Source organism: Coffea arabica, chromosome 3e (assembly GCF_036785885.1).
Source record: "Coffea arabica cultivar ET-39 chromosome 3e, Coffea Arabica ET-39 HiFi, whole genome shotgun sequence".
Classification (NCBI taxonomy): Eukaryota; Viridiplantae; Streptophyta; class Magnoliopsida; order Gentianales; family Rubiaceae; genus Coffea; species Coffea arabica.
This window is the reverse complement of record NC_092315.1, coordinates 5,614,420-5,677,220: the sequence shown is the minus strand read 5'-3', so window position 1 is coordinate 5,677,220 and position 62,801 is coordinate 5,614,420. Positions and strand designations below refer to the sequence as shown.

The window sequence follows — 62,801 nt, the reverse complement described above, 5'->3', positions numbered from 1 at the left end:
TAGCACTTGAGCCATCTTCTAATTGCTCTCTTTTGATCTATTTTGTTTTGTAAAAAGCGTAAAGGTAATTAATCTTGGTTTGCATTTTTTGAGATTCCAAGTACAATAATGTTTCCAAATTAATTAATTACTTTTGAATACCATTTATACTTTCCATTATTGTTGTCCCTAGAGTTTTAGGGCATGGCTTTTTATCATAGAGGGCTGATTGCTTTCTTCCATGTTGAATTAGTAATTTATCTCAAATGCTTTTGGTATGCTAGTTGTCAAATTGGTCTTCATATGATCATAGACCATATTACATGTTTTTTTTTTTATAGCAACTGAAGATTAGAAGGCTCCATTTACTTTATGTCTATGTCAAGATTTTTTTAACGATTAAACCCACTATTTTATTAAATCTGTTTATTACTTACTGGTCATAATTTCATCATAAGGAATTGTAGGAAAAAAAATGGAGAAAATGTCAAGATCTCGGACGAGAAGAAGCACGAAACACGAGATATTGGCGATACAAAAGGGTAGGAGCATAACACTAACAGTGGGATCTAAAAGGTAAAAGGTTGTCGCATCAGAGCGACAAGCCGACAATGTGGGGCACCAAGTCACGTGACACACCGCATGTTTCTTTTGCCACGTGGACCGACAGAGTACGCGGCTCACCGGGGGCTTTTTGTGGGACCTACCTATAGTATGAATTAGTAGCATGTTTGTAGTTCGATACAGCTTGACACAGGATCAAACCTTGCCTCCCACCAAAATATCACATTTAATTGGTTTGTTTCCAAAAAAAAATTCAGACGGGTGTGCTGTGCACCCGTTTGGTTCGATGGTGGTTTAGTCCCCTTTGGATTATCCCTGAGTCTCCTTAGGTCTGCCCCCTTCCCCTTAGTATAGGATAGATTAGATTTATCGTCTTTGAAAAAAAAAGAGATACAGCTTGCCACTGTTTTTCCTTTTTTTTTAAAAGGATTTGAGAGTAGGAGATTTATATACAATTTTACGCGTTTAATCAAATTGAATATTCTAGTGCTTAAATTTATTTGATTATTTTAATTAATTTAACTTATTTATCTATCTAACAAAGTTTGAACGAGATATTTGTCCAAGTTGAAATAATATTTTCGAACATAAAGCACTGTTCAAATTTGGTTGGATTAATTAGCAAACCAAACTTAAACAGACTCTTGTCAAGTCAAGTTCGATTTGAATATTAAGTAAGTTGGTTCATTTTTTAACTCTATTCAAGTAGAAGTATTTATGTGTTTGAGCTAATTGAGGATTTTTCATTAATTTATTTAAGATGAATCTTGCAATAATCCCTAGATTTATGTGAAAATTACCCTCAATTTATTCAGGCGTAATTGAGTACTCTATTGATTTGGATTTTTTCCCCATGTATTGAGCAATTTTGTAATTCTGTGTTACTAATGGAAGATATATTCATGCGATCTATTCATGAAATCCACTTGCAAGACGAGTTGATTATGTGTATGTAAATTCTACTTTTATATTAGCCTTGAAAGCAATAGTACTAAATCGAATACTATATTATAACATACTTAATAAAAGTAAACCTTTTTTTGTTATATTTAAGTGAAAAATTAACTAAGACTAATGAGAAAGGCTATCTATTCAAATAATGCGAAGAAGAGCGTAAGTTGAAGCAAAACTATCATGATCATGATTTTTTTCCCCTCGACTTCTTGATAGAACAGGCATTTTATTACTTTCTTTAACTTTTTATTTTTATTATATCTCGTTGAGCATTACATTTGCAATTTTGAAGTCTTAAATTTTGCTCATAATAAAGCAAAAGTAGACTTTTTTTTTCACCACTGTATTCTGCTTTCTTCCATAATAATAGGTCTGAAGAATGAATTCAAATATTCTACACAAGGTTCACAAGTTATTTAGAATCATACCCCTTATAAATATTGAACCAAATGTTATCTTCATTTTTTTTTGCCCCAAAGTATTCACACAATTTAAACTTTGTCCCTAACATCCTCAATATTTCGTGTTTGTACACCACATTAGTTATCTCGCCACTAAACTTACAATTTTGTCACTATACGTGGTTCAAACTTTGCCTTCCACTATTTGCCATTATATGTGACTTGTCATTTTAAGTGGTTGCATCTGTCTTGACCGGTGATAGTTCAGTCCTCACCGATTTTTTCTTGAGTCTTTTCAGATCTCTCCTACCCATAACATAGAATAAGTATAGATCTATTGTATTTAGTAAAAAAAAAAAAAGAATATAAACTTACAATTTTGTCAAATCAAAGAACATGAATCATACAGGTAAAACTTCAAGATCACTCATTTCTTCCAAAACAATCCATCATCTGAAAACCATAACAGACTTCACTTTGTCAGAAATTGAGTACAATTGCAGGCAAAACTTTCTTCACTTTTTCTTGATGGTTGAGGCCCTGATCCCATATTAGGCAGATGTTTAAAATACTACTATAAGAATGCACAATCAGACAAAGTCATGGTTGTTTTGGTCAGGCTTTCAGCAGGGTCCTGTGAATTGCAATGGAGGATCTATCCATCATCATCATCATGCATTTGACAGACGAAATATGTGAAGAGATACTTGCTATCATTCTGTCTCCACGCCGCGCGTCGCTTGTAGCCTCTTACAATGGTGCATATTTACGTGGACGGTGTTCCATCATTATCCAACATTTCCCTGCACTACTATAGTTTCATTACTGTTGCTTTTTTGGCTCCCTGTGAAAATTCATCTGCTCAAGGCCTCAATTTGGAATTTAACGTCCAAGATTGAGTTCTGTTGCGTTTGAATACAAATTACTGAAGCTTGGTACTTCTTCCACGATATATTTTGGAATCTCTCCCGCGAACATATTTTTTAATTATTTTTTTATTTTATATATATTAAATCGTTATATTTTTTTATTATTTTTTATTTTATATATATCAAATCGTTACGTTAATTTTTTTTTATAAAAAATATAGAAAAATGCAATCCAAACAAAGTAGAATCCATGTTATATTTTGAGGATCAAGTGTCAATCATTTGTTCTTGTATTTAGGGTGGTGAATAGTCTGCGGGGTCCACTCCCTGCGGGACACACCTAAAAAAAAAAAAAAAAAAAAAAAAAAATTTGTTCTTGTATTTAGAGGGCTTGCTGTAAACAAAATTAATTTGTGGGTTATCTTCAATCACGACGCATAAAAAAAAATCTCGTCAAATTGGTTATCGACTAGGCAACGATGGACTTTCAGCACATACTTAAGAGGGTGATAAATTAATTGCAAAGAGGAATGAACTTAGGAAAAAAGAAAAGGAAAACAAAGGCATGTAATTGTTTGGATTACTAGTTTCGTGCGAACAAATTTTTGAGTTTTTCTGGGAATATCACTGAATTTTCAGCTATTTTTTTCATGTCACATACATTACTGCTTAAAAAAGTAAGAATAAATCTAATATACACCGACAATATATACACTATCATGATTGGATGCACGATACATATGCAAAATTTTGGTTTCAAATTCAATCGAATTATGTGTTATTCATCCACTAGTGAAAGTGTATACACTCTGTCAGTGTATAGAAAATTAATTCAAAAAGGTAATACAACATTGGGTTTGGAATTCTGGTTTGTTTGGATAGTGTATTATTTGAAATATTGTTTGGAATAATTACTGTAGAATTTTTTGTGATGTGATGTAGGTGAGATAAAAAGATGATGGAAAATATAAAAAGGTGGATTGGGAAATGTGTTTATGATGAAAGGGAAATATTATTTGAGATAAAAGCACTATCCAAACATTGTTTTTCTACAAAAGTACTCAAAAAATGCATCCAAACTGGCAGTAACATGGTATTAAGATTTTAAGACAACGAATAAAATTAATAAGGCAAATTTTGTTCTTTATTTTCCTCTCTTCTTTTCCAATAAAAGTTCTTTAATTTTCACATAAACCTCTTTGGGGAAGGTAACGGCGCTTTAATAGAATAGATGGCTGCAATCTGTGTAGCAATAACTGGTAAAAATTATTTGGTGGCTTGGTGCTAATTAACCATCTCTGCACAATATTATAAGAGGGCATTCTGTCAAATTTCAAAAGCAGCTAACTCGAATTGAATTGCATATTTGCCATTTGGACCAACCTCCAGGCAGTACCTAATTAAGCAGCCACTGCAGAATGATTTGGACATCAAGCAGAAACGCAGACAAATGAATTGAAGTACCACATCCTTAACTACTTCACCTAACAAAAAGGTTAGCATCTAACTAAAAGTCTTGATGAAGTTAAATAGGTATTCAACAATAGACCAATACTGAATTTGAAATCCACAATGAAACAAGAAGGAAATGCAGATGAATATTCTTCGTATACATATATCAATACAACCCCAAAGGAAACAAAAAAAAAAAAAATGGAAAAAGAAACAAGATGAGAAGATTGGCCTAACAGCAACAACAATCCCTTTTCAAGTCCACCACCTGCCCCAACATACCTGATTGTGCCATGACCTCCAAAATTTCCTATAGGTTAAATTTTGGACACCCCATTTTTATTTTTTTTTGAAACGTCTTGATCACAAGCGGCCCACATAGAGATAGACAAAACAGAAGGTTTCTGTTTGTGGTGTTGGGCCGTCAGAAAAAAGATCGACTGCCAACTGATGGGCTTTGATACCTGGCGCTCATGGTTTTTTTTCCTGGAGGCTTACCACAAATGCATTGGCATTCATAACCATAAATATTACCAAAGCATGAGAACATCCCAGTGCCACCATCTGTGTGCCTTCTCTTATGGTGCCCCGTCGACCGGAAGCTGCTCGACGCGTAACCGCGATCATACAGCGGCGGGAGCTCCGTTCGCCACCTCTCGAGCTTCGACCTAAGTCCTTCGACGCTTTCATCCAAGCTCCATCCATCCAACACCGAGCTCCGCTCCTCGTCCAACGGGTACTTCTTCTCGGCCATTGCTGCAGCCACCTCGGACGGCGAGGGCCCCACTTCGGAGTCCGACCAAAGAGAGTTAGCCTTCATTGGGGCCCCAAACACATACTTCCCATTTGCTTTCGGCCCACCATACTCGTATGCATTCAATTTAGGAACGGGCTTTCCAATAGCCATTTTTGGTGGCTCTTTCAGTGGAGGAATTGCTTTAGAGATCGTGACATATTTATCATCAACAGCCTTGTTTGTTGGTGGCTCACTTCCAATGTCAGACCCAGGCTTGGGATTGGCCCCTTTGGTTTTAACAGCTGGTTTTAAATCAGGGGCCTTGACAACAGGCTGCCGATCTTTGGGCCTAACATAGGAAGACTCTTTGCTAACAACGGAATCACTAAGCACCGAACCAGACTTGCCACCTCTTTTCCCTCTACTTTTAGGCTTCTCCCTGAGCTCTGCACCGCTGATCACCGAACTTGCCTTCCCTTTCTTTGGAAATCCCTTAAATGGTTCATTAGAAATGCTGATAATGGAATCATCCTTTTCAAGAGCTCCCTTCTTCTGAAGTGGGATTGCCACTACAGAGCCATTTGGAGATGTTTTATCAAATGTCACACGCTCGCTGCGTTCACTTTTTGTACGGCGCAGAATTGGCTTCACATTCGGTGCATTGGTGGTATTATTGTTGTTGTTGTTGTTGATGTTTGGATTCTGATTTTCGATCTTGGTGTGGTTGTTTTGAAGATGTGAATCATCCTCCCCCATTAGATCACGATAACCAACGGCTGAAGCGCTTAATTGTGTATACAAAGGCATGCTACGCATAGAGCTATCGAGTAATGTCACGCCAATGTTCAGTATTCCCTGTGGACGTCCTGATGGACGGCGTACCTGATCAAGGCATGCAATAACTTCCAGCATCACAAGTTATCCTCTAGAACGATATCATTCATTTTCCCATTGGCAATCAATCATTTTCAATAACAAAAAAGACGACCAGTAGGTTTGTATGTTTATAATGATTAAACTTGGGTCAAGTGTAACAATCATAATTTCTCGTGACAGGAAATATGAGACGAGTTGCATGGATGCCTGATCTAGATGCATATAAACATGGAAATTGTTAAAAAAAAAGAAGAAGAAGATCTAACGAACCCTTTAATCCTAAAATGGAAAGGGTGATTATATTCATATCAATAATGCTGAGAAAGAAAATGTACCTGAAGGGCAACGAATCGCATGCCAATATGGTTGTGGTGGCGTGATCGGAGGAGAGAGGGAATGAGGTTTCCGACGAGAACGCGAACGGTGCCAACGAGGGTGTCTTTGAACCAATGGACGGCATGGATTTCAATTTGGACGGCAGAGGTATCTTGTCGAAGAAAATCTTCATCAACCCTGAAAACAAATTTGTCATTCCAAGTAGGGTTAACATGGCCACCAGAATCCACACGGCTAGAGAGTTTTCGGGAGCTATTCACCCATGCAGTCGCATAGGTTTTCATTTTCTTGGAGACAGGCTCCAAATCTTGGGCTGAAATGACGTTGATTTCCAAAAGTTGGAAGGCTTTCAGGTTACGTGCCATGATTGATTATCCAAAAAGCTAGGACGCAAATTAATTTGAGGTTGTCTTTTCAAAGAGGACGATGATGATGTATTACGGTACAACGAATCTTTGGTCTAAGACGAGGAAGAAGAAGAAGGAAACGAAAAGGAGGAGGCAAGGAGAACAGATTCCACTCGCCGTCCGATAATGGGACGACGAGGGAGAGGCAGGCATGAATGCGAAGGAGGTACCGGGCGGAGTGGGGAAGGAGAGGATGGCCTCCCAAGAGAACATTCAAACCAGCGCATACGAAGGAGGAGAACTCAATCTCTCTTTTTGACCAATGTTCTCATCATCAACTGCCGGATTTTGTCATCCCTTAAATATGTTATATACATCTCCTAATTTTTGGCATTTTCATACAGTAGCAATGATCAATTTAAGGATAATGGTTAACAATCAAACGTAATTACTTTTACATTTGACTTCGACTTCGGTTTATTGTCATGACACATAGCTATGATTAATTAAGGTTTAATTAGCTAAGATTAATTCTTTTATTGTTGATAATTCTACTGGTAACTATTTTTTTTTTATCTTTTTTAAGGGATTTTATTGACTAGATTCTTAATAGACCGCTAGAAACAAAAAACTATACATCATATATATAGTCATGTCTAGGAATGCTTGGTCAGCTAATTAATCACAAATCAAGTTGGTCAATTTATTTAAAATTTAAACTCTCAAAATTAAAAATGATGGGAATGCTCAAAATTTCTTAGTTAGTTTAGTTACAAGGTTTCTTTTTGAACCTAAATTAAGCATATTTATTGTTTCATCTTCAAACCTTATCCCTGGTTCACAACTTAAAAGCACCTGCATGCATGCATGAGGATATTTCTTTGTATTCACTTCAACAAAGTCTATGATATGCTTTTATCTTGATTAAAAATGATGGGAAACAACATTGAGGAAAGAAAAATGAGGAGGGTTAATTCCATAAAGCCCCTCCAACTTTTTAATTCAAACAATCTGCCCCATCCATCTTTCGATTTTTCACACTTGAATTCAATCTCCTAACTGGTCTTTGATTACCATTTTCAAAAGGCTATTTGACCCTCAAAGAAAGACTAATTAAATAATGTTCCTAAGATTTCTAATTCATGAAGAAACATTAACGCATTTATATGTTCATCAATTCATCAATTTTTTTTTTGATGATTATCCATTGAATGCTCAATATTCTTGAATACGGAGCCCTTTACACTACAAACCTGAATTGATGGAAATTAGCATGACCAATATGATTAGAACAAAACATTTCCCCCAACAAGAAAAGGAACAAAAAGATTCAATTCTTTTGGCTGTGGGAGCCTGAACAATAGAGAGTGGCTTATTGGCCAACAAAGGTGCTCAAGATCGTGACACGTTTCTATCTGTTATGTACGTGGCCAATCCCACGCAAGATTTCTCATTTTCCAAGGCAGGAATAAGCATGTAACAAAGAGGACTTCCCCTCTCTTAAACCTTATGATCTCGTCCTAGTAAACTTTCATCTGGGAAATGATTTGAAGTCTAAACTCCACGCCAATTGATTGATGTTGCTGCAGCCTTGCTATTTCTTCATCCTCCAAAATTCCCAAGTTCCAAAAATATCATATTGCACTACTATTAATTCGATAATGAGTAAGCAAGCCTAAAGTTACAGCTCTTGATTGATCGAAGGTATGTGCATCTTTTTGTTGAATTTCAGGGATTTCTATCTCTGTAGCTAGTCATAGGTTTATGTCATTAGTACTAGTTAGTAATATAATTGTCTAATTGACTCTTGCATGCATATATTATTAATTAACAGAGTCAAAAGGTTCCGTTCTTTGTCTTTTCAATTTAATGGCAAAGTCTTCTGTTTCAGAACAAGAACATGAAAGATGATAAGTACTATATTACCATGTCGTTTTCTTTTATAAATAAAGGATGAAGCTTTTCGTAGAAATTCAACAGGGATAGAGCTTAGATTTCTATTCACGTGCATAGGCGGTGTTATTGCTTTCCTAGTTTTTTGTTGAAGAAAATCACGTGCATCTTGCAATTTTCCAAGCTGTTGCTATCTCTTACCATGTACACTTGAGTTTCAAGATTGATGAAGATGTCGACTTTTCACCTACTATCTTAATCCTTCCCACGCGGATTTCTTAATGCATTTTCTCTTAGTTTCAATTTGTTGAGATTTAATCAATTAAATCAATTCTTTTTTCATTAATTAATTTATTGTAATTCTTGGGTCCCATTTCTGATGACAGATCACATCTGGCACAGCCTCAAGCAAGAAGTGTATAATATTGATCAAAGATTCACAGATGCTATTAAGAACCTCATGGGCTCCTGTTAGGCAGACTTGGACCCTCTTCTCAGATATCTCCAATAGAGAATTTAACATAAGAAACAATACTAAGATAGACCGTGATGGTCTTGGTCACCTAACAGCAAAACTCTCATCCATCTTGAGCTCAGTTTCTTGCAACTCAACTTCACCCAATATTTCAAGTTTGTCTGAATTCAAATTAAAATCTGGGCGAAAAGTCTTTAGCAGAGCTCTATCTGACAGTAGTTTAGAAGGGTTGGCCTCAAATTCACATGAACTTGAAGAATTGTTCTTTTCAAGAATGTCGAGCGACGGGTGTTCAAGTGAGCAGCACAGTCTAATGTTGCACACAGAACCGTCTTTTTGTATATATAATAAGGACGATGGGGAGGAAGAAGTGATTGGAAATGAGGATTTGGCGGCAAAAATGTTGGCAGCGAGAGATGGGATTGCGGATTTGGGAAGTCCTAAATTCAGCTTTGGAAAGAATGCAATGGCCTCGATTGAGGAAGATGCAGATGAGGAAGAAGGAAAGGAAGAGACACTGGGTGAGTTTAAAGATTTGGGGATTGAAGGTGAAGCTATTAGTAGTCCGTGGCCTCTTGCTGGAGGACGTGGAGGTAATGATGATGGTGTTGATGGTGGTACTCTGGACTCTGGATCACCAAGATTTGATGAGAATGGTGATGTCGAGGAGCATTACAAGAGGATGATCAAAGAGGATCCTTCCAACCCTTTGTTCTTGAGGAACTATGCTCAATTTCTTAAGGTTAGTGCTCTTCTAGCTAGTTTTGTTCGTGATCTACTTGTTCTCAGCTTCTTCAATTGTTCATTGTCGTTAATTTCTGAAAAGAGTTAGGTGAGGTGGACTCTGCTCGCAGTGATAACAATACACACTCTAAAAGCAATTATCAGGAAGCAGATATAACTAATTTCTAGTCCTCTTCTAACTAAGCCCCACACAAATTAATTTCTGTTTCCAAAAAGGACAGTGTTTCAGATATTTCTATATTAGTAGGCCCAATGAATCCGCGAGCTTGCTTCGAGTTCCTGAAATGATGGCCCCCCGGCGTGCGCGTTGATAATACTATGTTCTCTTCTTTTTGGTCCTTTGGGGATTATACTGCATTCTCCAAATTATTGTGGTGCAGGGCTACAGTTTGGATGCTTCTGTGCTTCTTTAGTTTGTGAGCAAGTTTGTAAAGGGTGCAAGTCTTAATAGCCATTTGTTCTGCCTAGAAACATTTAGAGAATATTAGCCTAGCATACCATATTCAAGGAGGTTGGATTCAACTTGAAGTTGGTTGGATTTGAGCAGGGGTTTATTTTATTTACACAAATTTGATACTTTTATTGGAAATCACTTTTTTTTTTTAAATTATAGGAATATATGATTACAGAAATATAAGGAAAGTCATATCTTAAAATCAGCCATTTCTTTCTGTTCGACTACTTTTTCTTTTTTCCCACAAATTTTCTCAACTCTTCCTTCTACTTCTCCTCCAGATTTTCCAACTGAACAACCTATTCACATTTGATGCAGTGCAGCTTCAAGCAAAGGAGCCCTGTGTACCGTCATATCAGGATCTGATAGGAGAATGTGATTAGCGTCAATGAACCTATACAGTTGCCTAAATTGAAATGCATATTGCTCGCCATTGAGAAATAATTATGTCAGTTTCTGGAATTAGAATCTGTTAAAATTTAGAATGCATCAAAGTTCAGCACAATATATAAGTATTTAGAAGCATGCAGTCTGAGGGATGAAGCTGGATTATGTTTATTCTCAGTGGACTTCCACCAACCACAGAATGTATGTAGCATTTGAGCTATAGGCTTGCCCTGATAAACCTACATGTTTTCCCTAATTAGCTGGATTCACACATTTCCAGAATTAAGATTGTATTTTAGGCTGTTGGTCTCACCTCCTGTTGCCCCTCCTCTTTCCCATTGCAACACCAACGAAGCTATTAGTCCAAAGGAAATGGGTGAGGGAAATTAAAAAATATCACAAGAATTTCGTACTACAGCTTTTTTTTTTTCATTCTTATATCTTGTTGATGCTGAATGTGATTGATGGTATTGCCTAACAGTCCAAGGGGGAACTTTCTGGAGCTGAGGAATGTTACTTTCATGCTACACTTGCCGATCCTAAAGATGGGGAAATCATGCTTCAGTATGCTAAACTGGTGTGGGAGCTCCATAATGACAAAGACAAAGCCTTAAAGTACTTTAAAAAGGCAGCTTGTGCAGCTCCTGAAGATAGGTACATGCTTAAACAAGGCATCAGTAGTGCGAGGATATCCAATTTTGCCCTCCTCAGAGCAGAGTGCATGTTTGTATGGGGGGATTTTCTGTCTCATTCTTACGTGCAAGAACAGGATTTTTTAGTAGCTGAAAACTAGACTAGACACTCATCGTAAACTTTCAGATAATTCAGCTTCTCTAGCATTCTCACTGTCTAGATGATAAAAGCATGCTTTAGTTACTGAGCTAAAGGTTTTGTCTAACTGGTTGTATTATCCATATGACCACCAATTACTCCGTGCAATTCTCTGTCTCCATATCTAAATCAGCTCATTCATGTGCTTGATTGCTGATCTTTGTTTTTCCTTTTGCAGCCATGTGCTGGCAGCATATGCCAGTTTCCTGTGGGAATTAGATGAAGATGAAGATGAAGTGGAAAGCAGCTCATCAAATGAGCAGAGACAGGTTTTTATGTTTGTACAATAATTTTGTCCTTCAAAATGCTCGTTTGTGTCTTTGGCGTAAATTTATAATCGTTGGGATTTGTTAGGTTGAAGAATTTGGTGGTCAAATGGATCAATGTCACTCAGAATTTGCTGAAGACCAAAGACCAGCTAGCCCCCCATTACATCTTGCAACAGGGCTTGGAATTGACATGGCTGGTTTTGGCGGTACCATGGGGTATGCTGATTGTATGAAAGTAGACTTCAGTGACAGTATTAACGTCGAAGAGTACTATAGGAGGATGATTGAAGAGAACCCTTCCAACCCTTTGTTTCTGAGGAATTATGCACAGTACCTTTGTGAGGTTGTACCTATATTTCCTTTCTTTTCTTTTTTTTTTCTTTTTTCTTGTAACTGATCTAGATACTGTACAGTTGATTAAGCATAACACAGGTCCATGTTACTGTCTTTCCTCCAAAACACTAATTTATAGGCCTTTAGACCTAAATTTGATCGTCATCAAATTTCAGCAATTTACTTGATTATTCAAGTTTTCACATTATCTTTTAATTTCTAATTGTGATCGAAAAAATTAAATCATTTGATAACCTAGTACCTTGCAGTAGCATCTTGACATAGGTGTATATTGGATGTGATTATTTTCCAGTCAATCAGCAACATCTATGTAACCTATATTAGAACTGGGCCAAGGGGGCCTAGAGGGAGAGAAACCAACCTCTAGACCAGAGGTCTTCAGGCTTTTGCGTGGTCTATCGTGCATTTGCCTGCAATGTTAAAGAACTCAGGCTTTCTGTTTTCTGTATCATTTACACCTAGTTGTCTCTGGGGTCACATGAATTCACTCCTTGTTATTCTAATTTATTGTCTCTCTTTAAGAGAACATTGAATTCACTGTTTGTGAGAATATTTTCCACTTGCAGACCCAGGGAGACCTTCAAGCAGCTGAAGAATACTACTTGCGCGCAATGCATTTAGATCCTAGTGATGGAGAAATAACATTACAGTATGCTAAGGTAATATGGGAACTTCGTCAAGACAGACATGAAGCATTACCCTTCTTCAAGCAAGCAGTTCAAGCTGCACCACAGAACAGGTAAGGATGATTCCAGTCTACAAGTACTGCAAATGTTAGGCCATTTTGTCAGGAACACTAGTAGAAAATGCATGTGATTATCAGAAGGATATTGGGGTTTCTTGTTTTCCCTCCTGAAGATGCGGCTTCTTTTGTGTGATGTTTTTGGTGCCTAAATCTACTGTTTGTTTTCTTGTTTGCAGCGATGTGCTTGCAGCATATGCCAGTTTTCTCTGGGAAACAGAAGAGGATGAAGAGGAGGATTTGGGGTTGCGGGAGAACGACCATGTGGCAGTACCCCATGGAACAGGTACTACTGCAAATGCTTGAAACCTTAAACAAGTTGCTGCCTGATTACCTGAGTTTTGAGTCCTAACTAATTCTCGAAAAGTCGACCCTGTTTCACTAATGGTGCTTTTGTAGTCATCTGCATCTTAACAGAAAAGAGAAAATAAATGTACCACAAAGAGATGCTACTCACTTGAGCTGATGTACTACACGGAATGGCTTGCATGGAATGCGAATGGTCTTAGAATAAAATCGCATCGCGACATGAAGGTTTGTGATCTAATAAGTTGGAAGTTTTCAACATGAACAGTCTTCCTTTCCTGTAAAAGGTTAAGTCAGGCGCAGAAACATATCATTAGAAAAGAGTTAACGGAATAGTCTTGGAGTAAATGTAGAATATGCCTTGCAGGAAGGCACTGAAAAATAGAGCAATGGATAATTTTACAAGCTAATTCCATTTCACCTATCTTCTCCTTGCTTTTGATGTATATAACATTTTTGGAATTGCTTTTCTGCTATTTGGCTTTTTCTCATTTGTACTCGGGAAAAAGGTGCAAACATTTTGGCCATAATAACTATAAGAGTACCGTAGGCATTCAGGATATATTTTCAGAATATATCAGAATATTAGATAAATCAAGCTAATTTCCTTTATCCTTGTATAGTAATTTGAATAAGCCAATCGAACAAACTCTCTCTGTTTTTTTTTTTTTTTTTTTTTTTTTAGTACGGGGGGTTTTTGTTGATTCCTCTATGCGAATTTATATGCCCAAAGGCTTCCATTAATTAAGTTCTTGCATACGAACTGTTTATGGCGAATATAACCAACAAGCGAGAGGAATCTCAAGGCGGCAGGATGCCTTTTTTTCCTTGTTCCTACTAACTGTTTTTTCTGAAGACTTTTATGGTTTTAATGCTGAAACAGTTTAACAAGTGGTTGGTAAGATCCTTTGTCTGTAACTCATAGGGTATGAATTCGAGTCATCAAGGGGTAAGTGAGAAATCACTATTGATTCTTTGTTTTTAAAAAAAAAAAAAAAAAAGTGGTTCTTTTGGAGTTATCCAAACTTAGATTCTGACCTTTTGCAACGCATGAAATCTCTCTAACGAGTGTGGTTGGTCAACTTTTAAAGGTGAAAAATAATAAGAATGGCACAGGTTCCATTATAATGGCAAGGTTACTGTAGACATGAATTCGTCTTACCTTTCTGTAGCCACAAAATAGTTGATTATAAAAAAACGTTTTCTTTCTAATTGTGAAAACTGTTGTTCAGCCGTTGCACAACTTTCTTTCCGTTCGATTGTTGGTGCTGGACAGGGAAAAAGGGCTCCAATCTTTTAAATCCTATGTAATGCCTTGAATCTAGGCACCTGGGTACTGAAACAACCGGCTACTCTTGATCAAATTTGATTCTCTAATTGCTCCTCGGATCTAGTCTAGAGTTCAAGTGCCTCCTCACCGTTTGTGGTCCTTGCACATTAGATATAACTCTGCACTTTCTCTAGCCCTGATCGGCTATCGATTTACCACTTGCCTGTGTTTCTTGTTGAATGTTTATCTACGCTGAGGTCCAGTATAGCATTCTTTATTGAATTTACATCTTCATGGTAGTTTGTTCATCTTCTACCGCGTAACTGGGCAAGTTCTAGCCATTATCATGGAGAATAATTCATGCACAAAATGCACTCAAACCATTTTAATAACTAGCACCGTCAATGTACATCTGTATACGGAAACGATGCCACGATTGCGTATAGCAGCAGGGCTCCGGAGCATCGGAGGGAAAGTCGAGATTAAAAACTGCACCAGAAAAACTGAAGAGATATCAACAAAGCATCGCCCCGTAAAATCTACGCACTAAGTAATGACTGCGTCAGTGTGCTTGTATCAAGACGGATATTCATTTGATAAACTGCCCCAAAAGAACATATTGGCATGATTCTTTTTAATGCATCTAATTGGAAACACTAGTATAAATATACTTAATCTCGGGAGCTATGAAAGGTGAAATAGCAAATTCAAATAGGCTCAAAACTTTTCACCCTTTGAAATAAAATCTTGTATTTATTCCGAAGAGCTCTGCCCGTTTCTTAATCCCTGGTGGCTGCTGGAAAATACTCTTTCTTGACGAGGACCTTGTCGGTAGAAGCCATTTGCCCTTGGTCTAATGTAGTCTCGGTCATTTCCGTCTTGGCTGTTACCCCGACCAAAACCACGACCACCAAAGCGTCCCCTTGCTCCATCCATCTGGTAGCTAATCCTGCCCCTACCCCTTCCTCCTAAAACACAACAATTTACACATAAAAGATTAGTCCAGTAAATTCACTAAAAGCAAGAGAAAATCTGTCGTGCCATAAACGTTTTGACTGCCAAAACCATAATAACATGGATGAAACACAAAAATTATTGTCGCATCATATAATTTTTACAACAGCCTTGGCAACAAGTATGCCACCTGAAAACACAGATAACTTTAAAATCAACTGCACGCTGATTGTTAGGCACAGCAAATACACAAGGATGGATTTCGTGTAGGTTGGTTTGACACCCTATAATTCTCCAGACTCAACTCCTTAAAACTAAGAGGGAAAAAGGTTCAAGCCTATATAAGTTCCTCGTAATGAAGATACTTGCATGAGCAGGATCGCCAAAACTGACTTTGACGCATAGATGCATCAGATATGAACATTCCAGGGGCATGGGAGTGTTATGATAGAGAAAAGTTTATTATGATGATGTTGTTTGTGTTGCAGTAACAAAATCTGAGAAAAAATCTAGAAACCTCTTTTTTTTTTTTAGTGAAAAGAAAATCCAGGTACATACTTCCTCGAATAGGGATGCCTCTGTTCGGTCTCCGGCCTTCAATGTATAGTTGGTGCCCAGCTATCTGCACCGTAGATGCCTGCAAAGAAATCAGCAGCATAAAATGCCTAGATTACAGGCAAATTCAATGATGTGCCAAACAATCATAATGCAAATTAAAATCCAGATGAAAAAACTTTAAAAAGAAAATCATCGAAGTAACAGAAGATGAATAAAAAGTCTAATCAAAAGAACTGTTACACGACATTTTAACTTTAAACACAACTAGAGAATTCCATTATTTTGTTCACCAGAAGCAGAAAGAAACTAGAGAATTTCTTTAACAAAGCTCCTCTGATAATATACATAGCTATATATATATATATATATATAGAGAGAGAGAGAGAGAGAGAGAGAGAGAGAGATGATATAATACTGGAATGAACTATTAAAACAACCCCCCCCCCTCCTCCCAAAAAAAAATGCATTAGGTACTTGATTAAAAAGCTCTATAACTGTGCATCAAACTTCTGCATTACAATACTTGTAATTCAAAATTTTTGAACAAATACAGACCTTAATTGCATTCTGGACACCAGCAATATCTTCGAATTCGACAAATGCATAGCAGATATCAATATCCTGGACAGTAGTTATGCATAATTTTGAAGGTCAGTTTTGCTGCAGTCTACACAAGGCGTCATGATGTAAATTAGGACAAGTGAAAAGTACAAACCTTCCGCGTTCTGATGGCCACACCATCAGGCTTAAGTCTGCCAAATTTCTTAAATTCCTCCTCAATTTCAGAAGGACCCATAGTAGTTGGTACATTTCTAACATATACTGATTTCACTTCAACTGCAGACAATAGAGAAATTCTTAAAATGGAAAAAGTCTTTTGGAATGAGTGATTGATAAATTCAACTACTAACACATATTTCCAACAAGTACTCCAGATACAGACACCAACCCATACAAAGAACTGAAGTTTTTAGTGAAGTAACAGTCACCTTCATCTTCAGCACCCGAGGCTTCTTCCACATGATCCATTCCAGTCCTTTCAACACTATTTGATGATTCAATAGGCAGCTGACTAGGGGGGTCAGATACATGGTGCCAATCCGTAGATGCGGGTGCATTCTTGTTAAAGGCAGACTGAGGAGGAATAGCTTGAGCAGTTTGTCCTTTTGCAACCTGTAACTCCGAAAAGTTGAAGCAAATAATGTAAGTGATTAAAGTATTAAAAATGTTAAACAACTTGTAACACAAAAAGATAAATATAGTTGCATACAATAGAAGCATAGGTGTGCTTCTGAGGCTCCCCAACTGGCTCGTCGACAGCAATAGATAAATGGTCTTGCACCGAATTCATTGCACTCTGAAGTGAACCATTTGATTGTACAGCAAAATTGTCTTCCAGAATGTTGTCAGCTTCAGGGACATTTTTCAACCTTTCATCCGGAAAATTATAGCTATCAACAGGACCGTTTTCTTCGATTGTTGAAGCAGCAACAAATTCCCTTCCCTGAATGTCTCCACCCAGCACATAGTTGGGTACTGCAGAAGCCATGATTCAGGTCAAAAAAGAAAAAAAAAAACCTTATGTTCATTACACTTGACACCAGATTGCATCTGATTTGGCATAACTGAAAGCAGCAATTCCATTTAAGCATCATAATTGATGGATAAGACTCAACCAAGTTGGACAACCTTTGTGCAGCTCTTATGCTGAATAACACATATTAAACAAATTCTGTTGAATGTAGGTAACAACAAAGCTAGCAAAAGCCTAATGTTTTTAATTTATAAAGGTGTGTGAAGAAATAATAGGATTTATCTTCTAGACGTTTATGAAAAAATAATGGATTTATCTTCTAGATTCTACTTGAAATATTTTAGAAAAGAATCAGCCCAAATCATTATACCTTGTTCTCGAATACCAGTTGGTGCATTTAGCTTGGAGTCAAGATTGCTCTGTGGCAAATAGGCCACTGAATGCTGGACATGGTTTTCATCATCAACAAAATGAAATATATCATTAAGAACAAAGTAACCTTTTTCCTGAGGAGCAAGGAAAAAGGTTTGCACAAACTTTCTCCTTCCCTTGAAATCTTTTACATGCACGGAACCTGAAACCATCACCAAAACTCCACCGTTCCAAGACTCCAAGGAATGAGCTGTCTTAATTTCTATAGCAGTATAATTGAGTGACATAATAAGCGTGTGGATATGCTGCAAAATGACACAGGTAACATTATGTGAAAACATTTGGAATTTAAATTTGAGCAAGTTCCTGAAAGGGAACAATCAGGAGACCAAGTAGAACAACACAAATACGAATGGATTTAGATACGTGCTAAATAACATCCCTGTATATAACAAGCGCTTAGGGAGCAAGAAGGCATGGGAAAACATATGATTACTATGCGAAGCTTGTCCTAGATGTTCATGATGGAAGACGAACTTTCTACAACATATGCAACAACAGCAATTGATTATCTATATATATATCATGATGTCACATGCATTAATATCAACTGCACTGAAGTAAGTGGAAGTAAAGTACAGACAATATGCCAACCAAGATTCGACAAGCACTGCAAGATGCAATATAACTCCACTTCACCAGCAACTTAACCATAAATTAATTCCAAAAAAAAAGAAACTTAACCATAAGTTAAAGTTGGAACATCAAAATCAGATGTAATCTGACAAGAACAAAGAAATGCAGTTCTCAACTCTCTATAAAGCATTACAATTTCTCAGAGACACAGATGGCAAGCAAGACTTAGCACCATAGTTTCTCTCCATAATCCACCATATATGTACTGAAATGACTTGGATCTACTCATATATTCTTCACTAGCAAGACCGAAATAGAGTAGAGCATACCAGCATTGATGTGGCGGTATCCCTGGTATTTCCATCAATCCGAAGTACAGTGCTAGCATCACTGTAGAACTGGTGAACAAATTCTGGCTGTTGCTGTAGGACCTGATAGTACTGCCCAACAAAGTATGTCCCAACCTAAATATCGCAACCAAAAAATTAAGCAAATGAAGAACTCAAAAAATAGTTAAAAAAGAGATTTAAAACTTCAAATGCAGATTGATAATAACAAATTCGTGCTCTAGAAATTACACAGTCCAGATGAGCGTCTCAACCAGAAGACGCCAATATTGTTACCAGTATATTATTCCCAACCCCCCACCCCTGCCCCCTTCCCTTCATAGACAATTTTCAATCCAAAAAATCAAACAAGTCCAACAAAAAATGAACTGAAAACACCGGACTATACAACCCCCTATCCGTTCAGAGTACTAACAAGCATTTTGTATTTTTTTTTTCTCGAAAGACACGAAAACACATCCACAAACACCAGAGTCAATAAGATGCTGTGCCAATTGCACGTAATATTGTACAATACACATAGAAACAAGATAGACCTCCATCTATAAATCCCCTGATTCACACAACTCTGTAGATTGATTACAAAAACTTTCTACCTTATACCCAAAACACACATCAAAAGAGTCCTCCGAGCAACCCTAACTGGTACCAAATGCATGTTGTATTGTACAATGCTCATTAAATAAAGCAACCCAAAATCCAATATATCCCAACAGTCCAACATTCACATCTAAACCTTCTCTCTCACACACTCACGCACACACTTTTCCGTGAAGCCAAGCCAGCTGAACCTTGACATGCAAAGCATACACGGATTCAGAAAATCCCAGCAATATACTGTTTTCCACACACAGTGGAGGTGGAAGTGGAGATTTCCTAGTAAAATACCTGAGCAGCAGTGACGGGCAAGTGAAACGGAGTAGCCATTGCTATCGGGATTGAAAGAATCCAATCCCAAAATCGAGTTCAGAGAAAAACAAAACAAAATTAAATTAAAAAACCCTAGATCTGCAAAATGGGGAAAAATTCAGCAGCAAGATCCAGAAATTCCCAATCCAAAAACCCCTAACTAAGATTCCCGCATTCCCATTCCTCTTCTCTCACGACTACTAACATCCAGAACGACGCAGCAGCAGTAGAACTGGAGTAGAGTTGGAGCAGTAGTGTGTGTTTGTGGTGGTGTTTTAGTGCGTGACACTGCGACCAGTGTGGCGTTTTATGTACATATATATTTATACGTATATTTACGTTAAATTGTGGGCGTCATCGAGACCACTGGATTTGAGCTGCGTTTCGCTTTTTGGTTTTTTGTCTCGGCATAAAGTTGAAACCACACAGACGCGTAAATTGGCTTTTTGTAGTGTGTGTTTGTGTGTGTGTGTGTGAGTGAGATTGTGGGGGATTAGTAGAGTAATTAGTTGTGGCTAGGGGTGTTTCGCGAATCGAATCGCAAGTACGAGCTCGAATCGAGCTCGTCAATATCGAGTTCGAATCGAGTTTGAGCTAATTAAGTCGATCTCGAACTCAAAAACATTAAGCTCGTTGGCTCGCGAGCGGCTCACGAGCTCAATTATATATATATTTTTTATTTTTTATTTTAATAGTAAAATTACATATATATTTCTAATATTTTATTATTTGTTAAAAAAAATAGTTTTATTCATTTTTTTAACATTTTTTTTTATTTATTAAAAATAAAATAATAATAAATTTTTTTTTTTAAGCTCGAACTTGAGCTTGATATTTTGAGCTCGTCGAGCTCGAGCTTCACAAAATTAACTCGAGCTCGACTCATTTGCATCCCTAGTTGTGGCCTGGATGCACTGCTATTACACTTTTTCTTTCATCTTTTATTTCTTCTTATGGTTAAATGCACTTTGCTCCCTTGAAAGTTGGGAGGTTTGTTCACTTTGCCCCCTTCAACTTTAGAAAATAGGCACTTGGCACCCCCCATATTAACAATCAACATAGTCTCAACCAAATGCTTATTGGAGAAGAATTAATTGAAAAGACCATTTTATTTTATCATGTACGCCGGGAGGGGGGGGGGGGGGGGGGAGGGGGGAGGGAGATTGGCCGGTGAAATTATAGAATTGACCTGCAATCAAAGGGAATTAAAAACGGTGTATATCATATGACTCGAAAAAAATTAGAGAAACAAATAGGATGGAAACATTGAGGTCTTAATTGTGCTTTAAAAAAAAAGTTTCCCTTAACTTAAAAATCAAGGGTCTATTTAATGGGTGTCTATTGGACTCGTTAAGATATATTTGAAGTATCATATTTTTTTAAAATATAAAATTAATTAAAATAAATAAATAACTATAAAGGATGACAGGTAAAATCAATTTGCTCCATCATGACGAGGTCTATTGTGCATAGTTGAGTGGCAAATTTAGGGAAAAAGAGATAGTTCCAAAGTGCAACAAGTGAAAAAGGCAAATAGTGGTCAATTCGTGCATCTTAAATAGGTTATAGTGGTCATTATTGATGGGTCAAAATTTAACCATTAAGAACAATAAAGGCTGAGATTACAGGTGTTCTATAGGGGTATTTTGGTAACAAAATTGTGATGTTACCATTATATTATGCTTGAAAGTACAGCGGGGGCAAAGTCAATTGAGCCCTTTTGGGTTTTTGACCAATCACTTTTTTCCTTTTCAGGTTACTTGTTAGGACTTAGCGGTAGAATTAAATCTTGTTGCATGTGGTAAATAATTGGTTCAGTTGTGGGTCAGGGTTGGACGATTGTGGCGACTGATTTTACTGCTTGTTGAGTTTTTAGCAAGTAATATGTATGGATTCGGGGTAGAGAAAGGGCTTTTTCTTTTCTTTTCTTTTTTTTTTTGGGATTAGAATAAGCCACTTAATTGAATAGGTACTACTTTATGTTTTGCTTTTCTCTAAGCTAAAAATTTGATAGGTAACTAATTTTTTATGCGAACTATTTGGTAAACTAAAGGGTGGTAAGATCTGATTTTAAGTCAGAAATATAAACACGGATATCCACCTAAAAATGTTTATTAACTCTTCTTTTTATCAACTAATTTTATTTTGGTTAGGGCTTGGGGGTTTTGTGGAGGCTAAAAATTGATAATATACAAGTAGTTCTATTAATAAATTTAAGGAATTGCTATACGAATTGAGTCTCATTCCTTTACTCCAGTAAGAATCAATCTATTATATTCAACTAAACCTAAAAGTACTAATATTTTTAAAATTATTTTTAAAAAAAATTACACCATTTGTCTCTCACATATTACTGATGTTAAATTTTAGTTCCTGAAAATTAAAATGAGTTATTTTGGTTCCTAACAAATAAAAAAAGACTCGCTTTTGATCTTTGGTCAACTTTTCGATGAAATTTTGACTGGGATTTTGGTCCCTTGTTTGTGGATTATTGGGTTCAAATTTCTCATGGGTCTTAATCTTTAGGATCCTTGGATGTAATTTCATTACAACTTTATTTGAGTCTTATGGAGAAAATAGAGTAGGAAATTTGAAGTTTGAATTTCTCTTTTGATCCTTTGATTTGTGTTTAGATGATGATTTTTATTTGATCTGAAGTTTGGGTCATGTTTGAAATGATCTGAAGACTCGATTGATGCCAAAATCATGTTGTAAATTTTGTCGAAATAGCTTTTTGACAAATTAGGTTGAAAAATCTACAAAACTAGGCTAGGAAGAAGATGGGATCCAACAAAATCTTGTCAAAATTCAATTGGAAAGTTGACTAGGGATAAAAAACAAGCACTTTATATTTGTTAAGAACTAAAATCACTCGTTTTTACTTTGAAGGACTAAAATTTCATATCAGCAGTATATGAGGGACAATTGGTGCAATTTTTTTGAATTATGTCTTATCCCTTCTTTTGATAAAATTATGTCTTAGCGTTACACCTTGAATTAACATGTTTTACTTGTAATATGCATGGTTATACAGCTAAGGAATTAAGAGTTCCCAAGAGCAAAATGTGCTGCTGTATCACAGATTGGTTGAAATCACTGATCGTGTTTGGCCTGTGATTTATTGCTACCCAGTCACTGTTTATTAAATCTGCTGTACTTGGATACATCACACACACACACAAAGCCACGAATTCTGGCCTGTTCAACAAGACTGAGTCGATCAAACGAAGCCATGAATTCTGGGCTGTTCAAGGATGCTGAATCGATCAAACCAAGATATTGCTAGGATGAAAAGATTTCCATCATAGGGTAGGGGAATGAACTGTAAGTGTCTTTTGAGTTTTCTCCCACATGAATTTAACAAAGGGCACCAAGGAGTTGTTATGAGAAGAATGGAACTAGGCAACCATTATATTAGCTTCCAGAAAAAATGGACTGATGGTATGTCTAATGCCAAGAACAGAGTATTCTCTTTAATCTCAGTAATGCAAGAAGTTCCATCATGCTTACATTATATTTGATTCTGATAGGAATTTTAGGTTATAACATTAACTAATTATCTAATGTAATTAATGGCCGAAACTGCTAAGAAAGGTACTAATGTTCCCAAAAAAGTCCCTTCAGCTGCTGAGCTTAACAAGCAACAGAAAACTTCTCATGAGCAACACAATGATCGTTACCAAATTCATTAAAAACAACTCTAAAACTTGCTTTCTTGCATCTTTCTATGTCAACGAATTTCATCTCTTCAACCTTTACAAAATCCTGTTCATCTTAATGTTTCTTTCCTTGTGCTAAGCTCACGCGCATCGGCCTTCCTTCCAATTCCTGAGAGATACAAAAGCATAAAAAAAAACTTAGTTTTCCCCAGTAATTCAGAAAACCAAAATTTTGATGCAAACTCGACCATGCATTAAAGAGTTTTACAGGTCTGCAATAGGTCTGCATCAGAATTTCCAAGGATGTAGGTTCCAAAGGGAGTAATCAAGAAGATCTAAAAGTTCAATACCACTCCATTGAGAGAATTCAGGGCTGCATCCATTTCAGCTCTTGTTTCATAGCATACAAAACCATAGCCTCTCGACCTTCCAGTGTCCCCATCATATAGTACCCTTGCCCCAACAACATTCCCATATTCTTGAAATGCCTCCGTCAAGCTTTCAGATGTAACTGACCAGGCCAGGTTGCCAACAAATAGTTTATGTTCCGTTTCTGGATATAATGGGTCCTTCGGTCTAGGCTTGTCTGAGAAATTTACCCTGAAGTTTCGACCACCATACTCCTGACACAATGAAGTGTTTTTAGCACACGTATACTTGAAGCAACATCTCATGGTGGGAAGTTAAAGAGGAACTGAAGACAATTCTGGAAAAAAGGGCAAGGACTAAATATATACATAGTATAATGTTTCTCCTTGCAGAGATAATATAGAAAGATGAACAGCTAAACAATAATCATCACGCCGACAGGGGTACTCTGTTTGTGAGAGAGAGAGATTACCCTTCCATCAAGATTTTGGATTACTACGTTGCAATCTTCGACTGTGCTCATTGTCACAAATGCAAATCCTCTACTTCTTCCTGTTTCCCTGTCGTATAGAACCTACAATCATGAAATTTGAGCTTATAGTTTGGCCCATGTTACAACTCCTCAGAAAGTCTCACATAATTGTTGATTTTCTATGCCATACAAGAAATTTATCTCACTATAGAATACTAAAAAATAGATATGCATCTTTAACAATGTATTATATTCAGCACATCTTGGTAGAGAAAAAGAGTCACCTGGGTTGAACTGCTCAAGATGGAACTTTGATAGCAAAGTTACATTCGTGATTTTCATGAGAAGTCAAAATGTGGTGCTTTTAAATTCCTATTTCAGCTTATTCGTTCTATTTCTTTAACAATCTTATTTCTAAGGCTTCTGGAAGCCAATTATATAATCAAATTTTTCCTAGATACGAAAGATTGGATGATCTTTGAAGTATTAGCAAGTCAAGTCAACAGTCTGCACCTGAATCAGATATGCCTGTACGAGTAGCCAACACTGAAGTATGGAATCATGTCTACCCAAGAAAAAAATTTCAGCACCAATTCCTCTCCTAAAAATTAAATTCTTTTTTCCAACATTGTTCGTCAAGAACGCAAAAAAATCAATCCAGGCAGTTTAACGAGGGAGAAAGATCGATATAGGAAAACTAAGACAATGGCAAGCTATTGAGGAAAAAAAAAAATGTTGGAGAGATACCTTGACCTTTAAACTCAATCTGTTACAACAGCTTCATTAGGCCTAGCATAAGGTAGAACAAAGCTTAAGATTGGGAAGGAAATTCAGTTCTGAAGGTGATATTTAGGTTTCCTTACCCGTTCCTGAAGTTCTAGAGTCCTATTCGATTAAATCACTCGATACAGGTCGTCCTATTATTTTGCCATTTTCTTACAAATGATGGATTGCCTGCAACTCTTCCATCTCCTCAAATCTTCACTAACAGCTAGAATCTTTCATTGCTGTACCACTTATACTGAATTATGTTTGTAACTAGTTATTCACTTAGTATTATTCTTATCTTGTACTCAATTAACAACTAAAAAGTACCACCATTATCAAAAATCATAAAGATCTTGAAATCAATCAGATTGAACCCATATTGAAAATGAAGCCTATTGTGATCCTAGCCTTAATCCAATACCAGTAAAGAGGTTCATATATAATGACCCCCGATGTTTAATGGAGATGAATCATCACAAATCAACCTAAATTATTAGTTGCATCCCATGTCAACAAGAAGAATCAAATTAATCTTGTGTATGTACTGCCAGCACAGGGACAAACTAAGCTGATTAGCTATCTATTTGTGCAATCATAGGTGGATAATATATACCTCAATCAGCTCTGGACTAGCATAGTCCTGTATGACCCCAGCAAGCTGTGCACTATCAACATTGTAAGGCAAATTTCCGAAATAAAGCTTGGTATTTACAGAAGAACTCTGAGCAACCTCCGCCTCACTTGACACTTCCTCTACTTCCTTCTCCTCCTGAATCACTTCCTCCACCTGCTCAGGGGCCGTTGCCTCTTCAGGAGCCAAGACAGCTGCCTCTTCTTGAGCTACTGCAGCTGCGATCCGTGAGGCCCTCCATTTGTTAGACAAGGGTCCGATCAAGATTGATGATTCAATCCCAAGAGAATGAGATATGGATGCTACTTGGAGCATTCTTGATGATACAACTTTAAGGGCAGGATCACAAGGCCAGTTTTTAAAGCGAATACAGTTAAGACTTTGCATGGATGCAGTAAAAGAAGAGGTTACAGCTGCAGCAGCTGTGGCAGCCATGCTTTTGCCTGAGAATTTCCAATGGGAAAGTTGTTGAGTACAAGTGTGATTTTCAGTTGAAAGAACGTTTATTTGTAAGATGGGATCAGGGATGAACAGAGTTGAGAGTGGAAGGGAAGTATGGGCTTCCCAGTTGGCTATGCTCTGAGTTGGGAGGATTCTGGCCAATTAGATTGGAGGAGATATATGGGGATAAGATTCCAGTCTTAGGTTCCAGGTAGAATTTAGGCTTCCACCTTTTGGTGCTTTTGGCACCGCTGGTGTTTTTTAAGCCACATACTTCTTTAAACTTTAGTGCTCTAAATTATAGGGAGTTTAGTTTGACATTCAGACGAGAAAAATTGCTGTAATGTTCTGAAAGTTTCTTGTATAACCTACTTAGATGTACTTAATTCATATTTAGGAAATGGATTTTTCTCATTAATTAATCTACTTAGCTATAAATAATTTGTCTTGTTAATACATGCTATAAATTATACTTTATTTGCCATGTGAATGTATACATTCACATCTATTGTACTTGTGCATTAAGACACTTTTTTCAACTTAATAAAAGAACTAACAAATAAGACCAGAAAAATTGCTATAATATTCTGAAAATTTCTTGAATAACCTACTTAACTATACTTAAATTGTCTTTAAGAAATGGATTTTTCTTACTTATTAACCTACTTAGCTATATATAATTTGTCTCGTAAGCATATACAAAATTACATTTAAGTTGTCACGTGAATGTACACATTCACATTTATTGCACATCTGCATTTAGACATTTTTTTCAACTTAACTTCATGTACGAAAAATTAACAATTGAGATATCGCACAACAAGTTGTTAGCTAATGATAAAAAGTTAACATCCAAAGATGTAACATTTCATAGCTTTTAGTTTTTTTTTTTTTTTTAACTTACATGTTTATTGCTCGCAAATTTAGGTTAGGATTACCCTTTTGTTGGAAAAGATTAAATCATTAGTCTATTATTTAGGAATATGGGTAGAAAAGACAAATCATTAGTCTATTATTTTCCATATTTAACAAGTCGAGAGTAATATAAAATACGCTTTCAGTAGCCAATACTAGAAACGTCACTATTGCACCCCGCCTTTAGGTTACCTTTAGTACGCAAGAATCCGGGTGTTTTCTGCTTCAGAGTTTGAACCGCTACTCAACAGTCATCTTTCTTGTTTTCACTTCAAGAAATGTTTGTGAACCAGTGATGGGCTATGTTTATCAACATTCGTCCCATTCAAGCTATCAAACTCATTCGAATTTTTTCTCTCAAATCCCTTACTATTGTCCGATGTATATCAGCCCTGCCCAACTTAAAACCCCTCAACTCAAAGCTTACGAACTTTATGAAAAATGGCCAAGTTGAAGAAGCCCAAAATCGGTTCGACGAAATGCCTCACAGAAACACAGTAACATGGAATGCAATGATCAGAGGGTACTTCCAAAATGGGAATGCTGATAAAGCTTTGCACTTGTATAGTCAGATGCCTGTTCGTGATATATTTTCACATAATACTGTGATCTCTGGGCTAATGCAGCGTGGGGATTTAAAGGGGGCTGAGGAGGTTTTTGAATGTATGGGTGATAGAGATGTTGTGACGTGGAATTCGATGATTTCTGGATATGTGAATAATGGGATGGTGGATACTGCACTTGGTGTGTTTAACGAGATGCCTGTGAAAGATGTGATTTCATGGAACTTAGTCATTGCTGGCTTAGTGAAGATCAAAATGTTGAATTTGGCTGAGCATTTGTTCAGGGAAATTGCCACTCCAGATGTTGCGTCATGGACAATTATGATAAAGGGGCTTCTAAGTGTGGGACGGATTGCTGAAGCGAGAGAGTATTTTGATGGTATGCCAATAAGGGATGTTCAAGCTTGGGAAACTATGATTGTTGGGTATTTGGAGAATGGATATGTTGAAATTGCAGAAGTTTTGTTTCAAAAGATGCCCAACAAGGATCAGAGTTCCTGGAATGAAGTTATTGGTGGGTTGGTGAGTGTTGGGCTGTTAACTGATGCTGTGAAGTTTTTTGGAGAGATGCCTCAGAAACATGGAAGACTGTTCAATCTAATCCTGTTGGGGTTCATTAGGAATGGATTGGTAAGAGAAGCTCACACTTTCGTAGAGAAATACTGCATTAGTGATGTAGTGTCATGGACAAATTTGATCATTGGATACTTTGAAGTAGGTGAGGTCAAGAGTGCAACTAAGCTATTTGAGTTGATGCCAAATCGTGATACCACGTCATGGAATGCTGCCATATTTGGGCTAGGAGAAAATGATCACATAGAAGAAGGTGTAAACCTATTTATTAAGATGAAAAAAGAAGATCTGACCCAGGATGAAGCTACATTTACAAGCATTTTTGTATTATGTTCTAATATGGCTTCTTTAAATCTTGGCATGCAAACTCATGCGCTTGTAATTAAGGCTGGATTAGATGATTTTACTTCAGTAGGTAATGCAATAATTAACATGTATTTTAGATGTGGAAACATAGGATCTGCATTTGGTCAATTCTCTATTATGTTGTGCCATGATGTCATTTCATGGAACTCTATAATCTGTGGATTAGCTCACCATGGAAATGGTGAATTAGCTTTGAAGATGTTTGAGAATATGAGATTGACAGATGTGAAGCCCAATGAAATAACCTTTGTTGGTGTACTGTCCGCCTGTAGTCATGCTGGACTTGTGGAAAGAGGTAAATGTTACTTTGATGCCTTGAAAAATGAATACTCTGTACCACCCACTGCTGAGCACTATACTTGTGTTGTTGATCTGTTGGGTAGATTTGGACTTATACATGAAGCAATGAGCATTTTGGATCAAATGAGAGGTGATGGCCTAGAAGTGCCTGCAAGTGTTTGGGGAGCCTTGCTTGGGGCCTGTAGAACGCATAAGAACTATGAGGTGGGTAAAATTGCTGGGGAGAGGATTTTGGAATTAGAGCCATCCAACTCTGGTATGTACATGATGCTAGCTGAAATTTTTCAAGCTAGTGGGCAAAGAGAAGAAGCTGAAAGGATGTGGATTAGAATGAAAGATGAGGGAGTAAAGAAGCAACCTGGATGTAGTTGGGTTGAATCAAACAACAGAAATCACATATTTCTGGCTGGAGATCGGACTCACCCTGATTTTTGTACTGTATCACATACACTGGAGTTGATGTACTGGGAAATGGATGGAGGAGTTCTTACAGCGGAGGCTTCCTCAGTTCAAGAAATTGAAGTCCATATACGTTTTCCATCAGCTCCATGTTCGGGTGAATTGCTGCCCTATTGTTAGTTACTTTACGGACTATTGATCGAGTACAGTGAAGTAGGGATGGTTGAAATTTGCTAGCGTTGCCTGTCAAAGATCTGTCAAAGGACCAGTTTCAGACACAAAAATCCAGCCACTTGTCGAAATGAGTAGATGTAATTGTCCATATTGGGAGGTCCACTGGTCTAAGAACAGGTCATAATACGCGGGTTAGTGTATAGTAGGCTTACTTTGGCCTGCGAGGACACCCTTTACTTACAAGTGACTAAACGATTGCTATGAATGGTAGGGAGGATATGAAGAGTTATTTCTAAGATGTAGAATACGGATTACGTTTTAAAGAAAGTATTCTATGTAAATACTACAAGTTCCAATGCAAAATATTCCATAATTCATATTTTACCCTATCTTTTGCTGGTGGTAAACAGTCTAACCACGGGCAAATTGTGTTCTTTTGGCGATTCCTGCACCACCATCAACTTCTACAGCCTCAATGCTCTTGATAGCATGCGCAGCAATTTTGGTATGATGTTGTCTGAATCAAGAACCAAATCCTTGAACATCCCTGATGGGGCAACGGGACATTGTACCCTTGAGTATATGTTGTAACTTGTAACACCCATTTTTGCACGGGAAGAATGGCAGAATTAAGATTACATCCTGTCTTAGTATTCAACAAGTAGAACTGAAATGTGATTGAGCTGCAAAATTAATGGAACTTACTAGGATATTGTTACACAGATCGGATTGGTGTATTCTTTTTGGTGGATATTGATTAGGACCTTACACTGCTATTAAATGAAAATCGTTCAAAAAGTCCCTTACATTTTGTAAAATGACTGTTTTGTCCTTCATTTTTAAAAGTGTAATTTTACGTCCCTTATAAATTCACATTGGTCAAATTTGGTTCTTACTTAAGTTTTCGACTAGTTTTTAGCCAGAATTCACCACGTGTCTTGCATGTGATCATTTTTTAAAGGCAAAATTGTCAAATCAAAATTTTCATAGTTAATGTATTAGTCTCTTACATTTCACAAAATAAATTATTTTGTCCCTCATATTTCACAAAATAAATTTTTTCATTTCTCACATTTCACAAAATGAATTTTTTCATCTCTCATTGACCATATGTACGAATAGTTTTTTTTTTAAATCCATGTATATATCTATTTGATTTCACTTGAACAGTACGAATAGCATGTAATATATCTCTATTTGATTTCACCTAAACAAACTAAGTGTAGTTGTACAAATGCTATTCAATAGATATTTACATGGATTTAAATCTAATAATTTTGTTTTAAATTCAGATATATATATATATATATGTATATTTGATTTCACCATGTGAATCTATTCAATATTTGTAACCTTTTCTATTTTGGTAATAATTCATTTATTGAGTTATGTAAGACCATCTAATTAATCGTTATTAATTCGAATTCTATAGTCATGCTAACAAATTGCAGTTTAAATCTAAAATTTTTACTCCCTACCTTTAAGGCCAACAATTAAATTTCTTGCCGTATGATTATCTTAAAATTTGAAAGTGTCAATTACTTACTTCTTTTTGTTATACTTTTCCTTTCTTTATTTTTTCTGTCCAAATTTAATTCGATATAAACACTTGATAGTGTTTAGAATTAAACGTTTTTTTTGTTTTCAATTTTTGAGTAAAAGGAATAAACATGAGTGAAAAATTAACAAATTTTTTAAAACCCCTGTATATATCTATTTTAATTTCACCTAAACAGTATGCTTAAACGAAATCAAATAGAGATATATTACATGCTATTCGTATTGTTTAGTTGAAATTAAATAGATATATACATTAGTTAAAAAAAAGTTATTGGTACACATGATCAATGAAGGATGAAAAAATTTATTATGTGAAATGTGAGGGACAAAAAAATTCATTTTGTGAAATGTGAGGAACTATGGATCGGATTACGTAAATTTTGATTTGACAATTTTGCCCTTAAAAAATGATCACATACAAGGCACGTGATGGATTCCAATTAAAAATTAGTCGGAAACCTAGATAGAGACCAAATTTGACCAATGTGAATTTATAAGGGACGTAAAAATACATTTTTAAAAGTGAAGAACAATAAAAGTCATAAAAGTCATTTTGCAAAATGTGAGAGATGTTTTGAATGATTTTTCTGGTATTAAATGTAGAGATTATAAATGAAATCTACATGTTTTCAAGGATATATTACAGTTCATCCTCTCTCCCCAAAACTACTATATATAGAGAAAGAAAAGGCAAAAGAAAAAGAAATAAATTCGGTAATATGGGAAAATCGCTTCAAACCAAATTAATTAAAGGTCTTTGATTTTGTGGCTCATTGATAGACTTTTGATTCAGAATAACTGCAGATAATTGAGTTTAAATGCTACATCCAGTAATCTGTAAACTCGTGAATTAAAAGATGCATCATATTTTAATGTGACCACTTTTTTTTAAAATGAAAAAAATATATATTTTCAAACTTGAATGACTTTTATGCAATTTTCTCTGGTTACCCGGTTCAGCATATTGGACTCGGGCATGAATTTGATTGGTTCGAACTTGGAACCCGAATCCGACAGTTTTTCAAGTACCGTAAAACGGATAATCCTCTGGTTCCTCTCCATCCCCCTGCTCCCAGGAAACTACTAGCCTTTCTTCTTTCTCCAGCTCCCGCCTTCTCCATATTCCTTTTTTTCTTTCTTTTTTTTTTAAGAGTTCCCAATTTTCACAACAGAATTTTCAATTGAAAAGTACATATGTCACCTTAGTTGATTATTCCTTCCAGCTGCCACAAAAGCTCAGCCTGAAAAACAGTTGGCCGGTGGTTCCAAGCCCGTCGGAGAGACTACGCCGGTGACCTATCAGTGAGACCCATCTCCTTCTTTGTTCTCAAATATAATTCTTTGCAGTTTTTCGAGTGAAGCTGTGAAGGTCTGGCCTTTTTCTTCTGTTTTTCTTAGGTTCAGTTTTATGCTTTTTCTTAAATGATACTTGCCAAGTTGAAAATGTGTAAACATTTCCAGGTTGAGTTTCTGCATATAGGTTAAGTTCTATGTTCTAATATTGAATTAATTTTGGCTAAGTATGTGCTAAGTGTGAATATTGGATCAAGAAATCTTTAATTTTACCTTTCATGTGTCATACATAGTCATTATCAATGTTTAATGTATCTGGATGTTACATAGAAGCAAAGTTTGTAGAAAAACTAAGAATGAAATATAAAAAAGATGGCTTTTCTATTGTAGTAAATGTTATCCAAAATGTGAAACTGGAGAAGCAAATATTCAGGATAGGAAAGAAGTTGGGATTAAGAAGAAAAGAATTTTATCTTTAGATGAAGTCGAATGGCAGGCCTTTTAGATTGAGTTATAAAGAAAATTTGGTTTGAGCTGTAATAATAAGCAAAAGAACCAATGAATCTTCTTGAAGGATTGTAATTGGTCATGAGATGAGCTATTTCAGTTCAGGGACGAGAAATGACAGAGGCATCATGAAGCACTTATAGTTCTACCATATTTGGTTTTTTGCAAATGAGACATAGAAAGCAGGAAGCAGAGGAACTGTCTGTAACGTGCATGTTGCTCTTTTTCCTATCTGGTAGTTTTTCTCTTTTTCATTGTTCATGATTTTTTTTTTGCAAGTGTAACTTGCCGTGCGCTTGTGATGCAGGTTTACAAGAATTAATGAGAGTACTGCACACTGAGGTTCTATGCTGGTAACTCGAGAAGATGGCAAATCAAGGTCATACCATATTCCTTGAGGACTGGTTATATCAGAACAGTGGTATTGGTGACACTATAAGTTCCAGAAAGTCTTCTTCCTTATCTGCCCAAGCCATCATCCAAGCTTGGACTGATCTTAGGGACTCACTTCAATCACAGTCTTTTGAACCTCATCATCTGCAATCTTTGAAAATCCTCTGTGGCTCTCAGAATGTCCTTTATGTTGCAGATCCTCAGGCAAAGCTTCTACTTTCAATTCTATCCTTACCTAATGTCTCTCTTCCACCTGAGTCGTATCCTCTCTTTCTTAGGCTACTGTATATATGGGTCAGGAAATCTTCCAAACAGTCTTTGATTATGATTGACTCAACGGTTGAGGTTCTGTCAGACATTTTCTCTGAGAAATTCTACATCAACAAAAGCTCAAGTTTCTTTTCTGAAGGTGTTCTCCTTTTGGGAGCTATTTCTTTTGTACCTTCTGTATCTGAAAAATCCAAAACATTCTGCTTGGAGTTGCTCTGCAAGCTAGTGGAACAGGAATATCAAATGATTGGTGTATTGGAAGGAGTTCTACCCAATGTTTTAGGGGGAATTGGTTATGCTTTATCTTCTTCTGTGAATGCCTATTTTGTTTCAATTTTAGACTTCCTTTTTGAGATATGGGAGAAACAGGATGGTCCATCTGCTAGTGTTCCTTATGGGCTCATGATACTGCATATGGTTGAGTGGGTTCTATCTAATTGCATAAACTCGCATTCCACAGACAAAGCAGATCTTTTTAGGAGGGTGATGTTGGTAAATAGGAAGCCCTCTTATTCTTCATTTGCCTTGGTCATGGCTGCAGCTGGTGTTCTGAAGGTTCTCAATAGATCTGGATCAAATGATTTTATGCCTTTAAAAGTTTCTGCGGAGGAGCTGATTGGAACAGTGGCAACAGACCTTGTAGCTAGAACTGGAGGTGTTAATGCTTCTGGCACTGAACTTAGAGACAGTGTTCTCCTACAATGTATATCCCTAGGTGCAGCTCGTAGTGGCTCCATTTCCTATTCTGCTTCTCTTCTTTTATGCCTTGCTTTAGCATTATTAGGTGAGATTTTCCCTTTGGTGCGCATGTACCAGAAGATGCTTGATTTGTCTGTTGGCAGTTTCGAAGGACTTTTGGTTAATGAGGTTAAAGAGCATCTAGCCAGTACTAGTTTTAGGGAAGCAGGGGCTATAACTGGGGCATTTTGCAATCAGTATGTCTCAGCTGATGAAGAAACCAAGAACAGTATTGAAAATCTTATCTGGGAGCACTGTCAGGAGATCTACTTGCAGCATCAACACGTTGCTTTTGTATATCAAGGTGGCAAGAGTGGGCTCCTTGGAGATTTGGAGAAAATTGCTGAATCTGCTTTCCTTATGGTTGTGCTTTTTGCACTGGCAGTCACAAAGTATAGGTTAGGCCCTAATAGTAGCCAAGATACTCGCTTGACGCTTTCAGTTAGGATATTGGTTTCTTTTTCTTGCATGGAATATTTCCGAAGGATGCGTTTGCCTGAGTATATGGATACAATAAGAGCAGCTGTAGTAAGTGTTCAGGAGAATGAATCAGCTTGCGTCTCATTTGTAAAATCCATGCCATCTTATAGCGATTTGACTAGTAAACATGGTACTTACTATATTTTTTTTATGCCTCTTTATCAGCTATCAATTTGTGTGTGGGCTTCCTGACTATATTGGTTTTGTCTAGCAGGTTTTTCCAACTTGCAGAAAATGGAGTATCTATGGTCCAATGACGATGTACAGACAGCTCGGATCTTATTTTACTTGCGGGTTATCCCGACTTGCATTGAGCATTTACCGACCTCTTTATTTAGGAAGGTGGTGGCTCCAACTATGTTTCTGTATCCTATAATATGTAAAATGTCGTAATTTCCAAAATATGGGTTGCTCTTCCATTCGCTGATTTTGGTGAATGCGTGATTCCTGAATTCATGTTGAATTAGATATATGGGACATCAAAATGGAAAAGTGGCTAGAGCTTCACATTCAATGTTTGTGGCATTCATTTCATCCGGCAAGGATCCTAACCAGGAAGAAAGAGCTTCATTGAAGGAGCAACTTGTCTTCTACTACATGCAGAGATCTTTAGAGGTGTTCAAAGATTTGTTGTCTATATAAATGTTTATATTTTTTGTATGTCACATTTGGCCTGTAAAAACACTTCCAAGTTGCTTATGGAGGTTTAATTGGGAATGTAGGGGTATCCAGGGATCACCCCTTTTGAAGGAATGGCTTCTGGAGTTGCTGCAATTGCTCGACATCTTCCTGCTGGTAGCCCATCAATCTTTTACTGCATTCATGTTCTCGTTGAAAAAGCTAGTAGTATGTGTGGTGCAGTCAACAGTGAGGACACTGAGTTGCAGAAGATTAGGGAAGGAGAGTGGGAACTGTGTCAGAAAATGGTAGAGTTGCTTTTACGGCTGCTTTCTTTGGTCGACATACAGGTATTGCATTAACTATCCCTCTATCTTGTATTTACATGCTTCTATTGGCCTTTCTGTTCTCTAAGTAGCAGCTTCGAGACTTGGCCAACTGTTTTTTTTGCCTCGTCAAATTTTGGAAAGGGCTTGCTGTCTTTTGTCCAGATTATACTCCACATGACTAATTAGATTAATCAAAGTCAGTAATCTGCTGCAGGTTCTACCGACTTTAATGAAGCTGTTGGCACAGCTGATTGTCCGACTACCTAAAGATGAACAAAATGTGGTCCTCGACGAGTTATTTCAACATGTTGCAGAATCTGATGATGTTACTCGGAAACCAACATTGGTTTCATGGCTACAGTCACTGTCTTATCTATGTTCTCAGGATACTGGTGAAAGAGGAACAGATATTAAATCTGCCGAAAATGCTGCTCCTTTGAACATGGCCACTTTGAATCTGAATGGAATCAGTTCACGACTTTAATTATTGTTCTTTGTCCTCCCCCCTCCCCTCTTCTCTCCTCCTCCCTCCCTCCCTCCCTTCCCTGCAAGCAAGCAATTAGTGGTACCGGAGAAATGGGGCAAGGAGATTTAAACCCCTTCCCTGTTCGTGTAGCAGAGACTTGAATGGAGGCTGCCGGGCAAGCCTAGTAATATATTATCGGATAAGAGCTTTGCTTATAAGAATAGGTCTAATGGGCTTTCCCATGCACTGTATTTTCTGTTGTGTAAATTCAAGAAATATTACAGTAATGAAAGTTTTCAACTTAAGATAACAGTACGACTCCTGTTGAACTCATTATTCTTAGCATACCGTGATAGAATATGTTTTCTTTTTCTACACAATCAAAGTCATCCAAAAAATAATCCAAGCCAAACAGTCATGAAAAGAGGAATTAGAATCTCTCTCTTTTGTTACATGGAATGCTGCTAATTGAAATCATCACAGAGAAGAAGAAAAACAGGGCAATTATAGCATCTGTTGCCGTGGCCCTTCTAAGTTCTAACACGTACTCCTTGTTGAAGCCTGTCATGAGCATTTCCTTCATGGCTCTCCCTCTAGATGCTTATTGTACCTGTTCTTCATTTCTTGCTGCAAGCTTGATTTTCTTAGCTTTCATCACTATTCGATTCACTTGAACGTGAGTGTTCATCAACGGCTTCAACATCCCAATCGCCCAAGGCATCTCTCAGCTATTTTAGATAGATCCTCTTCCATCAGAGCATTGAATTTTGTGCAGAACAAGACTGGAGTAAATTCTGATTAGGATTGATTATTCAAACAAGTATGAAACAGATAAAAAAAAAAAGAAAGGTTTAAAAGGCAAAATAATATGCATACAAAATGGCCAAGGGAGTATACAGTGAGAGTAAAGCAAAAATATTCAATTTTTCTTCCGCTCAAATTAGTTAGTCTCATAAAATTCAAGTGTAGATTCTGAAAGAATAGATAATTAGACAGACAATTTCGATAGAATAGCCGTGTTTAATGGCTAGGATCTAGGGATAATGAAGGTGAAAATGGAGGCGAAAAGCATGCTTAAAAAATGATTGTTCATAGTGCTACTAGACAATATACCATATCATGTTTAATAATTGTTGGAATGGTCTGTATAGCGATTATAGAAAATTTTCACAATTTGTAAACCAAATAAATGGAATCAATTTTTTGTTTAGAGGAGCCAGTAACTTCATATTGGAACCAGATGCAGGAAAAAGAGACATTAGAATGGTAAACAGAAAACTAAGAAGAGAAAAATTTGAAGGGATAAGGAATAGAAATCAGGGTACCTGATTTTTGGATCTGGAATCACAATTACATACATCGTGTGATGATGGATGGCTCAGCGGATCACAACTGAAGGCACATGGCGTATTTTATTGTAATCTGGTGCTTGTTCACCATTGACTGTTTGAACTCTTTCTAAAAATTCTTCAGGCATCCCAAAAAAACATATTCGTTCTAGGGTAGTTATTGATCTCAATCCATTTGGAACCATTTCCAACTTTTCGCAATACGAAATTAATAAACTGGAGAGTTTAGGCATGGCCCCTTCATGCACTTTCCACCTTTCTAAGTTATACAAACAAATGAGTTCAAGAACTTCGAGTTGTGGAAATCCCAATGCATGGCAAGTCATTTCTGTCCCCACAAAAGAGTGTTCATGCAAATGTAGTCTTCGCAAGTTGGGAAGTTTCTCAAGTGTTGCCATTGGATCCTCCTCAATGTCAGAGAAACGAAGCGTTAATTCAGTAAGGCCTGGGCGAGGGGACGATTGGTGTGGGCGGTAAATTGGTAATTGCTTGCATAAAGAAGCACCGACAATCTGCAATTCGTGAATGTTCTTACAAAACAGCATCTGCTCAAGAACAGCCAAACCCTTGTTAGAATTGGAGTTGATACAATCCCAGACTTCAAGTGAGGTCATCCGTAAATAGTTCAAGTTTGTTATATGGTTAATAATTTCCTCCAGGTCTCCAAGATTCTCAATCACCATAGCTTTCAAAGCTCTGAGATTGGTCAATCTGGATAAATTAGGATGAAAATATAGTGTGCTATCAAATGATTCAAGTATCTCCAACTGCTTGCTCAATCCATCTAGCCGCTGTTTACCACTGCAGCATGGAAGATAGAGATGCCTTAGACGTCCCAACTTCGATAGCACATTCGGTAATCTAGAACAATAGCTACCACGTAAATCAAGGGTTTCCAAGTACTTCAAATTACCCAAGCAAGATGGCAACTTCAAACCATGACAATCTCTCAATCTCAGGCATCTCAAGTGGATAAGATTACCTATACATTCCAGAGGTGACCTTGAATAACAGCTTCGGGAGGCCAGACTGGAGTTTTCAATTGCCAAAACTCTAAGCATCTTGAGATTGTTCACTTCAGACATTATTTTCCTCCCTAGACGTCTACCGTAGTTGTCACCGCTACAGTCCAATGGTTCATACATATAGGAGTGAAGATGCTTTGTCTGCTCTTTTCGCAGGGGAACATAATTGTGCTGAAAATCCACTGCACACAAACGAAGGACAAATCCAAAATATTCTTCTTCTATCGCATGAGATATGTCTACTGAGGTAACAAAAATATCTTGATCATGTCGAGAATCAACTACCTTATACAAATTTTGCTCTTCTGCCTTAAGCAAGCATAAATCTCTCATGAGATCATGAATCCGACATGACTTAAACCTTGTAACTGCAGGCTTTCCCTCCTCATGTAATTTAACCTGAACCATGCACCTTTTTGCTAATTCTTCCAAGTAACGCTCAGCAACATCCATCATTGTTTCTTGTCCAATTCTATCATTCTCAAGTATCATACCTTCTGCCATCCATAGTTGATATAACCACTCTGCTTCAATATTAGAATCTTCCTTGAATTTTCCCAAGTAAAGGAAACATGGTTTTAGCTGATAAGGCAGGTCATAATAGCTGAAAGCTAAAATTTTTGGCACTTCTCCTACTTTGCCAAAGTTTTCTCCCCTTTCTAAATAGGATTTGATATTGTCATGCACAACTCTCCATTCGCTTAGACTCTTTTTAGTTTTAAGAATTCCACCTAGAACAACCACAGCCAAAGGAAGACCCCCACAGTGTTTCAACATTTTCTTCCCTAACTCTTCTATCTTGTCCAAATCTTCGCACCCTGTGAATTTTGGGAAAAACTAGTTTAATATCAAAGACCCATGTATCAAATTCTTAATTAATTACAACTAAATTGCATGGTTGAAAACAGATCATCCATAACAAGAATGTCATCAAGGTTATCATTTAACAACTATATGAAAATCTTCTGTGGGACTGTGAACAAGTTGCCATTTCAGACACTTGAGACCTGTCAATAAAACTAATAAAAGCCATCTGAAAAGACATTTTACACTGTTATTGATGGTTAACTTTTTCAAAGCCTATAAAATATTTTTCTGCCTAAAGTTCCCAAGGCTTTCTGCAAGCCAATCATATTCTAGAACTTGTACAATTTATGAATGTAGGCAGGACCATTTACTATAGTCTTCGTATCAATTTTATTGAAGCTTTTTATACAAATATTTGATTCGTATCATCCACTAATGTTGTTTGACAGTGGGAGATAATGAAAGGAAAAAAATGAAGTCATTATTGAGAACGATTTCAGAAGAAACTAGCAAGGATTTTGACATAAAAATGAAACACTTAGTGCATAAGCTGTATAAGGCCGGAGTTAAGGGGGAAAAGAAGTACCTTGGCTACTTTTTCCTATTAATGACTTCTTTTGGAGCAACTCCCAGCTTTTTTCTTCATTTAGAAACGGAGGTTGATGGTGGTAACCATTTGGACCAACATATGATGCGACTTCCCTATTACGAGTTGTGAGCAATATTTTGCTTCCTTCCTCGGTTATTGGAAGTGCATATTTTATGCAATTCCAAGCATCCGGTGACCAAATGTCATCAAGAACGATCAAGCATCTCCTATCCTGCAACACTTGGTGAAGTCTCTTTGCTAGCTCCCCCTCTGTGCTATGCATAACATCCGATCTTTGCTCGGGGGAAAGCTTAACAAGCATCCCTTGCAAGAGATCTTTTGTTTGCCATTGTTGTGACACACAAACCCAAGCAAAACCAGCAAATTGTTTCTTCAACTTTGGATGATGATATACCCTTTTAGCAAGAGTAGTTTTGCCCAAACCTCCCATCCCATAAATTGAAACGACGCTATGATGGCCTGCTTCATTTCCATTCAACAAATATTTCACCAACATCTCCACATCCCTCTCTATTCCAACTATATCCTCCTCAACCACAAACGAAAACGTCCTCCTTAACTGTTGTTCCATGACCATAGAACTTGAGCCTTCTTCTTCTATTACGGCTCTCACGCCATATTCGCTAAAATTCTTAGTGAGATTAGATATCCTCGTTCTCAGACTCTGGATCTCTGAGCTTAACTTGTGTTTGGCATAACCTTGCTTGAAGACGCCAACATGCCTCTTAAGGGTGTGCCAAAAACCTTGCTTTCTTTGAATTGAAACCCTCAAAGCATAATCTTCAACCAAATCATTTGCTTCGCAAGCAATCGCTCTGAATTCCGAAATCCACAGTTGGACACATTCCCTGTCACTCTGCTTTGCTGCTACATGTTTCAAGAACCACTGCATCCGTTTCAAATCCTCATGTAGCAGCTTAACTTGATCAGTCACCCCGCGCAAAAAATTCCCTTCATCAATCAGCAATTTGCCTATACTTTTCACAGAAGATAATAAGATTGCTTCTGTCATTTGGGTTATGATGATTGATTGATTGATTCAGGTGTGGTATATGGAACTGAAGAGCCAAGGAAATAAAGGTTATAGGTTCTACCAAGAAGCGTTTCTGCCTTGCATCTGCACTAATTTATCAACTCCTACACTTGAAAAAAAGGTCGAAGACATTATTGCCATACTGACTCAGAAGATTTTCCCATGCCTTATAGTGTGTAAGAATCTACATAGCCGCGTATGACGTTTGATCTAAAGGGCATCTCTTGTCTGTCATGGAATTTTCCAAAGGTAAAGTAGCTTCTGCTTTGCATCCGGTTCTGATTTACAGGTCATCTCTTGTCCTGTCTATCATGGAATTTTCCGGACCACTCATTCCCACCTCTCTTATCCGTTCTTTTTTTTTTTTCCTGTAAAGTCTATTAATGGTTATTTTCTAAAAAAAAATTCGGTAATTGAAATTTTGCATCTGGTTACCAAACTATAAAATAATGCCACGTTCTTCCATCTATTTCACTTGCTCTCTAGTATTTTCACCAATTGGTTTAGTCAATTGAGCTCCACTATCCAAACAAAGGGCAGACTCGTTTATTTCACACAAATAATTTTAATAACAAAATTTATCAACTAATTATCTACTTTAAGGTATACTTACTGGTTTACGTTGAAAGATATGACCAACCTCAAATTTAAAACTAAAACTCACCAAGTTAAGACTTACAACAGTCCCTTTGTGAGAATGCCTACAAAGAATTTACTTTTAGATCTTCATGAAATTTCTGTCCAATGGTACAAGGGATGCAACCTTTCGCCAAGAGTCAAAAGTTAGTTTCATTTGTTCTTTTTTCGATACGATAGATCTACATTTATTCTATATTATGAGAAGGAATCTGAACAGATTAATGAGAAATCAAAAGGGACTAAATTACCTACTGACCCAAACGAATGTACTACGCACTCGTCTGGAAGCCATTTAAAATGGCTTGCCACATTTTGTGACCAAATTGTGAAAGATAATATTTGATCCCTGGCCTCCCACCCACCAATTTTGGTGGTGGCCACTGAGTTAAGCTCACTGTTTATCGAAAGTTAATTTCATCATTTCCTCGACTTTTCTTCTTGACAGACTACTGGGAAAAGTTGCAATTGTTGACAGCCTATCGGGAAATGCTATGCAATTGAGAGGTGTGAATCCGTGAAATTTGTTAGAAATTTTGTGGAATTTAGCAGTGAACATTACACGGCGGAAATTTAGGATTGACATGAGTACATGACTGAATCGTTGTCGGATTGGACGAATGTTTAGCACACCTGTTAGATGTTAGAAGAAAGCCACATATTAAATCGGAGGTAAGGTTCGAATCTTTAATCTCTCGTCCCACAAAAACACTTGAGGTCTCTATGGTAGCCAAACTAACGCCTAACAGGGCATTGGGGAATTTAGCGCTGAGGTACTGGGACTTGAGAGTATACCTTTGTAGTGAAACAGCGAATTAGAAAACCAGTAGAAACCGGCAGATGCATTTCTTCCTTCTTCCGTTCTTCAGCCAAAAAAAAAAAAAAAAGAGCTTGAAATTTCGTGCTATTGTTGATAGTTTTGATTTCTATTTTTGCTACATTGTTTTTGTGCCAGGCAGCCAAGTTGAGCATGATTGATCCAAGTAGCTTTTGTAGTGAAGGTCCAAAAGGATTAGAATAATATATTTTGCTTCAAAAACAAATTGAAACTTGCTATCTCATTAAGATTTTATTAGGACATCATGTGTATTCAAAAATGTTGTCAAAATACTAAACGAGAACAAATTCATGCAAATAAATAGGAGTGGCAACGGGACAGTTACCCGCTAGGGGAGTAATGGGACAGGGCGGGGGGGGGGGGGGGGAATTTTTCTCCCCCTATTTTAAATGAGACTGGGGCAGGGAACAACACCCCCACCCCGACCACCGGTTCAATTTATTAATATAAATAAATGTAATATATTATATAATCTAATAATAATAAATTTGGAATATTTAGCAACTAAACATTACCCTTATTCTGTTTCTATTCAAATTTCTAGTTGATATTTGGTACAAACATGTTACGCGTTCTATAAGTATTCTCAAATGTTATCTATACAATCCAATTGAGTTTCTTAATTTTCTTGGTGTTTTATTTCAACACTTTTCTTGTTTCATTTTTCTTTTTTCACTTTTTTCTACTCCGCATTTTATTTTATTCTTTAAATTTAGCTTTGATCTATTAAATAAAAGTTTCCAAAAAAAAAATCAAATTATTACCCGCAGGAAAAGTGGAGCGAGGCGGGGCGGGGATGGGGTGATCGGAGGTGGGGGACGAGGCAGGGGCGGGGGGAGTTTTTTGGCAGCAGGACGGGGGAGAGATCCCCCGGCCCATACCCGCCCGCCATGCCTGAAATTAAATGACAAAAATGTTAGAAACTATCATCAAAAAGAAGTAGGTACCATTTTATGGCCAACAGTCTACACGATACCTGTATGATTTCAATGCACATTTAAGTGCAAGCAGTTTCGCAGCATCTTGAGATCTTTAGCTTCTCTTTGTCTACATTGTTATTTAAAAAAACATGAGTTTCCTACTTTCAATTTGATTTTTTCTATCATTTTTTTTTGTAATTCTTTTCTGTTTTTCATTTGTTTCTTTACAATTGGCGCCTGCTTTTCCCGTGTAAAATAATTTCTTACATAAATCTTGTTTTCCAATTCAGGTTTAGTTTCTAAATTATTTTTGCACTGCTAAAAGTTTCTTCCTTGTTCTTCACTAATATTTGAACCCATTCATAAAATTCTATTCAAGATGTAAATTTATTTTCCTAGATAAAACTTAAAGGCCGATATATCACATGAATAGCCTTAAAAAGAATACAAAAGGTTTCTACATTGCTTCCACTAGCCTAGCATGTATTAGTTTGATCAGAAACCATACACACTTGAGAGCCAACTGCTCGGATGTCTTGCATTGTAAATCCATGCAGCATGGAAATCATCCTCACTTTTGCTCTGTTTAAGAGGGAGAGACAAACAGACTACCACCAGGTGCTCTATAACAAGTCCCTTGCCTTTCCTTAGAACTGCAAAAAGCCAATGATGACTGCATCCTATCCTGTATCATAGTGTCTAATGAGGACAAAGTTGATAACAAGCGTTAACATTTAGGGATTACAGGCTCAACTTAAGATATTAACTCTGCATGCACTTCAACGTAGGAAGATAATACATCTGGCATTTGAGCAAATGAAACACTATGGTCTAAAGGTAAGTGACTGGAAGAAGTAATTACTTGTTCGTTAGTCAACTACTCAGTCACTCTATCCTTAACTGATTTTGGTTTTCCCTTCTGGAGGTTCAGTCTCAGATTTGAATCAGTGATAACTGTTCTTTGTCTAGTTCGAAGATCACCTTTACCGTCAGGTACTTCCTTAAGCGATGTTCTTGTGCTTATAGAGCCATCAGCAGCAACAGGCCTCGGAGTAACCTTACACCGGGCGTGTCTATTCTCAAACAGACTTTGCCTTTTCATACTGGCAAGTATATCACCTTTTGGCTTGTTTTTGCTTCCAATCATTTGATCATTATCTGAACCCAAAATAACAAAATAAAACAGAATCAACATTGCAAAAGATAATTGGACAGCATCTTGGCAGCTAAGCGGTAAAAGTGTAGAAGCATCTGCTCCTGGAAGTGAAAGCAAAAGGTTCCTCTTGGGAGGTCAAGCTTGAGGACTTGTGATCTCATATGTCTGAGTTGTGTTGGATAACATAAAGCTCGTTGTATTTACCTACGACTTTTAAAAGATTTACATGTTCTGTAAAAATTTATAAGTAGAATGTGCTTCTCGAAAAATAGAGATAATGAATTATTGTTGTAGAAAATCAAGCATTCATTTTGGGACAACTCAGATAGAAAGTTGTCCCCATTTTTTTAAGACATAGGGGTGGAGAAAAGCATGAAATATTTGAATCAATGTCCTTGATTGTCTTCCAAAGTTTCTGCAACTATTAGATGCCTTCCCTTACAGTTGGTTTGAGTCATGATCCCTTTGATCAAAACAGTTATTCTTGACCAGTTAATAGTTATCACAGACTGCAGCTATATGAGAACAAGAACAACCTGATGCAAAGGAAGCCAAATGGACATATTCATCTACTAAGTTTTAACCTATCGATTAAAAGGATATACAATAAACACTAAAAGATTAGAAGATGCAAGCATATTCTTCTAGAAAATGACTGTTTTTCATCTCTGACCAGTTTATGACGTCTCTAACTCATTCACTTTTGCTTAAGCTTTGGTAGGAACAGATCTTCCAAACACCTTCACATTTAAATGTTGATATTAGAAAAGATCTGTTAATCCAATCACAGTCATACCTAAAGGTGCAAAGAACATTAATATGAGCATTTCGAAATCCCCCTTTTCCCCTCTTTTCATTTTAGGAAAGATTACAAAAATAGGCCAAGGTTGACATGTTAGGATTTCAACAAGAACAATTAAGGCCAGTTATTTAACTCAACGACATACAGTTATGAAATTGAGATAATCCAACAAATATTTGTTTTGCAACAGCAACAGCAGTCAGACACTATTTTGTGCTCACAACAGAACAAGGAACACAATGTAAAAGGAGTCATCCATAAAGAAGAGTGGCATTAAAAGTCATAGATCTAGTGGCATTAATTATAGAAGAAGAGTTCCCCCTTCAGTCCTGTGACTTGTATAAAACTAATCATCCACGATTTTGCCCTGCGCGAGTTCCCAAGATGTCACATCCCTAGCTATTAATTGCTCTAGCTGTCCCTTAATTCAATGTCATGCCCAAAAGAAGGGAGATTTTCAATTAGATGAAAGTTCAATCATTGTGTGAACAAGAGAATTCAAAGCCGAAGAAAACATATCACTCATTCTCCAGAGTAATATGTACCTTTCCAGAGGCCTCCTTTCAAACAAAATTCACTGAATAATTTAGTTTTATACAGATTTATGGGGATTCAAGAGGGGATATTCAGTGAAAAGAAACCATATTAATATTTCCGGAAAGTGGCCTAAAATGACATAGAATTAGTGGCGTTAATCAATGAAGAATCCCCCTTTAGTCCTATCGCTTACATAGAAGTAATTATCCATGATTCAAACCACAGGAGAGTTCCCCATATGTCACATCCCCGCTGTTGTAACTGTCTCTTAGTCAATATCATCCCCAAGAAAAGGGTGATGTTCACATTAGATGAAAGTTCACTTGGTCGTGGATGAGAGCACTCAAAGCCACAGAAAAGAAAGTTCACTCACTCGTGGATGAGATTACTCAAAGCCACAGAAAACACATTGTTTATTCTCCAGACAGTAATATGCATTTTTCCGGAGGCCCTCCTTTCAAACATAATTCACTGCATAATATGGTTTTATACAGCTTCTTCGGATTCAACAGGCCACGTTGGATGTAAATAAAACATATTTCTCCAGCTTTCCAGCATTGGCTCTGTGAGAAGTTCAAAAAGGATGTACCTGGACTGGACAAGACAGCACGTGGTCTTGGAATTGGACTAGCTCTGATATTTGTTTTGTTTTCTTCCAAGAGTTTCTGTTTCCTGTTGCTAATTGCTCCTTTGATCACCAGTGAGGATACTAAGTCAATACAATAACTATAAAATATATGCCCTGCAGGTACTAGCGGGCTAAGAATGAGATTTTGCACACACAGAGACAATAGGTATACCTGAAGTAGAGCTATCAAATCGAGGCACTCTCACAACAGATGTAGGGGAATTGTCTTCACATTCCAAAGGAAAAAAAAAAAAAAAAGAAAGTCAACAATACAGAATATACAAGGGCTTAGCATAAGAAGCTACTCAAAAAGTAAAAGACTCAACTATTCAAGGTCCTAAAGAAAATTCTCAATCGATTTATTCCTTCATTTCTTTGATATATATGTTTACTTTAAGTAGATGGCCTTCATCAGATAAAACTTCTCTAACTAAATGAAAGCCGTTCTCTCCAGTGCTAGAATACCATGGTTTTAATGAACAAAGAGTGCACAAAGTTTGTCAGTGCTATGATAAATATACTGCTCCAAGCAGAAGCATAGGCAAGTTCACTCGATCGCGCCAAATACTTCATCGAATATGTATCTCGCAAAATAACAACATATAATTTGATCTAGGAGCTCAGGAAGCAAATCAGAAAACAAAAGGAAAAAAAGGAAACTTTCTGTTCTTATTCTTTCAATTGTGAAGTAAAAGAAGGGAACAAACTGAGACGAAGTAAAAGAAGGGAACAACAAAAGAAATTCAGCAACAATACAAACACAAAAACATCAAAAACAAATTCTTCAGGAGTGAGAACAGGAAAGTAAACAAATCAAGTGGTTTACCTGGAGAAGAGAAGTCATTCAAAGAGAAACATTCAGGAGTCTTCAATGACTGCAAAGACCTGGTCTCAAACTCATATTGATCATCATAATCTTCTTGTTCCCTCACTTTCACTTTCGGATACACTGGAGAAGAAAACAACAGAAGGGAATTCAATTGACAACCCTTAGCACCACACAAAGAAAACACCACAAAGAACCCAAAAATTAAAAGATAAAAAGCTCAATATACCCACTTGTTATTCTGCTTGCAGATGCTTCAGGAGTTATCCGGAGAGTTTTTTCAATTTTGGGTCATAAGAATTCACACAAAATTCTTGAAACCCACAAAAGAAAAAGAAAAAAAAAGCTGCGAATGAAGGATTATTCAGTTTATGCCTTTTTTCGACAACTGATACGAAAAAAAAAAAAAGCTTAAAAGTCAGCAAGCAGCATAGAATGATCTCTTGGGGCTTGGAGGGTTACCGTTAGTACTATCAGATACTAAAAGGACAAGTCAAACGTTAGGCTCTTCTAGACAGTGTTTGTTCGTTTAGAAATGGGAATGGGACAAGTAATTAAGACACATGGGCCATAGGGAAAGTTTGATGATAAATTGAGAATTCGAGTTGAATGAATCAGATTTGCGTTTCTTTTGGAAATGGGGGGACGGATGGACATTGACGATCGGGTCAACTCTTGCGTATTTTTGGCAACGTGTTTCTGTGGAAGTTGAAGAGTTGGCCGCGTGGGATGGGGACTCGTTGCAAAAATGTGCTTCTACGACACTCTTATGTTACGCAAAGGTCAGCTATAAATATAATAACGTATGTGGCCCGTGGAGCAAATAAAATAGACAAACTCTTTTTGTTTTTAATCTCTTTTTATTTTCCTAAATTTTTTAGGACATAAAATAGACAAAAGCTAGCCATTTGGGTTTTTTTATTATTGTTTTGTTACTCTAATTTAGAGAAATGTAAAAAACTAGCTTCTTTTCCTTTTGGTTGATTGTGCTTTTTTGAAAAATTCATTTATTTTATGAAAATTTTTATGATTATTTTTTTGAAAATTTTTCTTATAAAATTAATCTTCTATATGTTGCAGTGTATACACTGTGAATGCATGACTACTAATCGAGATTTAAAATTTAAAATCTAATTTTTTGCATATATAAGATGCATCTAACTCTATTAATGTATGTACTATCAGTATATAAAAGATTAATCATTTGTTTAATTAACATGATGTTTTATTTTTTATTATTAGAAAGTCTAATTCTACTACTCATTGTACCATAAAATATACATTATGATGTAGTCTTGTTAAAGAAGTGGGAAATTTTGTTCTTCTTATTTGTGTCCAATAACCACGTGTTAATGTCAGCAATTACTTGATTAATACTAATAATGTATTGAATCATGAACAAATTGGCTTGACTTATGTTTGTGTAGTACTCCCTCCATCCTATTTTATTAATCTTGATATCTATTCTAGCCAGTCTCAAATTACTTGTCATTAAATAAAAAAGGCTAACCTTCCAATTTTACCCTTTTTCAATTTTCAAAAAGGGCATTAAAGTTATGTTTCAATATTAAATACTCTAATAAATCATTATAAAATTCAAAATTCAGAAGCAACAAACAAAATGTGAAGCTAAATTAAGGGGTAATCATGAAAAGATTTATTTGTTGGTTGGTCAAAAATCAAAATCCTTAAACTGTGTACAAAGTTGATCACAAGAAGTAAAATACAACCAAAAGTTATGCACTTGTTAATACAAAAAGCCAAATTGGTTTAGTTATTGCTAATTTCGTATTAGGTTAAGCATATGTTGATATAAACCAAATTGACCTAACTTTTTTTTTTTAAAAAAAAAACTGTAATACTTTAATAAAAGTTGTTGTCGCAAAATGAAGCTTGAAATTGTACTAATATACGAAATATATATATATATATATATATAATGACAATTTTGAATTTCCTTGATTTAGATCGTAGTAAGAAAAAAATGGGAAAAAAAAGGAAAAAACAATTATGCTATTCACCGCTTTAAACCTTAAAAAGCCGTTACTGTTAAAGATTTCGAAAGCACAAAATCCCCAAACTCTTTAGGGTTTTAGCTAGGGTTTTAATCTTTCCTTAAATTACTTAAACTTGCAATTAGGATGTCTTCGATTCTTTATTCGTCAATGATTAATAAAGTAAAATCAAGCTTGTCATCCAATCTCCGCCGTTTTTCTACTGCAATTCGTCGCTATATTGGAGATGAAGGCGACTGGTTTTACTCCTCTGAGTGGTGGGGAACCGACTCCGGTTCAGATGGTCAAACGGTTTTCCGAGCAGTTTCCGACAAAGGCAACGGTGTTGTCTCCGTCCTAGCTTACCCTTCTTCCAAACCAGTTCAGTTACCCCTCTACCTTCTTTCCCTATACTTGCATTTGTATCAAAATTGTCTGAAGTTTTTTTTTTTTTTAAATATTGTCGTGATGAAATATATGGGTTTGTTGTTGAAGAAGAGTATTTTCGAATGAGTTTGGTATAAAAGTAGACTATCTTGGCTCTCGTAGATGAATGATTGCGTATGTATTGGTAATTTCAGATTACCAATGTTTTTATTATCACAACTTTTGCATTCCTAATATCTGTAAATAGAAGCAATTTTTGGAGTTAATGCTTATCAATTATGAGGAACCGAGCTGTTAGAAGAAACTAGGAGGATAAAGCGTAAATGGTGAAGGAAAATTTGAATTGTTTTTAATTCTCTGACCAGTGAAAGTCACTGATCAAACTATGGAAACAAAAGCTGTTGGACAGAATTCGGTCCTCTATCACCAACCAAATGAAAATTTTCTTCTTATATATGCCTTCAAATGACAATGAGTTGCTGCATCTACTTATGCCTCTTTCACGGATAGAGGAAGGGACAAAGTTGGAAACTTTTCTTATTTGTCTGAACTGCATTGATTAAGCGTTCTCGGTGCATAGCTTCTAGATGGTAGAAGAAAATAAAATATACCCTCTTGCTCCCAACTTTAGTTTCTCTTTGATAATTTGGACGAGTTTTGCACATCAATTGCATGGTTTGTATATAGTGTCTAGAAGAAAGAAGTTTTTTATATCTTACTTGGCTAGGAATATCAAAGGGCTTCAAAATTGGATGCAGGACAACATATACTGGCACAAAACAGAGAGTTGGCTTCAGCAAAGATTTGCTGAGATACATCCTTTCTGTGAAAACAATGGATTCAAGGTTATTGGTTATCAATGGCGAACTCTTCACTTTAATGATGATACTCGACAAAGCACGGTTAAAATCATGGCTGCTTATGAGAAGTCCGATCCTGCTTCTGTTTTCTATATGCAGCAGCCACATTGTCTGGCTGTTCCATGTAATACTTGCTTTTTCTTTTTCTTTTCTGGATGTATGTCACCATAATTTCTCTCAAGCTAAATACCATGTTTGTAGTTCACTGCTTCAAACTTGTTTATATTTAACTAACTGGGATATGATGTCTTCGTTACCTGTCATGTTGATTGATAACTGTTTATGAAAATTCACTAATTTAAAATGTTTGTATGCTTTAGCTTGATGCTTATACCAGAAGTTTCTTGCAGATGTGAAGAGCATGATATCCGCTGGGTTAGTTACCATCTCATCTTGCAACTTTGATCTCAATAGTGCTATTTGTGGGAAGAAAATCATGAATGTATTATGCATTGGTCATGGTGGGGGAAGCATACCTCTCTTTATGGCCAGTAAAATTGAAGGTTAGACAAGAAAATGTTTGCCTTGAGGTCTCAGATGTCCAGTATCCTCCAAACTCATGTAACAAGTTTTTCTACTTGCATTCATGCTGATGTAAATTATTGATGGTCCATTTGTAAATTTGCTTTCTGCTGGTGTGCAAGTCTGCATCTCTCACTCTCTCTGTGTTCTGGATGCCTTATTATGGTTATGTTAGGAAAAGGTTGCAATCTTGATCTTGCTGAACTGCAAAGATTGCTATAAATGGATTGGTCTTTTTCTCTTGCCATCTGTTACTTTGTATTTTAGGAAACTGACATTGCATTTCATGCTTTCTTCAGGTGCCGTAGTTCACATAGTTGAAATTGATCCCCTTGTTATTTCAGCCTCAACTCAAGCAATGGGGTTCCCACCATTTGCAGTAATGATGATGTCTGGGGAACGTGCTTGCCCAGAGCCTGATCCCGTTAATGAAGTATTATGGAAAGGGATTCATGAGAGACTCCTATTATACGAGTCAGATGCTGAGAAATTCATTTCTGAGACAACCACCCTGTATGACATTGTTTTCATTGATGCCTATGACAGTGACGACATCTTTCCTCACAAACTATGGGACCCACATTCCCCATTTCTTAAAACTCTAGCAAACAAGCTGCATCCTGAGCATGGAACAGTAGTCCTGAACCTTCATTCAGATACAGACTTGAGTGTTGATACATCTGTTTCACCTGTCTTCTCCGTTTTGCCAATGGGGAAGTATGTCTTTAGCGTGTGCAGAGCCTATAAAGATGTATTGCTGGGGGATAGGAGCTTGCATGGTGGGTTGGCATACACAGTTTCTGTGCCTTGGGTGTGTAATACCTCCCTTGTTGTCTCTAGAGGTTTTGGAAAAGCTTGCAGCAGGAATATGGTTTTCAACTCCCTTCTGTCCTCATCTTTGCAAGTTGAAAATATCCTTCAATTGCCATTTTCATGTCTGCACTATATTAAAAGAGGTTTCACCCTTTTTGATTGATCATCTAAGATGGAGCTTAATGATTTTAACTTCTCAAATGAGCTTGGAGGGGATAAGTTGAGTTTGATTAACTTTACACGTTCTCCAAGAACAAAAAACAGTAGTTGTGTTAATATAGAGGAAGAAAAGAAATCAGAGCTCTCCCCTTGATGGCAAACTTCGCATGTGCACCAGGAGTTTGGAGGGTCATCATCTGGAGATCTGCAGTTCATGCATCATACATGTCTGCTCTCGAGGTTTCTACTAATTCTTGCACAATGGACTCCTGGTGTGTTGTTGTTGTATACTTGGCGTTAGTGCCTTCCATCCTGCCATTACAGTTGTGCTCACAATTGATATGAGTTTTGACGTTTGTATGTTCAATCAATCTATAAATATACATAAGTTAGCTTGATTCTTCCATTTTAAAACTCAGGCTGCCAAGTGCCGATTGCTAGCCAAATCTATCCACTTCAACTTGACGGTTTCTATCCTCATGTTCAAGCCATTATTTTGCCATGTCAGAGCTAAAAATGCATAGCAACATAAAGCATTATGATACAAGCTCAATACGAGGAGAAAATCCTTGAATTTATGAAATGTATATCAAAGCACAAAGAAATCTTCAAAAAAAAAAGGGATAAATCTTCATCATTTACTAGTCATAAAATCCAATTAGTCGACAAATTTTGAAACAAGAAGCTGTCAATTTCCAGTAACTTCTCGGTAAACTGACCTAATTGAAGCTACCAATGCTTGTATATCATCCGAAGATCAAGGATCATCAAAATTATCAGTTTTAAAGAGAAAAAAAAAAGATCTTCTGGCTAAATTTATAATATGTTGAACCCTTCTCTCATTACGAATTGGTTTTCAGATAGAAACCTAAATTCTAAGATTTTGAAATGCAATAACAAAGATTAGTAAGACGACAGCTGACTAGGTTCAATTACTTAACCAAGATTAATTGTGAATTCAGGACAACTATGACAACTTAAGTTGGATGAGAAACACTTAAGATTATCTAGTAATTGTTGGCAAGTTACACTTGTCGATAATCCAAAGAAACTGACTTCCAAAAAAAAACTATAGTACCAGATATAATAGGGAAAAATGCACTTTTCATCCTCAAAGTTTGCGGGGTTGACCAATTTCATCCTCAAAATTTAACCCCAAACACATTTCATCCTCAAAGTTCTGTAATTTTGACCAATTAAGGACAATTGACGGGAATTGGAGGACAAATCAAATATTGGGACGGAACTTTGCACGTGAGAAGCACAATTCGTCAGATCCAACTTTATACCCAACATAACCGGGTCAAACTGAATGGATCCACTTTTTCTAACGGACAAAAAACACAAAATAGCAAAAGGAAAAAAGCTCCTGTCTTCTCCTTCTTTCTTCTCCGTTCTCAGCCCTAAAAATTTTTTTTGCCAATTGTTTCATCCATTTTTCGAGCATCTGCTGGCAAGAAGGAAGGCATAGACGGCATCCGTGGAACATTTTAGGTGAAGAAAAAAATGGCATTGCGGAAGAAAGAGCTCCACATTTGTCCACCTCCAAATTACGGTATTTATACCCAAAATCAACAACTACATTGCATAAAGATATCTATTTTTTTGGAGAAGGAAACCTGATATGTGGTCCCTTGTGTTTGTACTTTTTCCCCACTACAATTTACGGCTATTTTTTTTTTCAAATCTGGCCATTTGCATGAGGTATAAATAAATCCAAAAATTTGTCTTGTTTTGATTATTATAGTGTGAATGTGGTCCCTTATGTCTGATGATAGTTGCCGCTTGACTATAAATTTGTGATGAGAGTGATTAATAAACAATAACACTTGGTATATTTTGCCGGCCATGTGTATCTGACCATGTGTATGGAAAAAGTGCAAGTGGTCCTTGTTTGGTAGTTTTTGTGTGGGTCAACAGTTTGTTGTGCTGAAATGATGAAGCTTTTTTTTTTCCTAAAGAGTTTGATCTATATTATTTTCTTTAACTAGAAACGGGCAGCACATTTATTACATTAAGATGTCACCATGGAGGCCTCATTTCATATACTCCTGATCCCCATTACGAATGTGGAGATTTGTGTGTTTTTTACTATGTTGAGAGTATAGGTCTAAGTGTTTTCGAAGTGGATAGATTAACTGAGAGTGTTGGTGTATATGGTCATAAGGTGTACTATGATTGGAAAAATAACACCTTTAGGAGGATAAAAAGCAGTAGGGAGTTGAATGGTTATGTTAAGGGGGAGGTTGGGCCAACTAAGGAAGTTAACTTATATCTTGAAGTATCTTTTCATGAAATTCTAGTGCAACAACTTGGTTATGATCCGTATGAGGTAGATGAGACAGAAAATGAACTCCAAAATGGTGATGGTAACAATAATATTAGGGATGAAGGACAAGGAAGGTGTGCTGCTAATAATTGTGATAATGATTCCAACGCAAGTGATGAGGCTTTTTTTTCAGCTATGAACTCCAAAATGAACTCCAAAATGGTGATGGTAACAATAATATTAGGGATGAAGGACAAGGAAGGTGTGCTGCTAATAATTGTGATAATGATTCCAACGCAAGTGATGAGACTTTTTTTTCAGCTATTGATTCAGATTATGAAATAGGCGATGATGCTGATGATGGTATATTTCATGATAATGTTGACAAAAATGCTGAATGGTTGGAAGTAGACAATCACAGGAAAGAAAATGTGGTTCCTGATCCTTTGAATGAAACAGAGAAGGTTCCTGATTCTGAATCTGATTTTGAAAACATTCATGAGTCTGATGATGAAGAGTCTAAATTGAGGTCTCGTACTTTTGATCCTAAGCATATTGACAATCCAAAATTAGAGCTGTACATGTCCTTTACAAGTCTGAAACTTTTCAAGACTGTTGTACATAATTATAGTGTGAAACAAGGCAGGCCTTGTAAGTTTGTGAAACAAGATAGAGTGAGGGTGAGGGTTGGATGCAGAAATAGTGAATGTAATTGGGTTATATATGCTAGAAAATTAAGTGGGGATAGAACTATTCAAATAAGAACATTTGAAGATAATCACACATGTGATTTTACATATGATAACCCTCTTGTGCATTCTGGATGGGTAGCTAAGAAGTACTGTGAAGAGTTTAGGTGTAATCCTAAATTAGATTTGGAGTATTTTAGGAAGACAGTAATGAAAGAAAATAGGTGCTCCTTCACAAAAAATCAAACATATAGGACAAGGAGAAAAGCAATGAAAATTGTTCAAGGCAGTGAAAAAGACCAGTACAGCAAATTAGGAGTTTATATGCATGAAATTCTAAGATCCAACCCTGGTAGCACTGTTATAATGAAAACTGTTGATGATTTTAGAGACTCAAAAACAGGGAAAGACAGATTTGAGAGGCTGTACATCTGTTTTGCTGGAGTGAAGCATGGTTTCCTAACTGGATGTAGGCAGTTTATTGGAGTAGATGGTACTTTTTTGAAAGGATCAGTAGGAAGAGTTTTGCTAGCAGCTGTTGGAGTTGATGCCAATAATGGCATTTTTCCAATAGCATATGCTGCAGCAGAGGGTGAAAGTAAGGACTCATGGTGCTGGTTCTTCAAACTATTGAAAGAAGATTTGAAGATTGAAAAGGATTATGAGTAGACAATAATGAGTGACAAACAAAAAGGTCTAACTGAAGCATGTGATATGATTTTCCCAAATGCAGCCCACAGATTTTGTGTGAAACACTTGCACAATAACTTTTCATCTGCTGGGTTCAAAGAAGAAGGTTTGGGGAGAGCATTATGGACTGTTGCCAAAGCAACAACACCAGCCCAATTCGTTAGCAGAATGGAAGCAATGGCTGAAATTTATATAGAGGCAGCCAAGTGGTTTGATGACAAACCACCAAGTCAATGGAGCAGAGCTTATTTTAGCACTCATCCTAAATGTGCTATGTTATTGAATAACATCTGTGAGTGCTTCAACAGCAAAATTCTTGATGCTAGGGAGAAGCCAATAATTGAGATGTTTGAAGCAATACGGTTGTACATGATGCAGAGAATGCAAAAAAATAGAGATCTGGCCAAAAAGAAGTGGCAGACTTATCCTTACTGCCCCAGAATTCTTCACAATATGCAGAAAAATATAGATAGAGCACCTGACTGTTTTCCATTCAAGTCAACTGATGATCTTTATGAAGTCAGTTACCCATATGATGACCAATATGCAGTGAACATTAAGGAACAAACATGCTCTTGTAGAAAATGGGAACTAACAGGTATTCCCTGTCCCCATGCCATTGCTGCATTGTGGATGGCTAAAAAGGATCCTCTGCTATATGTTTCAAAATGGTATACAGTGGAGACATATATGAAGTGCTATGAAGGATCAGTGTGTCCCATGAATGGAGAAAGTGAATGGGGGCTTACTGATGTTTGTAAAGGTCCTTTGCCACCCTTATATGGGAGAGCACCTGGAAGGCCTAAGAAGCTGAGAAGGAGAAGTGCAGAGGAGGTTCAACAAGCCAAGGAAAAAACTAAGAAGAAGGTGACAAGAGTGGGACAGATTAACAAGTGTAGATACTGTCATCAAAGGGGACATAATATGAGATCCTGCAAACTTCTCAAAGATGCTCAAGATCCTGCAGTTGCAGAAACTGATATTAGTTCAAGCCAAGTTGCTGCTTCTACCAACAATCCAGCTAGCCAAGATGGAAAAAAAGTTGTAAGCTGTTTTGATGACTTGTTACAGCTATCTTTGTTATTTGGTATATAAATGACATGTTTTCCTTTTAAACTGTAGGGAACAAAGAAAACCAAGAAACCTGCTGCTGCCACTTCAAATAAAAGGGTAGAAAAACCTGCTACATCTTTTGATTTTTTTGTCTTTATGCAATTTGACTTTTGCTACCTCATTGTTTTGTGCAGAAGAGACATAGACGTACAAGAAGAGTTGCAGTTGCAGTTTGTAATGATGATTCAAACACTGAACATCAACAGGATGCTGAGCCACTGGTTGAGATTGAGATAACATCCTCTGCCCCAGATCAAGTAGACCAGGATATGTACGAAGTGTTTGGGCTGTCAAGGTCTCAAGTGAAATATAGCACCAAGGAAGCCAGAACACAAACTAAAGAACAAGTACAGATGCCCTTCAGAATTAGAGATGTTCATATGCATGTTGCTGCTGCTGCCAAGGCGGATTTAAGTGTTCCTAGTTCATCTAGATCGAAGGGAAAGGAGAAACTACTGTGATAGGAGAAACAACATGCTGAATTTTCTTCAAGCCAAGCTGCTTTTGTTCAAGCCAAGTTGCTGCTTTTGTAATTAGTGAATGACTTTTGTTGTTTCAACTTTTGCCTTGCCTAGTAATGATGGAAGTGCAGGCTGTAATGTGATAGCTGGCTTTATTTCATTTATGGACCCATGTTCAACAACAGTCATGTAGTTTGCTTTATTTTATTTGGAATGCACTTTAATTGTATTGAAGTTATGATATACATATATGGCAGCTGTTTTCATGTTCATCTGTTTGTATTATTTGCATTTATTTTTCAACTTGGTTTATCAGTACATGTGGGACAATCTTGGTTTATCAGCTTAGTTGCCAGCTTGGTTTATTTGCATTTGTTTTTCAACGTGGTTTATTTGCATCTGTTTGTATTATCAGTACATGTGATTTATCAATTCATGGCCATTTTATATATATGATATGAACAACACTTTGACAAGGACCATTTTCTTACACTCAACGCATAGCTTTACAAACAAAATAAATTGCAGAGTTCATAATTGCATTGTTGCCAAATACATTTCCCTTCCTAAATCTCACATTTTACATAAATTGCAGAGTTCATTTGGAGCCTTTGTACAAACAAAATAAGTCCCTTTCTATACCCTGCAATTGGATATTACTTCAAAGGGAAAAATGCAACTCTCGTTCCAATAACAAACACAGGCAGCTTCAAAATGTTCTTCTGCAATTTTAGCAAAATCACTCCAATGTTAGCAGCAACTTGCCTCCCTTTACTTTTCCCTCGCCTTTACTGCTCCAACTCAGTACTAGCAAAACCACCAAAAACACAATTATCGTAATAAAAAATTTCTCCCTCTTACGCATTCTTTCAACTTGTTCTTCCATTTTGTTAATCTTTTTCAGCAAACCAGGAATGAGAACTCTTCCTCTTGGACAAATTGGCTCATCAACCCATTCAAAGTACCTGCATCTCTCGGGTCTCTGCTATAACAATAATGACATTTCAAAGAAATTAGTTAGCTAAATTAACACATTGAAGGACCAACATTTTTAGACAAATATTTCTTACCGGCCATAGAGAGCAACCAAGGAATCTTCTTCCCGGATTCTCGCTGCGCCAACAGGTGCTCATTTTTGTTCTTAACCCACGGTTGCAGAATGGAGTCGATGAACCACTGGAGATTTCAGAACTTCTGCTCCTCATTTAGGCAAAAATGAGAGCACAGGGAGCTCCACTGCCAGATGCTCTAAGGATGAAATGTTTAAAGCTGCAAAGATTGGCAAAAAAATTTTGGGGTTCAAAGGCAGAGGGAAAAAGGACAACAATGGAGCTTTTCGTCCGTCCGTTGCATTTGTTCCTTTAAAGTTAGCTCCATTCGGTTTTACCTATTTTTTGTTGGGTAAAACCGTTGGTTGTAACGGTCAATTGGATATTTCCAGTCAATTGTCCTTAATTGGTCAAAATTACGGAACTTTGAGGATGAAATATGTTTGGGGTTAAACTTTGAGGATGAAATTGGTCAACCCCGTAAACTTTGAGGATGAAAAGTGCATTTTTCCCGATATAATATCTTAGTTAATCGGTTAATAGTAAAACCAACATGCTTTTTCTCGTTCGTTACTAGTCATTCTTTATTGAGGATCAGATAGAGCAAACATTGAGAAAGTAATAATGCTTATTAAAACAAAGAATCTAATTTATGAAGCTGAAAAATCACTAGGCAGAAATTTGGATCCCGACACATACACCAATATGGACAGCAAAGTAATAGAAGCAGGAGAAGGATCACAAATAGAGCAAACTAGATGACTAGATGCAGATAGCAGTATCAGACGACATTCTTCAAAGTAATAGATGTTTGATCAAGTCACTTGTATGAAGTTTAGAATACCTTTTGAGCGTGCATTTCTTTGCCATGGCTCTGAGTTGATTGATTGTGGCCATTGATGTAGTACAAAAGAGTAACTTGAGAGACTTCTTAACACCAAATTCATTCACTGCATGAAAGTTGGAGATCAGATCGATTTCCTCCTTGAATAAAGCTTTCATCCTTCCCTCGTGCATCTTCTGAGCGGCTTGGAGATTGCTCAACTCTTCACCTTTCTTGATCAAATGGGGGAAGTACAGATTTCTTCCTTGTCCCTGATGACTGACAAGCTGAGTTTATGTTCACAGCCGAGGCAACATTGAAACTTTTCTCTCCACTAAAGTCTGGATGAGTGTCCTCTTTTACTTTTTTGTTCGTAGAGTTATTCTTGTCAAGGATCCTCCTGAAATTTTTCATAGAAGAGAGTTTGTGCACCATTTCCATAGCAAGAGATGATTCTGGAAGTAGTCCTAACTCAAAGTCAAGTATGGTTAAAGGCATGTCTGGGAGTTTGGGACTCTCTAATTTCAAGATGTTTGACTTGAATGGTTCCGTTCCAATTCCTTCAGTATGCTGCATTGGATTCAACAGTTGTGGTTCCTGTCTCTCCTTCATCAATGGCTTTCTTGCCTCTTTGGTTGTGCTATTGAACATCTCTGAAGATGATTCTCCAAATAAGCATTTGAAATCAGAAAGCCACAAATCTTCTTGCTTCATTATCAGGGCAAATTCCGTTGCCCCCAATGCTTGTGGAGTGCCTATCCAATTGGATATTTGAGCATCTGTATCATTTTCATCTTTTGTTTTGAAAAGAACTCTTCAGCTTTTGTTTTACAGGATCTGTCATGCAAACCGAAGCCATATATGCGAGCTGGAACATGTTCTGAAAAAAGAAGAAAGGAAGATACTGTTTCTTAGTCATATAAGAATCATTTCCGAAATGAAAATTTAGCTTGTAGATATTGAATCCTTATACTTTGTACGGGAAAAAATTTGTCAAAACTCAAAATAAAAAAAAAGCATTGAGAAAGTCATAATGCCTATTAAAATAAAGATGCTCATTCATGAAACTGAAAAATCACCTGGTAGAAATTGGGACCCCAACACATACACCAACATGGATATCAAAGTAATAGAAGCAAGAGAAGGATCACAAAAAAACACACACACACAAACATGTAGCACGCAATTTGGACCCCGACACAGACACCAATATGGACATCAAAGTAATAGAAACAGGAAAAGGATCACAAATAGAGCAAACTAAATGATTGGAATCAGACGGGAAACTAAATGACCGGAAGCAGATAGCAGTATCAGACGACCTTCTCTAAAGTGACTCATAGAGAAGCTTGATCAAGTCACTTTGTTAAGTTTAGAGTATCTTTCAAGCTTGCGTTCCTTTGCCATAGCTCTGGGTTGAGCCATCGGCAAAACCTTGAGATTAATTGTGGCCACTGATGTACAACAAGAAAGTAACTTGAGAGACTTCATAATACCAAATCCATTCGCTGTATGAAAATTAGAGATCGGATTGATTTCATTATTGACCAAAGCTTTCATCCTTCCCTCGTGCATCTTCTGAGCGGCTTGGAGATTGCTCAACTCTTCACCATTCTTGATCACTGAGGGGAGTACAGATTTCTTCCTTGTCCCTGGTGGCTGACAAGTTGAGTTTGTACTAACAGCCGAAGCAACATTGAAACTTTTCTCTCCACTAAAGTCTGGATGAGTCTTCTCTTTTACTTTTTTGTTCACAGAGTTCTTCTTATCAAGGATCCTCTTGAAAGTTTTCATAGAAGAGGGTTTTGTGCTCCATTTCCATAGCAAGAGATGATTCTGGAGGTAATCCTGACTCAAATATGGGGAAGGGCATGTCTGGGAGTTTGGGAATCCTTGATTTCAAGAAGTTTGACTTGAATGGTTCTGCTCTAACTCCTTCAGTATGCTGCATTTCATTCAACAGTATTGGTTCCTGTCTATCCTTCTTCAATGGCTTTCTTGCCTCTTTGGTCGTGTTATTGAACAGCTCTGAAGATGATTCTCTAAATAAGCATTTGAAATCAGAAAGCCACGCATCTTCTTGCTTCATTATCAGGGGAAATGCCGTTGCCACCAATTCTTGTGGAGTGACTATCCAATTCGTTATATCAGCATCTGCTGTCATTTTCATTTTTTTTTTTTAAAAAGACTCTTTAGCCTTTTGTTTTACAGGATCTGTCATGCAAACTGAAGCCATATGTGCGAGTTGGAACATGCTATTGAAAAAAAAAAAAAAAAGAAACAAAGAAAAGAAAAGAAGATACAGTTTCTTAGTCATATAAGAATATTCTCTGGAATGAAAATTTAGCTTGTAGATATTGAATCTTCATACTTTGTAGGGAAAAGTTTTTGTTAAAACTCAAAAAAAAAAAAAAAATAGAGCTAGCATTGAGAAAGTAATAATACTTATTAAAACAAAGATGCTAATTCATGAAACTGAAAATCTCCCGGCAGAAATTTGGACCCTGACACGTACTAATATGAACATCAAAGTATAATAAAAAAACACACACGCATGCATACAATTTGGACCCCGATACATACACCAAAAATGGACATCAAAGTAATAGAAGCAGGAGAAGGATCACAAATAGAGCAAACTAAATGACTAGAATCAGAAGGAAAACTAAATGACTGGAAGTAGATAGCAGTATCAGACGACCTTCTCTAAAGTGACTCCTCGAGAAGCTTGATCAAGTCACTTTTGTTAAGTTTAGAATACCTTTTGAGCTTGCGTTCCTTCGCCATGTCTCTGAGTTGAACCATCAGCAAAAACTCGAGATTGATTGTGGTCACTGATGTAGTACAAGAGAGTAACTTGAAAGTTGGAGATCGGATCGATTTCCTCATTGACCAAAGCTCCCTAGTGCATCTTCTGAGCAGTTTAGAGATTGCTCAACTCTTCACCTTTCTTGATCAATGGGGGGACTACAGATCTCTTTCTTGTCCCTGGTGACTGACAATTCTGAGTTTATGCTAATAAATGAAGCAACATTGAAAATTTTCTTTCCACTAAAGTCTAGATGAGTCTTCTCTTTTACTTCTTTGTTGGTAAGAGTTATTCTCGTCAAGGATCCTCTGGAAATTTTTCATAGAAGAGGGTTTGTGCTCGATTTCCATGGCAAGAGATGATTCTAGAAGTTGTCCTGACTCAAATATTGGGAAGGGCATGTCTAAGAGTTCGGGAATGACTAATTTCAAGTCGTTCGACTTGATGAAACTTTTCCTCTTAGAAAATCACAGTCACCAATAAAAAGTTTTATCTCGCTTTAGTTTCAACCATTCATGCTGATGACGTTGATGAGCGCGCTAATTTTTTTTTTTTTTTTTTGTCATCACTGTGATATCCGGGTCTACACCCCCGACTAATCGCACAGCGCTCCAGCAGAGTAGGTCCAATCGATGCTTAAGAAGATAACAACCATTGCTTTCACTAGTGTGCTAATGCTATCATTATTATTAGCTTTCACTATTGCATAAAGTATTTGAATACGTGACAATTCTTAAGGACCCGAAATTTCATCTTACTTCCAGACGGTTTCCAATTCACTTAAGCCATGTAATAGCAATTTCGTCTTCCTTCCCGATTATAAAAGGAATAATCAGATTAATGGAAGTAACAATACCACATTAATCCGCACCCTGGCAAAAAAGAAGTATTGAATGTCTCGCTTGGGAACTTTATTTCTTTCTTTACGTGAATATAAAACATACAAGTATGTAGCATCTAGAGGCAAGTCAAAGTATTATAGGTATAGTACTAATAATATGCACGTGTGTTGCACGTGGGTGAAATTATTAGTAGACAGTAGTTTAATTTTTAGGCTGAAGAAATAAAATTTGAATTAGTTATTGTTGAAATGTGTGTATTATAATGATATTTTGAATTAGTTATTTTTAAATTATATGTATATATATATTAAAGGGACAAAT

At 36.8% G+C, this 62,801-nt stretch overlaps 9 protein-coding genes across 16 annotated transcripts; 4 read left to right on the top strand and 5 right to left on the bottom strand.

The window, feature by feature from the left end:
• Nucleotides 1-4,093: 4,093 nt before the first annotated feature.
• LOC113737951 (uncharacterized) lies at nucleotides 4,094-6,532 on the bottom strand. The gene is made up of 3 exons (XM_027265086.1): nucleotides 6,167-6,532; nucleotides 4,684-5,837; nucleotides 4,094-4,178 (listed from the first exon to the last, which is right to left on the bottom strand). Exons 1-3 carry the CDS (start codon nucleotides 6,530-6,532, stop codon nucleotides 4,094-4,096), a joined length of 1,605 nt encoding a protein of 534 aa, XP_027120887.1.
• Nucleotides 6,533-8,023: 1,491 nt separating this feature from the next.
• On the top strand, nucleotides 8,024-13,393 carry LOC113736533 (uncharacterized). Its single transcript, XM_027263556.2, has 8 exons — nucleotides 8,024-8,218; nucleotides 8,794-9,624; nucleotides 10,949-11,121; nucleotides 11,477-11,567; nucleotides 11,653-11,910; nucleotides 12,488-12,660; nucleotides 12,843-12,949; nucleotides 13,063-13,393. Exons 2-8 carry the CDS (start codon nucleotides 8,851-8,853, stop codon nucleotides 13,092-13,094), a joined length of 1,608 nt encoding a protein of 535 aa, XP_027119357.1. The 5' UTR covers nucleotides 8,024-8,218; nucleotides 8,794-8,850; the 3' UTR covers nucleotides 13,095-13,393.
• Nucleotides 13,394-14,810: 1,417 nt separating this feature from the next.
• On the bottom strand, nucleotides 14,811-19,844 carry LOC113736227 (nuclear transport factor 2-like). Its single transcript, XM_027263102.2, has 9 exons — nucleotides 19,529-19,844; nucleotides 18,623-18,757; nucleotides 17,656-17,962; nucleotides 17,022-17,287; nucleotides 16,741-16,924; nucleotides 16,467-16,588; nucleotides 16,307-16,372; nucleotides 15,752-15,830; nucleotides 14,811-15,207 (listed from the first exon to the last, which is right to left on the bottom strand). Exons 1-9 carry the CDS (start codon nucleotides 19,565-19,567, stop codon nucleotides 14,993-14,995), a joined length of 1,413 nt encoding a protein of 470 aa, XP_027118903.1. The 5' UTR covers nucleotides 19,568-19,844; the 3' UTR covers nucleotides 14,811-14,992.
• A 3,238-nt stretch (nucleotides 19,845-23,082) lies between these two features.
• LOC113736226 (28 kDa ribonucleoprotein, chloroplastic-like) lies at nucleotides 23,083-26,077 on the bottom strand. Its single transcript, XM_027263101.2, has 4 exons — nucleotides 25,431-26,077; nucleotides 24,050-24,151; nucleotides 23,559-23,831; nucleotides 23,083-23,377 (listed from the first exon to the last, which is right to left on the bottom strand). The coding sequence occupies exons 1-4, from the start codon at nucleotides 25,881-25,883 to the stop codon at nucleotides 23,324-23,326; spliced, it is 882 nt and encodes a 293-aa protein (XP_027118902.1). The 5' UTR covers nucleotides 25,884-26,077; the 3' UTR covers nucleotides 23,083-23,323.
• Nucleotides 26,078-26,939: 862 nt separating this feature from the next.
• Nucleotides 26,940-29,822, top strand: LOC113737950 (uncharacterized). The gene has a single exon (XM_027265085.2). The coding sequence runs from the start codon at nucleotides 27,107-27,109 to the stop codon at nucleotides 29,183-29,185; it is 2,079 nt and encodes a 692-aa protein (XP_027120886.2). The 5' UTR covers nucleotides 26,940-27,106; the 3' UTR covers nucleotides 29,186-29,822.
• Nucleotides 29,823-31,773: 1,951 nt separating this feature from the next.
• Nucleotides 31,774-36,143, top strand: LOC113736225 (uncharacterized). Of its 3 annotated transcripts, none has more exons than XM_027263099.2 (6): nucleotides 31,774-32,108; nucleotides 32,847-34,550; nucleotides 34,632-34,785; nucleotides 34,888-35,035; nucleotides 35,143-35,388; nucleotides 35,582-36,143. In XM_027263099.2, exons 2-6 carry the CDS (start codon nucleotides 32,906-32,908, stop codon nucleotides 35,849-35,851), a joined length of 2,463 nt encoding a protein of 820 aa, XP_027118900.2. In that variant the 5' UTR covers nucleotides 31,774-32,108; nucleotides 32,847-32,905; the 3' UTR covers nucleotides 35,852-36,143. The 3 variants fall into 3 exon arrangements, with proteins under 3 accessions (XP_027118900.2, XP_027118899.2, XP_027118901.2); XM_027263098.2 differs by having other exon boundaries at nucleotides 31,775-32,041; XM_027263100.2 differs by having other exon boundaries at nucleotides 31,776-32,041; nucleotides 34,635-34,785.
• A 9-nt stretch (nucleotides 36,144-36,152) lies between these two features.
• LOC113736224 (putative disease resistance protein At1g50180) lies at nucleotides 36,153-40,966 on the bottom strand. Of its 2 annotated transcripts, none has more exons than XM_027263097.2 (3): nucleotides 39,601-40,966; nucleotides 37,159-39,025; nucleotides 36,153-36,627 (listed from the first exon to the last, which is right to left on the bottom strand). In XM_027263097.2, the coding sequence occupies exons 1-2, from the start codon at nucleotides 40,634-40,636 to the stop codon at nucleotides 37,212-37,214; spliced, it is 2,850 nt and encodes a 949-aa protein (XP_027118898.1). In that variant the 5' UTR covers nucleotides 40,637-40,966; the 3' UTR covers nucleotides 36,153-36,627; nucleotides 37,159-37,211. The 2 variants fall into 2 exon arrangements, with proteins under 2 accessions (XP_027118898.1, XP_027118897.1); XM_027263096.2 differs by having other exon boundaries at nucleotides 36,153-36,615; nucleotides 39,601-40,965.
• Nucleotides 40,967-43,419: 2,453 nt separating this feature from the next.
• Nucleotides 43,420-47,709, bottom strand: LOC113737105 (uncharacterized). 3 transcript variants are annotated; one of them, XM_072084568.1, is made up of 6 exons: nucleotides 47,234-47,709; nucleotides 47,001-47,123; nucleotides 46,347-46,400; nucleotides 46,136-46,255; nucleotides 44,033-44,209; nucleotides 43,420-43,736 (listed from the first exon to the last, which is right to left on the bottom strand). In XM_072084568.1, coding segments are annotated over exons 1-6 (480 nt in total). In that variant the 5' UTR covers nucleotides 47,235-47,709; the 3' UTR covers nucleotides 43,420-43,731. The 3 variants fall into 3 exon arrangements, with proteins under 3 accessions (XP_071940669.1, XP_071940668.1, XP_027120159.1); XM_072084567.1 differs by having other exon boundaries at nucleotides 43,914-44,209; nucleotides 47,234-47,695; XM_027264358.2 differs by having other exon boundaries at nucleotides 43,914-44,209; nucleotides 46,136-46,234; nucleotides 47,234-47,666.
• A 1,270-nt stretch (nucleotides 47,710-48,979) lies between these two features.
• On the top strand, nucleotides 48,980-52,133 carry LOC113737090 (uncharacterized). 3 transcript variants are annotated; one of them, XM_072084566.1, is made up of 4 exons: nucleotides 48,980-49,375; nucleotides 50,109-50,365; nucleotides 50,592-50,744; nucleotides 51,063-52,133. In XM_072084566.1, exons 2-4 carry the CDS (start codon nucleotides 50,134-50,136, stop codon nucleotides 51,737-51,739), a joined length of 1,062 nt encoding a protein of 353 aa, XP_071940667.1. In that variant the 5' UTR covers nucleotides 48,980-49,375; nucleotides 50,109-50,133; the 3' UTR covers nucleotides 51,740-52,133. The 3 variants fall into 3 exon arrangements, with proteins under 3 accessions (XP_071940667.1, XP_071940666.1, XP_027120141.1); XM_027264340.2 differs by having other exon boundaries at nucleotides 48,983-49,375; nucleotides 50,140-50,365; XM_072084565.1 differs by lacking the exon at nucleotides 50,592-50,744 and having other exon boundaries at nucleotides 48,982-49,375; nucleotides 50,140-50,365.
• The last annotated feature ends 10,668 nt before the right edge of the window (nucleotides 52,134-62,801 follow it).

Excerpts from the sequence above, each read along its gene's own strand:
- LOC113736225 (XM_027263099.2), top strand. The coding sequence starts at position 32,906 with ATGGCAAATCAAGGTCATACCATATTCCTTGAGGACTGGTTATATCAG. Across the intron at positions 34,786-34,887 it reads GTGGCTCCAACTATGTTTCT|ATATATGGGACATCAAAATG; the intron begins GTATCCTATAAT and ends ATGTTGAATTAG. Across the intron at positions 35,036-35,142 it reads ACATGCAGAGATCTTTAGAG|GGGTATCCAGGGATCACCCC; the intron begins GTGTTCAAAGAT and ends TTGGGAATGTAG.
- LOC113737950 (XM_027265085.2), top strand. The coding sequence starts at position 27,107 with ATGTTTATCAACATTCGTCCCATTCAAGCTATCAAACTCATTCGAATT.
- LOC113736224 (XM_027263097.2), bottom strand. The coding sequence starts at position 40,636 with ATGACAGAAGCAATCTTATTATCTTCTGTGAAAAGTATAGGCAAATTG. Across the intron at positions 39,026-39,600 it reads AATAGGAAAAAGTAGCCAAG|GGTGCGAAGATTTGGACAAG; the intron begins GTACTTCTTTTC and ends CAAAATTCACAG.
- LOC113736533 (XM_027263556.2), top strand. The coding sequence starts at position 8,851 with ATGCTATTAAGAACCTCATGGGCTCCTGTTAGGCAGACTTGGACCCTC. Across the intron at positions 9,625-10,948 it reads ACTATGCTCAATTTCTTAAG|TCCAAGGGGGAACTTTCTGG; the intron begins GTTAGTGCTCTT and ends ATTGCCTAACAG. Across the intron at positions 12,661-12,842 it reads CAAGCTGCACCACAGAACAG|CGATGTGCTTGCAGCATATG; the intron begins GTAAGGATGATT and ends TCTTGTTTGCAG.
- LOC113736227 (XM_027263102.2), bottom strand. The coding sequence starts at position 19,567 with ATGGCTACTCCGTTTCACTTGCCCGTCACTGCTGCTCAG. Across the intron at positions 17,288-17,655 it reads AACTGGTATTCGAGAACAAG|TACCCAACTATGTGCTGGGT; the intron begins GTATAATGATTT and ends TGGCTTCTGCAG. Across the intron at positions 15,831-16,306 it reads GTGTCCAGAATGCAATTAAG|GCATCTACGGTGCAGATAGC; the intron begins GTCTGTATTTGT and ends ATTTCTTTGCAG.
- LOC113736226 (XM_027263101.2), bottom strand. The coding sequence starts at position 25,883 with ATGGCTGCCACAGCTGCTGCAGCTGTAACCTCTTCTTTTACTGCATCC. Across the intron at positions 24,152-25,430 it reads CTAGTCCAGAGCTGATTGAG|GTTCTATACGACAGGGAAAC; the intron begins GTATATATTATC and ends TCATGATTGTAG. Across the intron at positions 23,832-24,049 it reads TCCAAAATCTTGATGGAAGG|GAGTATGGTGGTCGAAACTT; the intron begins GTAATCTCTCTC and ends TCATTGTGTCAG.
- LOC113737951 (XM_027265086.1), bottom strand. The coding sequence starts at position 6,532 with ATGGCACGTAACCTGAAAGCCTTCCAACTTTTGGAAATCAACGTCATT. Across the intron at positions 5,838-6,166 it reads TGCGATTCGTTGCCCTTCAG|GTACGCCGTCCATCAGGACG; the intron begins GTACATTTTCTT and ends TGCCTTGATCAG. Across the intron at positions 4,179-4,683 it reads AAAAAAACCATGAGCGCCAG|TGGCTGCTTAATTAGGTACT; the intron begins GTATCAAAGCCC and ends ATCATTCTGCAG.
- LOC113737090 (XM_027264340.2), top strand. The coding sequence starts at position 49,142 with ATGTCTTCGATTCTTTATTCGTCAATGATTAATAAAGTAAAATCAAGC. Across the intron at positions 49,376-50,139 it reads CTTACCCTTCTTCCAAACCA|GACAACATATACTGGCACAA; the intron begins GTTCAGTTACCC and ends AATTGGATGCAG. Across the intron at positions 50,745-51,062 it reads TATGGCCAGTAAAATTGAAG|GTGCCGTAGTTCACATAGTT; the intron begins GTTAGACAAGAA and ends TGCTTTCTTCAG.
- LOC113737105 (XM_072084567.1), bottom strand. Across the intron at positions 46,401-47,000 it reads GAATGACTTCTCTTCTCCAG|ACAATTCCCCTACATCTGTT; the intron begins GTAAACCACTTG and ends TGGAATGTGAAG. Across the intron at positions 44,210-46,135 it reads TGCTGTCTTGTCCAGTCCAG|ATAATGATCAAATGATTGGA; the intron begins GTACATCCTTTT and ends TTTTGGGTTCAG.